This window comes from Aspergillus piperis (assembly GCF_003184755.1).
Source record: "Aspergillus piperis CBS 112811 unplaced genomic scaffold BO85scaffold_44, whole genome shotgun sequence".
Classification (NCBI taxonomy): domain Eukaryota; kingdom Fungi; phylum Ascomycota; class Eurotiomycetes; order Eurotiales; family Aspergillaceae; genus Aspergillus; species Aspergillus piperis.
This window is the reverse complement of record NW_020291634.1, coordinates 1-64,162: the sequence shown is the minus strand read 5'-3', so window position 1 is coordinate 64,162 and position 64,162 is coordinate 1. Positions and strand designations below refer to the sequence as shown.

General features: G+C 49.7%; 22 protein-coding genes, 1 non-coding gene and 1 pseudogene across 24 annotated transcripts in view; 15 read left to right on the top strand and 9 right to left on the bottom strand.

The window, feature by feature from the left end:
* BO85DRAFT_454646 (uncharacterized protein) overlaps positions 1–206 on the top strand; it is a 2,410-nt gene extending 2,204 nt beyond the window's left edge. Inside the window, exon 1 of the mRNA XM_025661335.1 lies at positions 1–206. This exon is cut by the window's left edge and continues 2,204 nt beyond it. Within this exon, the coding sequence (XP_025509597.1) occupies positions 1–100 (100 nt within the window). The 3' untranslated portion in view covers positions 101–206.
* A 1,025-nt stretch (positions 207–1,231) lies between these two features.
* BO85DRAFT_454643 (FAD binding domain protein) lies at positions 1,232–2,783 on the top strand. Its single transcript, XM_025661334.1, has 3 exons — positions 1,232–1,285; positions 1,354–1,844; positions 1,938–2,783. Exons 1-3 carry the CDS (start codon positions 1,269–1,271, stop codon positions 2,573–2,575), a joined length of 1,146 nt encoding a protein of 381 aa, XP_025509596.1. The 5' UTR covers positions 1,232–1,268; the 3' UTR covers positions 2,576–2,783.
* Positions 2,784–4,652: 1,869 nt separating this feature from the next.
* pmcB (putative calcium-translocating P-type ATPase(PMCA-type)) lies at positions 4,653–8,371 on the top strand (the record flags this gene model as incomplete). The annotated part of the gene is made up of 4 exons (XM_025656617.1): positions 4,653–5,441; positions 5,496–5,926; positions 5,981–6,123; positions 6,177–8,371. 4 exons carry the CDS (start codon positions 4,653–4,655, stop codon positions 8,369–8,371), a joined length of 3,558 nt encoding a protein of 1,185 aa, XP_025509595.1.
* Positions 8,372–8,753: 382 nt separating this feature from the next.
* Positions 8,754–9,791, top strand: BO85DRAFT_454641 (actin-related protein 2/3 complex subunit 5 family protein). The gene is made up of 3 exons (XM_025661333.1): positions 8,754–8,916; positions 8,993–9,439; positions 9,532–9,791. The coding sequence occupies exons 2-3, from the start codon at positions 9,081–9,083 to the stop codon at positions 9,746–9,748; spliced, it is 576 nt and encodes a 191-aa protein (XP_025509594.1). The 5' UTR covers positions 8,754–8,916; positions 8,993–9,080; the 3' UTR covers positions 9,749–9,791.
* A 50-nt stretch (positions 9,792–9,841) lies between these two features.
* On the bottom strand, positions 9,842–11,201 carry BO85DRAFT_409489 (uncharacterized protein). Its single transcript, XM_025657436.1, has 2 exons — positions 10,866–11,201; positions 9,842–10,795 (listed from the first exon to the last, which is right to left on the bottom strand). Exons 1-2 carry the CDS (start codon positions 11,136–11,138, stop codon positions 9,959–9,961), a joined length of 1,110 nt encoding a protein of 369 aa, XP_025509593.1. The 5' UTR covers positions 11,139–11,201; the 3' UTR covers positions 9,842–9,958.
* A 341-nt stretch (positions 11,202–11,542) lies between these two features.
* On the top strand, positions 11,543–13,626 carry BO85DRAFT_443842 (putative dynactin Arp1 p62 subunit RO2; the record flags this gene model as incomplete). The annotated part of the gene is made up of 2 exons (XM_025658888.1): positions 11,543–11,883; positions 11,949–13,626. The coding sequence occupies 2 exons, from the start codon at positions 11,543–11,545 to the stop codon at positions 13,624–13,626; spliced, it is 2,019 nt and encodes a 672-aa protein (XP_025509592.1).
* Positions 13,627–14,138: 512 nt separating this feature from the next.
* BO85DRAFT_241889 (uncharacterized protein) lies at positions 14,139–14,666 on the bottom strand. Its single transcript, XM_025654852.1, has 2 exons — positions 14,486–14,666; positions 14,139–14,436 (listed from the first exon to the last, which is right to left on the bottom strand). The coding sequence occupies exons 1-2, from the start codon at positions 14,534–14,536 to the stop codon at positions 14,230–14,232; spliced, it is 258 nt and encodes an 85-aa protein (XP_025509591.1). The 5' UTR covers positions 14,537–14,666; the 3' UTR covers positions 14,139–14,229.
* A 131-nt stretch (positions 14,667–14,797) lies between these two features.
* BO85DRAFT_493738 (40S ribosomal protein eS7) lies at positions 14,798–15,922 on the bottom strand (the record flags this gene model as incomplete). Its single annotated transcript, XM_025663843.1, has 3 exons — positions 14,798–15,161; positions 15,314–15,396; positions 15,767–15,922. 3 exons carry the CDS (start codon positions 15,920–15,922, stop codon positions 14,798–14,800), a joined length of 603 nt encoding a protein of 200 aa, XP_025509590.1.
* Positions 15,923–16,295: 373 nt separating this feature from the next.
* On the bottom strand, positions 16,296–17,996 carry BO85DRAFT_454637 (Rab family GTPase). The gene is made up of 4 exons (XM_025661332.1): positions 17,961–17,996; positions 17,575–17,815; positions 17,400–17,463; positions 16,296–17,250 (listed from the first exon to the last, which is right to left on the bottom strand). Exons 2-4 carry the CDS (start codon positions 17,656–17,658, stop codon positions 16,610–16,612), a joined length of 789 nt encoding a protein of 262 aa, XP_025509589.1. The 5' UTR covers positions 17,659–17,815; positions 17,961–17,996; the 3' UTR covers positions 16,296–16,609.
* Positions 17,997–28,246: 10,250 nt separating this feature from the next.
* BO85DRAFT_241771 (uncharacterized protein) lies at positions 28,247–28,619 on the top strand. The gene has a single exon (XM_025654851.1). It carries the CDS (start codon positions 28,311–28,313, stop codon positions 28,554–28,556), a length of 246 nt encoding a protein of 81 aa, XP_025509588.1. The 5' UTR covers positions 28,247–28,310; the 3' UTR covers positions 28,557–28,619.
* A 2,054-nt stretch (positions 28,620–30,673) lies between these two features.
* On the bottom strand, positions 30,674–32,432 carry BO85DRAFT_482407 (putative acetate kinase). Its single transcript, XM_025663098.1, has 5 exons — positions 31,618–32,432; positions 31,501–31,563; positions 31,377–31,449; positions 30,949–31,326; positions 30,674–30,869 (listed from the first exon to the last, which is right to left on the bottom strand). The coding sequence occupies exons 1-5, from the start codon at positions 32,310–32,312 to the stop codon at positions 30,825–30,827; spliced, it is 1,254 nt and encodes a 417-aa protein (XP_025509587.1). The 5' UTR covers positions 32,313–32,432; the 3' UTR covers positions 30,674–30,824.
* A 321-nt stretch (positions 32,433–32,753) lies between these two features.
* BO85DRAFT_510047 (putative phosphoketolase) lies at positions 32,754–35,890 on the top strand (the record flags this gene model as incomplete). The annotated part of the gene is made up of 8 exons (XM_025664525.1): positions 32,754–32,916; positions 32,971–33,045; positions 33,104–33,338; positions 33,390–33,542; positions 33,591–33,900; positions 33,951–34,571; positions 34,632–35,457; positions 35,515–35,890. 8 exons carry the CDS (start codon positions 32,754–32,756, stop codon positions 35,550–35,552), a joined length of 2,421 nt encoding a protein of 806 aa, XP_025509586.1. The 3' UTR covers positions 35,553–35,890.
* Positions 35,891–37,134: 1,244 nt separating this feature from the next.
* On the top strand, positions 37,135–38,170 carry BO85DRAFT_464576 (RTA1 domain-containing protein; the record flags this gene model as incomplete). Its single annotated transcript, XM_025661996.1, has 3 exons — positions 37,135–37,357; positions 37,417–37,509; positions 37,572–38,170. The coding sequence occupies 3 exons, from the start codon at positions 37,135–37,137 to the stop codon at positions 38,168–38,170; spliced, it is 915 nt and encodes a 304-aa protein (XP_025509585.1).
* An 831-nt stretch (positions 38,171–39,001) lies between these two features.
* On the bottom strand, positions 39,002–40,645 carry BO85DRAFT_454629 (uncharacterized protein). Its single transcript, XM_025661331.1, has 2 exons — positions 40,014–40,645; positions 39,002–39,949 (listed from the first exon to the last, which is right to left on the bottom strand). Exons 1-2 carry the CDS (start codon positions 40,315–40,317, stop codon positions 39,198–39,200), a joined length of 1,056 nt encoding a protein of 351 aa, XP_025509584.1. The 5' UTR covers positions 40,318–40,645; the 3' UTR covers positions 39,002–39,197.
* BO85DRAFT_241603 (ATP-binding protein) lies at positions 40,546–42,791 on the bottom strand. Its single transcript, XM_025654850.1, has 5 exons — positions 42,392–42,791; positions 41,973–42,338; positions 41,669–41,910; positions 41,275–41,615; positions 40,546–41,218 (listed from the first exon to the last, which is right to left on the bottom strand). The coding sequence occupies exons 1-5, from the start codon at positions 42,691–42,693 to the stop codon at positions 40,775–40,777; spliced, it is 1,695 nt and encodes a 564-aa protein (XP_025509583.1). The 5' UTR covers positions 42,694–42,791; the 3' UTR covers positions 40,546–40,774.
* A 1,679-nt stretch (positions 42,792–44,470) lies between these two features.
* Positions 44,471–46,392, top strand: BO85DRAFT_510039 (HET domain-containing protein; the record flags this gene model as incomplete). Its single annotated transcript, XM_025664524.1, has 2 exons — positions 44,471–45,016; positions 45,142–46,392. The coding sequence occupies 2 exons, from the start codon at positions 44,471–44,473 to the stop codon at positions 46,390–46,392; spliced, it is 1,797 nt and encodes a 598-aa protein (XP_025509582.1).
* A 170-nt stretch (positions 46,393–46,562) lies between these two features.
* On the top strand, positions 46,563–46,689 carry BO85DRAFT_t288. The gene has a single exon. It is a non-coding gene; the product is annotated as a tRNA-Asp (tRNA).
* A 75-nt stretch (positions 46,690–46,764) lies between these two features.
* On the top strand, positions 46,765–47,174 carry BO85DRAFT_241550 (uncharacterized protein). The gene has a single exon (XM_025654849.1). The coding sequence runs from the start codon at positions 46,854–46,856 to the stop codon at positions 47,061–47,063; it is 210 nt and encodes a 69-aa protein (XP_025509581.1). The 5' UTR covers positions 46,765–46,853; the 3' UTR covers positions 47,064–47,174.
* BO85DRAFT_t289 lies at positions 46,777–46,906 on the top strand (annotated as a pseudogene). The gene has a single exon. The product of its transcript is annotated as a tRNA-OTHER (tRNA).
* A 1,100-nt stretch (positions 47,175–48,274) lies between the features above and the next one.
* On the bottom strand, positions 48,275–50,297 carry BO85DRAFT_409464 (Hsp70 family protein; the record flags this gene model as incomplete). Its single annotated transcript, XM_025657435.1, has 8 exons — positions 48,275–48,632; positions 48,689–48,818; positions 48,892–48,998; positions 49,055–49,338; positions 49,386–49,452; positions 49,509–49,553; positions 49,628–50,175; positions 50,246–50,297. The coding sequence occupies 8 exons, from the start codon at positions 50,295–50,297 to the stop codon at positions 48,288–48,290; spliced, it is 1,578 nt and encodes a 525-aa protein (XP_025509580.1). The 3' UTR covers positions 48,275–48,287.
* Positions 50,298–50,617: 320 nt separating this feature from the next.
* Positions 50,618–52,080, top strand: BO85DRAFT_473235 (uncharacterized protein; the record flags this gene model as incomplete). The annotated part of the gene is made up of 5 exons (XM_025662611.1): positions 50,618–50,697; positions 50,797–51,349; positions 51,433–51,508; positions 51,548–51,719; positions 51,757–52,080. Exons 1-5 carry the CDS (start codon positions 50,659–50,661, stop codon positions 52,078–52,080), a joined length of 1,164 nt encoding a protein of 387 aa, XP_025509579.1. The 5' UTR covers positions 50,618–50,658.
* Positions 52,081–53,026: 946 nt separating this feature from the next.
* BO85DRAFT_433074 (cation:proton antiporter) lies at positions 53,027–54,961 on the bottom strand (the record flags this gene model as incomplete). The annotated part of the gene is made up of 5 exons (XM_025658406.1): positions 53,027–53,642; positions 53,704–54,238; positions 54,302–54,473; positions 54,530–54,862; positions 54,925–54,961. 5 exons carry the CDS (start codon positions 54,959–54,961, stop codon positions 53,208–53,210), a joined length of 1,512 nt encoding a protein of 503 aa, XP_025509578.1. The 3' UTR covers positions 53,027–53,207.
* Positions 54,962–55,241: 280 nt separating this feature from the next.
* BO85DRAFT_509998 (uncharacterized protein) lies at positions 55,242–55,622 on the top strand (the record flags this gene model as incomplete). Its single annotated transcript, XM_025664523.1, has 1 exon — positions 55,242–55,622. A coding segment is annotated over exon 1 (262 nt), but the record flags the coding sequence as incomplete, so codon positions are not given.
* Positions 55,623–55,805: 183 nt separating this feature from the next.
* On the top strand, positions 55,806–59,775 carry BO85DRAFT_493725 (translation initiation factor 3 subunit CLU1; the record flags this gene model as incomplete). The annotated part of the gene is made up of 4 exons (XM_025663842.1): positions 55,806–55,842; positions 55,913–55,978; positions 56,049–56,104; positions 56,176–59,775. The coding sequence occupies 4 exons, from the start codon at positions 55,806–55,808 to the stop codon at positions 59,773–59,775; spliced, it is 3,759 nt and encodes a 1,252-aa protein (XP_025509576.1).
* Positions 59,776–64,162: the final 4,387 nt, after the last annotated feature.

Sequence of the window (64,162 nt, the reverse complement as noted above, 5' to 3'; positions counted from 1 at the left end):
GGTGTGGCCCCAGGATGCCTGGCATCGTCGAGAAGGTGGAGGAGCTCCTCGTTCCCGAGCAATGACGACGGAACCCAGACCCAAAAAGTGGCACAAATAATATACGTTGATCTTAGCGGAGACAGGTTTCTCACTGCTGCTACTAATTATGTTTGTTGTTATATAGCTTTTGTCTTATAGTAATGTAATGTCTTTCCATATGCCAACCGAGGACGCTTTCACAGTATAGTAGGCCAACACAGAACCATTAATCAATAGCGTCAAACCTCACTCACAGTGACATAAACCCTAGCATAACTAGTAGCAATCATGCTCTGAAATCACCTCCAAGGTCCCCAAACCCATCCGCCAAACTTCAAGCACATTATCAATAATGGTGATCCCGACTTTCCCTTTTGGGCGACAAGGACCTTGGGGATCCAAGTACCCGGGGGAGTGATGAGCACCACCACCATATATCACCTGTCATCTATTTATTGAATATAAACCCTGCATGCACATATTTGAACAATCATTCAATCAATCACTCAAGCAATAGCCCTACTCTACTATATCGCACTTACTACCTACGAAGCCTTCACCTCCACCATACATACATACATACTACACACCAACCAAACATGGTAGGCAAAACCACCTCACCACAATCATCCTCCTCCTCCTCCTTCCCAGACATCCTCGATGTCCTCATCATCGGCGCCGGCCCCTGCGGCCTAGCGGTCGCCGCACGGCTCCGCGAAGAAACCCCCTCCGCCATGTTCACCGACGACGAACACCAACGCTACCACTGGATCAACAAACATAGTGGCCGAATGGCACTGGTGCAGGCGCACCGCGGGAAACTTAAGGGCGTAAAGGCGGAGAAGTGGCAGAGATATAATGATGAGCATTATCCTAGACGGGGGTCATCTTCGTCTTCGTCTTCCGGTTCTGATTCTTCTCCGCCGTCGTTGTCTTCGTCAGTTTCGTCGGATGATGGGGTTTATATGGGGAGGTGGGGTGATAAGAATCAGAATGGGAATGGGAATGGGAATGGGGGCATATCTACGCTCGTACTGGATAGTTCCGGGGACAAGTGGATGGAGAGATGGAATCGGGCGTTCAAGACATTGGAGATTGAGCAGCTGCGCAGCCCGATGTTCTTTCATGTAGATCCCAGGGATCGAGATGGTATGTTGGCGTATACGAGGGAGGTGAGGAGGGAGAGGGATTTATGGGAGATTTCGGGGTGCGTGGGGAAGGAGTTGAGTAAGCATAAGAAGAAGAAGATGAGGTCGAGGGCGCAGTGAGTTGTTCCTTATATGATGTGATTAATAATTTTGTGTTCGATTTGCTAATTGTGTGGGTGATCAGGGCTGTTGGCGAGGTCGAGATTGATGAAAGAGATCGTAAAGATTACTTCTCACCGTCGACGGACTTGTTTGAAGATTACTGCGGGAGCATTGTATCGCGGTATGGACTGGACGCGCCGGGAATGATCAGGCAGTGCGAAGTCAATGATATATCGTACGACTATCGCTCTGAGTTATCGCCGTCGGACAAGATCTTCACTGTTACTACGGCGGAGGGAAGTCGGTTCTATAGTCGTGTGGTGGTGCTGGCTATTGGGCCGGGGAGGACGAAGATACTGCCGTTCAAGCTGACGGGTGAGGAAGAGAAAGGGGCTTGTCATAGCACGGAGATTCGCATGTTTCCGAGTATCAATGTGAAGGCCAAGATTAAGCAGCGTCAGGAGACGAATGTGGTGGTTGTTGGGGGTGGGCTATCGTCAGCGCAGGTGGTGGATATGGCCATTCGGCGAGGGGTGACCAAGGTTTGGTTTCTTTTGAGGTCGGATTTTAAAGGTACGTACTAGACAGGTAGTGGGCAGGTTGCACAGCCTCCTACATCATCCATCCAAACTCAGACGTGGGGGATGCTGACCAGATGGTTTCTAGTCAAGCACTTCGACCTCGCATTGAACTGGATGGGCAAGTTCAAGAACTTCGAAAAGGCAGCATTCTGGTCCGCAGACACGGACGAGGAACGCCTTGAGATGATCAAAGCCGCGCGTAATGGCGGCAGTATCACGCCACGGTATCAGAAGATTCTGAAGCAACATGTGGCAGCCCATCGGCTTTCTATACACCCACGCACCGTCATCTGCGGCAAGGAGTACTGCGCCTCCTCGCGCACATGGCGTCTTACGACAGATCCTCCGATCCCTGACCTTCCTCGCATCGATTATATATATTTTGCAACAGGCATGCAAGCCGATGTGAATGAGCTCCCATTGCTCCAACGCATGAACCGTGAGTATCCGATTGAAACTAAGCAGGGATTGCCTTGCATCACGGATGACCTGATGTGGCAATCAAATGTGCCACTTTTCTTGACGGGCCGGCTGGGGTCTCTTCGTTTGGGACCCGGTGCTGCCAATCTTGAGGGAGCGAGGCTGGGCGCGGAGCGAATTGCCTGGGCGATGGAGGATGTGTTGGGTAGAAAAGGATCAGAGGATACGGGGTCTGAACGATCCAAGCAATGCTTTTGCGGTTTGGGGAATCGGTATGCTGAGCTTGCTAACGTGGACGAATAAGCCGAGGCAATGATTGAACACGAGAATAAGATTCGAGGCTGTCTGTGGAGGCTGTAGTACTGCATTTACCTCCTCACTGCGGAGTATACTCCTGAGAATGGGTCACGATGATGATGAATATGTGCCTTTAGAGAGACATTGATGCTGTATGTTAACTTACTATACGGTATGAAATTAACACACATAATTATTAGTGAATGTATAGCAACTAGAGCGAATAATACCTGAATAACGATGAAAATACCAGACGTATGTATGATTGGCGAGGCTGATTCGGGCAGTTTGTCCATGTTGAATAATTGTGCTGCTGCCTGCTAACAACAACTTACCCACCTTCATCTCATCTCATCCCACCAGAACGCAGCTTTGTTGCTTCCATGGGTGTTATTCCCCCATCAACCGACAGATCAAGCTTCTAAGCCTCACTCAAATCGTTCAACTCAGCTGGCAAGACGCAAAATTTGCCATCGTCAAGTCCACTCAGCAGAGCCTAGACACTCACCAGCCACACCCGCAGTGCCTGATCAGAGCATCCAATCTCCGCATCCGAGACAGCTCGCAGCACCAGCATGAATTAATCGCCGCACCCAAAAGCCATTCGTCATGTACAATGCCTCAGCTAGTTGAAGTCATGACGCCACATCAGATAATCTTATTTTCCAGGATCTTGGTGATTTCCTCAGCCACAAGGGGGGCGAAACCAACTTGAAGAGGCGAATAGGAACAATCCTTGGGAGATGTGGCGCAGGAGATGTGGCCGTGCAACAAGGGGAAGATGGACAAACAAACATTCCTCAGGATAGAGTCAACGTGTTTGAATACTCAAGGCGAATGAAAGGCCGGATCACTGATGCGCACTAGGAAATCTGGAACGCAACTAAAATTCATTGGCGGCAACTGCATGTCGTGACTCCTCATTGACCGACTAATCGTCTGACTTCCGAACTAAACGAAGGAGGCGCAGCCGCCCGCTAGAAACTCATTTGCTGGAACTATACCTCACCCGGCGGCAACTTCCAAGGGCCACTTTTCTCTCGGCATTTCCATCTGGAAGGGTTTTTGAGTATGCGTTGATTGCAACGCTCCACTCAGAGTTCAGCATGCGTCATTTGTCCATGGTTTTGCGCGCGCCTCGATACAGTTGATGAAATGTGATTGCAGGCTTGTGATCGGAGGTAGGGACCCTCCGATTCTAATTCTGCCCCCTCCTGGTTGCTTCTCGTTCTCATAGGAGAGATAAGAGTACGCTGGAGATGAACAGGAGCTCCGTCGGCGTCTAGATTGAGTAATATAACTTGCTTTGGTAGAGTGGAGGTGTCATGGCGTCTTCAACTTTAAGATAAAGCGCTTTGGGTATATACCCCCGCTCGTTAGTTGCAGCCATGGGTCATACCTCTCTCCACCCCTTGGTCTACGCCGTCGGTGATAGGACGGATTGAAGGAGGCTGTGCAGCGCGTTGTGATGCTACCAAGCATATGGGTCAACTCAACTCACTCACACTTCATGGTTGTTTTGGCGTATGGCAAAAGCCGGACTCTTGCTAGCCTCTTCCTCGGACCTTGCAACCGCTTCCTTATTTTCATCCCGTGCTTGTTGGGAATACCCTTGGCGTTACAATATCTCTTCTCAGTGCCACGGATGATACGAACCAGACATGAGAATTGATACGAAGAAATCCGTTATGAGATAATCAGACTATTAAATTTTAGGCTACCCTTTTCGGAAGCACAGCCCCCAGACCAGATCTACTAATAACGGGTGTCGCTCGGGCACAGAACCAAACAGTAGCAGGTGCAACACACTGAAATTGATACTGCATTTACCAGGATTTATGCCCGTTTCTTTGTCTCTACCAAATCAGATCTCGTTCCGGTCGCATCAATGCAGACCCCAGACGAGCATCCTCAGTCTGGCTTCTTGAACCCTTTCGGGGTTTCAGATAGAGAGGTATGTTCAACAGCGCTAGGGCTTAATGAGAGAGCCATATATTCATACGCTTACCAACAGCAGCACCCTATATCATCCGACGCAATACGAACAAGCGTATCATCTATTCGATCTTCTTCACCCGCGGACATGGCGTCCACTCTATCGCCAGACAGGCTCAGGGTACGGAGTGACACGCGGACGTCGGCTCAGTCGCTGGACGGTGAGACGTTACGGCCGCGAGCAGACTCTACCATCTCCAGTGCAGATACAGCCGTAAGGTCGAGAGCCAACTCTGAAGCCACTAATGCCCCGACCAAGATGGAGTACGATGATGTTTCGGTGGCCGATGCCTTGAATCCCGACCCTCGAAACGAACAGGACTTCATAGTGCCAGACAATAAGTTCGCCTTCTCTCCAGGACAATTGAACAAGATGCAAAATCCTAAATCTTTGGCTGCGTTCCAGGCACTTGGAGGCATGCAGGGATTGGAACGAGGGCTGCGGACAGACCTGACATCTGGTCTGTCAGTCGATGAGACTCTCTTGGCGGGTTCGATCAGTTTTTCGGAAGCGACTTCCCCTGACTATGCCTCTTTCAAAGAAACCGCTCCTCCAAACATTGACGCCCCGATTACAGAGTCCGGTACGCAATTCCAAGACCGCATAAGCGTGTTCTGTCAGAACAGACTGCCGGCTCGGAAGTCAACGGGATTCTTGAAGCTGTTTTGGCAAGCCTACAACGACAAGATCATCATTTTGTTGACGATAGCTGCTATCGTGTCGCTGTCCCTTGGTATCTATGAGACTACCAGCGAAGGTAGTGGTGTGGATTGGATTGAAGGAGTGGCGATTTGTGTGGCTATTCTGATAGTCACTATTGTGACTGCTGCAAATGACTGGCAGAAGGAAAGACAGTTTGCTAAGCTGAATAAACGTGTAAGTGCTTACCTTTCTTCTGTTATAAACGAAGACCACCACTGACTTCTTCAGAACAACGACCGAGAAGTCAAGGCTGTTCGATCTGGCAAGGTCTCCATGATATCGATACACGACATCACAGTCGGTGACATTCTTCATGTCGAGCCGGGCGACGCCATTCCTGCGGATGGGGTTCTCGTCTCGGGTCACGGCATCAAATGTGACGAGTCCTCCGCTACAGGAGAATCTGACCAGATGAAGAAGACTGATGGACATGAAGTCGGCCGATTGATCACCAATGGGAAGGCTACGAAGAAGCTCGACCCGTTCATGATCTCTGGGAGCAAGGTGCTCGAAGGTGTTGGCACCTATCTAGTCACGAGTGTCGGGCCGTACTCAACCTACGGCCGGATCCTACTGTCTTTGCAAGAATCGAATGATCCAACACCTCTTCAAGTCAAACTGGGCCGACTTGCTAATTGGATCGGCTGGCTAGGCTCAGGGTAAGGGCGACCCTCCTTTGTATTCACATGGTTTTGTTTGCTAACTGCTTCTAGTGCTGCGATTATCTTGTTCTTCGCTCTGTTCTTCAGGTTCGTGGCGGATCTATCCCATAACACTGGAACGCCTGCGGCCAAGGGAAAGGAGTTCGTCGACATCCTCATTGTTGCTGTTACCGTCATTGTCGTTGCGATTCCTGGTTAGTAGTCTCTCCATGCTAGATTAATGACTTTTACTGACTGACATCCATAGAGGGTCTGCCGCTTGCTGTCACTTTGGCACTGGCATTTGCCACGACCCGAATGGTCAAGGAGAACAACCTTGTGCGCGTCCTCCGTGCCTGTGAGACAATGGGAAATGCAACAGTTATCTGCTCCGACAAGACCGGGACCCTTACCCAGAACAAGATGACTGTTGTGGCAGGGACCTTGGGCTCGAAGAGTTTCAAGCATACCCCAGGCGAGGAACGCTCATCTGACGTCTCAACTCCTGCTGAATTTTTCAAGCAATATTCAGGCAAGCAACGGGACCTCATCCTTCATAGCATCGCCTTGAACTCTACTGCTTTCGAGGAAGAGAAGGGTGGGTCAAAGGAGTTCATCGGCAGTAAGACCGAGGTGGCTCTGCTGCAGATGGCCAAAGATCATCTCGGCCTGGACGTTACTGCAGAGCGTGCCTCTGCGGACATTGTCCAATTGATCCCCTTCGACTCTGCACGTAAGTGCATGGGGGTTGTCTACCGGGAACCTACGCTGGGTTATCGCCTCCTTGTCAAGGGCGCTGCTGAGATAATGGTTGGCTCATGCACGACTCAGATGGTCGAGGCAGACCCTTCCCATGGTCATATCTCCATCGATGCCTTGAACGAGGGAAACCGACAGTTCATCCTAAACACGGTCGAAGCTTACGCAGGTCAGTCCCTACGGACGATCGGACTAGTGTACCGCGACTTCCCAAGCTGGCCGCCGAAAGACGCCCGGTGCTTGGAAGATGATCCGGAATCTGCCAGATTTGAGGATGTTTTCCGCGACATGACCTGGATCGGGGTTGTGGGCATCCAGGATCCTCTCCGACCCGAAGTGCCCGCTGCCATCCAAAAGTGTCATGCGGCAGGTGTACAGGTGAAGATGGTCACTGGTGACAACATTGTAACCGCTAGTGCGATAGCTTCTTCATGTGGTATCAAGACAGAGGATGGTATTGTCATGGAAGGTCCCAAGTTTCGCCAGCTCTCTGACGAGGAAATGGATCGAGTCATTCCTCGTCTGCAAGTGCTAGCTCGCTCGTCACCAGAGGATAAGCGGATTCTGGTGGCACGGCTCAAGAAGCTAGGCGAGACTGTCGCCGTCACCGGTGATGGCACTAACGATGGGCCAGCCTTGAGAACAGCTGATGTCGGCTTCTCCATGGGAATTGCTGGAACAGAAGTCGCGAAGGAAGCCAGTTCGATCATCCTTCTAGACGACAATTTCAAGTCCATTGTCACCGCCATTGCATGGGGCCGGGCTGTCAACGATGCTGTTGCCAAGTTCCTTCAGTTCCAGATCACGGTCAACATCACAGCTGTGGTCTTGACCTTTGTTTCGTCCTTGTACAGCAGTGAGAACAAGAGCGTTCTGAACGCGGTGCAGCTGCTCTGGGTCAACTTGATCATGGACACTTTTGCAGCTCTTGCCTTAGCGACTGACGCACCAACGGAGAAGATTCTTAACCGCAAACCTGTCCCCAAGAGCGCATCACTATTCACAGTGATCATGTGGAAGATGATTCTCGGCCAAGCTCTCTATCAGCTGGCCATCACCTTTATGCTCTACTTTGGTGGAAACCAGATTATAGGATCGCGACTTGGAACCGACGACCCGCAGACGGTGCTCAACACTATTGTGTTCAATACCTTTGTGTGGATGCAGATTTTCAATGAATTCAACAACCGACGCCTGGACAACAAATTCAATATCTTCGAAGGCATGTTCCGCAACTACTGGTTCCTGGGAATCAACTGCATCATGGTCGGCGGTCAAATCATGATTATCTTCGTGGGAGGAGAGGCTTTTGGCGTGACCCGTCTCAATGGCATCCAATGGGCCATTTGCATTATCTGTGCGCTTGGCTGCCTCCCGTGGGCGGTTGTTCTCCGTACGGTCCCCGATGGGCCATGCGAGGTTGCTCTTAACTTTGTCGTCCGATGCATGAACTTTATTATCAAGCCTATCGGCCGGGCTATGGGTTATTTTGCAGCCATGATTCGCTCTTGTCTGCGGCCAGTCAAAAGAACAGCCCAGCGTGTTGTGAAGCGTGGTGGGAAGGAAGAGCAGGACACCAGCACTGATGCCTTGCCCGACGAGGAGGCAGGAAGGGCGTCGTTGCATGAGTTGAAGAGAGAGCCGACGCCGGAGGCGCCTGTTACATCAATTCCGGTGCCTCCAATTACTATTACGACTTCTTGATGATTTGTATGATGTTTAATTAGCGGGTTTCGAGCTTCTGTATATATGGGTGTACAGCGATTAAGCATGCGTTGGTATGCAGATAGTGCATGGAGTTGGTGGCTTTTTGTTAGATTCGAAACAAGCAGTATATGTACATTAGATAAATATAATCCCCAGCGAAGTGTCTATATATTTCAAAAACAATCATACCTAATTGTGATAATATCGATTCCTCCCTCTTAATTAAAACGTACGTTGAAATGGTTGTTATTGAATTATCTAGTCCTGACCCTGACAGGGGTTGCCTCAGGCCCGCCGGCCCGCACTCCGCAGCGACTCTCGCACTCCGCCGCCACTTCACCCTCATTCATCACCACCATCTTCTCCAGAAGCTCCTGATTCCTTTTGTCCGTTCCAATCCACATTGTCAATCCGTCTCAGTCAAGCACAGTAAGGCTGCACCCAACTGTCTCGCTAGGAACACCACACCCATCCCCTCCTAGCAACCCATCGCATCTCTCTACCTGACCACCTCCGTCATCTCCTTTCCCCGCGGACACCTGGTAATGACGCTGCCTACCTATCACCCAACTCCAGCTTCAACCCACCACAATCGCTAACCAGGGAACCTACTACTAGCTACATACGTTCCCAATTGACAACTCAACAAGCCCAACTCAATATACTACACCCCCATTCCTAAACCTCCAGCACAGCAACCGCAACAATGGCCCAACTCAACTACCGCACAATCAACATCGATGTCCTGGACCCCGAGTCCTCGATCAACTTCCCCATGGAGACTCTCCTCCCACCCACTCTCCCCGCCCCGACGACCTCCGGTGCCGCCGCCTCCGTCGTAAACCAGGTGCGCCAGCTCCTCCGCAGCGGCGACAACGAGGGAGCTCTACGGTACGTGCTCGAGACGGCGCCGCTGGGTGGCGATGACCGCGCAAAGGAGGTGCATTTGGCCGCTGTCGTGGAGGTCTTGCAGGGTATTCGTCAGGGAGAGATGAGTCGCGTGCTGGAGTCTGTGTGTACCGGTGAGGGTGGGTCGGAGAGAGCGGATTCTTTGATGAAGTATTTGTATGGTTCCCCCTTCACTTCACTTTCCTATGTCATCATCACCAAGGGGTGGTTGTGGATGTGTATACTAAATGAATCCTTGTTGTGTATAGGTACAAGGGCATGGCGGCGCCAGCTCCCAGTAGCGCGGCACAGTCGCCTCGCATGTCGCCGCAGAGTACGGGATTCTCGCAGATTCAGGCCCGCAATCTGGGTGAGGGAGGTGGTGGACAGCAGATGAGTGTGTTGTTGAACTGGCATGAGAAGTTGGTGGAGGTTGCGGGGACGGGGTCGATTGTTAGGGTCATGACGGATCGGAGGACTGTTTAAATTGCATGATTCTTGTTGTGTTTTGATCTGGGCTGTTGTATGTTGAAGATGGAGGTGTGTGTGTGTATGTGTGTTTTGTGTACTCATGTTCTTCGTCAGGATGATATCCTAGATGTGCCTTTTTATTGATTTTTTTTTCCCTTTCCTCGTCAATATTATACAAGCACAATATTCTATACTATACATGAACCGATTCCACTAAAATCATGATCAATTACCAATGGAACCACCTCCCAACAAATCCTTCAGATTCAACTGTCCACTCCCTCTCTCCAACGGCTTCGCCTGACCTTCACCCTCCTTCCACCCAATCATATAAATCAACCGAAACGTCGCCGGCACTCCCCTAGACCCCTCCTCCTTATGCAACTCACGATAAATCGCTTCATTCGCCAACAACACATCTCTCGACATGGGCCCCAACTCCCGATGCAAGATGGCATTATTCTCCCCCATCGCCTGCAAATCACCCATCAACGCAAACGTATCCGGATACTCCACCACAATGTCCTCCACATCCACCGTCAACATCTTGAAGCCCGCCTTATTCAACAATCCCCCAACATCCCTCACATCCGCCAACGGCGACACATGCGGACTGACACCCCCACGCCGCTCCAAATCCGCCAACTGCAATGACGTCCGCAGCTCGAACAACGTATCCCCGCCGAACATCGCCGCAATGAACGGACAGTCCGGCTTGAGGATAGAGTTGACCTGCGCCAGCAGCGAAGGCAGATCATTGATCCAGTGAATCGAGAGCGAGGAGAGCACCGCGTCAAAGGAGTTCTCCGGGAAGGGGAGGGATTCGAGATCAGGCACAATTTGCCGCTTTAGAGAGATCTGGTCGTTGAAGGGTTCGTCTGCGTCGCGGTAGAGAAGGGCCTCGGAGGTGTCGATGCAGGTTAATTCCCCGATGCGAGTGCTGAGGGGTGGGGAGCTGCCGTTGGGAGCGTCGGGGTCTGGATCGGGCATTGTGAGAGCGCGGGCGATGTTGCAGCTGTTGGCGCCGAGATCGAGGACTTGGGGGAAGGTGCGTTTGATGTCCTATTTTCATTTTCATTTTCCATTCAGTATGTTTTATCTCTATCTGTAGGTGGTGCTGTGGAGGGCATACCAGCAACCGTTCACATAGCCGCATGGCTACTTCGTCCTTGATGTAGTCGGTCTTGCGACTCTCCTCGACATTGCGGGCTGCGCGGTCCTTCTGCATGTGCTTGGTTTTGCGATTGAAGATTTCCATGACTGGGTTGCCGGGTGTTTGGCTGGCGTAGGTGCGGCGTGATGGACATGATGATGCTGATGATGATGATAATGTGTAGGTGGGTGTGCGTTTGGTGTAGATGCGCGGGGAGCGCAGTGCTGGTCGAAATATGTGAGACAGAGACATTTTGAGGGTCTCTGGGTTATGAATTGGGGTTGGTTTGCTGGAATTGAGAGGAGGGAGAAGGGGTTTAGAGGAAAGGGAAAAAAGAATTGGAGGTAGCTCAGCAGCAGCGGAACGTGACGTCGGCGAGAAATCCATTCCATCTCCGCATTTTCTCCCGCCACGTCGCGTCCTCTTGTCGCGGGGCTGTTCTCTCTGCAATTTCTTAATGTGTGATGGGTCTTATGGGTATGTTGGAAGCAAATTACAGTGAGTTATCTATTTGAACCGTTCTGTGTGATTTTATTTATCAGTGCTTTAGGTATGGTGCTTCCTACTTCCCCCTGATGTTGTTTTCGGGCTTTTATACTGATTATTGATGATGCGCCTAGAATGCAATAAGCAATATCTTGATTGAACTCTTCAACATGTCACGTCCGTTCCCTTACACCTTTATATCTTGTCCTTGCGCCAACATCCCTGTACCTGATCCGGCGAAGAAACGGAGATCGAGGGAGTCGCCGCAGAAATCCAACCCCGATCAACCCAAATCTCTCCTGCGCCCGGATGACGACGAAGACGAACAGGCTTTTGATCCTCGGTCTCCGCGCGCCAATTTCTCTCTGTATCCCCCGGAGCAGCTGCTGTACTGCGAGGATTGCCATCAGATCAAGTGCCCGCGATGCATAACGGAGGAGATTGTGTGCTGGTACTGTCCGAACTGCCTGTTCGAGACGCCCAGCAGCATGGTCCGGAGTGAGGGGAATCGGTACGTTGAGCAGGATGTACAAGCCTCAAGCTTTTATAGGTGTATGCTAATGCGGTGAATGCTAGATGCGCTCGCAATTGCTTCAACTGCCCGATATGCACCGCCCCCTTGGGTGTAAACACCCTTGAGAACGTCGTGACAGGCGGCACCAGTCAACAAGGCCCCTGGGTGTTGTCCTGCGGATACTGCATGTGGTCGACTCTGGATATTGGCATCAAGTTTGATAAACCGACCAACATCCGGACTCAACTGTCCAAGATGACCGAAGTCACTCCTGCTCGCTCGAGACAAATGTCTCGGACATTCGGGGACCTCAAGTCTCCCCTCTCCACTTACTCCTCCATCGATGAGCAATTCCTACCACCAGGCGAGACCAAGCCCGAAGACCCCCCTCTGGACCAACCCAGTGCTCCTCTCACTCCAGATGCTCGATTCCACGCCCTCAAGAACTTTTATAAGAACCAGATCTCCGCGACATCCTCCTCCCCCACCGACCCCCTAGGCATGGACTTCGGCTCTGGTTTCTCCTCTCCCGGTGCCCTAAACCGCATCATGTCCCTTTACACCTCTTCCTCCCGCCTCAGCAGCCTCTACGGCGGAGCCAACAAGAAGCCCAAAACCAAACCGCCCGTCATGCGAGAAGCCCTCACGGCCAGCGAGGGTCTCAAGATCCCCTCCCCGGACGCCGAAGACACACTCATCGAACGCATGTCTTCCCCGGACTGCGGATGGGACGGTCTCGCCTCTATCGAACAACGCGTCTTCCAGTCCCCAGACGCCCGGTTCGTAGAGGACCTCCTCCCGCTGCCCGTGCTACTTCGCACAAAACGGTCCAAACGATGCAAGTCGTGCAAGCACATCCTCGTCAAACCCGAACTGAAACCGCAGTCCACGCGGTTCCGCATCCGCCTGATTGCCCTCAGCTACATTCCCCTGCCGACGTTACGGCCGCTGAACCCCAGTCCCTCCCCAGCCACCACCACGACCACCACCGTTCTCCCGGCGCCTTCAAGTTCCACGACGAACCCGAACCTGGACGCTCTCTCCCCACTCCGACCCATCCAACTCCTCCTCACGCTAAAGAATCACATGTTCGATCCCGTCCGCGTCACACTCGCCACGCCATCCGTCACCCCTGGCCGCGTGGCCTCCAAAGTAACTATCCTCTGTCCGCAATTCGACATTGGCGCCAACAGCGACGTGTGGGACGAAGCCCTCCAGGGTACTTCGGCTACCACTACCACGGCTACATCCACGGGAACTGACCCCCGCGGATCCCGATCCGGAGGGCTCGGCGTGTACGAGAAAGTCGCAGAGGCCGGCAAAGTCTGGGACAAGGGACGGAACTGGACCACCGTGGTGTTGGAGGTCGTACCGGGGACATTACCTGGTGGTGCGAAACAAACCTCCGCCAACAATACCAAGAAAGACAAGAAAAAGAAGAAGGCTCCCGCCGATGATGATCCAGACGACCAGGATGACAACTCTGACGATGGTGACTCCGACTCCGACCCGGGATTTGACTGGAGTGGACAGACATCTGACCCCAATGAGCAGCTACAGCCGGATGAAGATGTGTTGGAGATCCCGGTGTTTGTGCATATGGAATGGGATTCGGATAATCAGATTGATAGTGAGCAGGGGGTTGGGAGGGCTGGAGCGGGTGGAAGTGATACGGTGAAGAGGGAGTTGGCGTATTGGATGGTGTTGGGGGTGGGGAGGATAGTGAGGGAGATTGTGTAGATAGATGCATGGATGTTTAGTTCTGATGTTGGTTTGTGTATAGATGTGATGATTGATGGATGTTGGTGATACCTTGTTTCCTTTTCTACTAGATATACATATATCGCATCTTTCTCATTCTTGAGTCCAGAGCAGTTAATAGCATCACATGCTGGTGGGTATAGTAATTAGTAGTTCACGCCCTATAATATGATGGCTACTACTAGTAGTTGACATATAACGAACCCACAATAGTAGTAGTATAAGGCTTAGCCTCATTAGTACTGTAGTACCAACTCTTCACCTAGCAACAAGACTCATGAGCCCAATTACTTCAATAAGTTTTACTAATAGTCACAAGCTACTACTACCGCTACCAATCCAACTACAACATATTCAGTTTCTACCCAACCCACCACCTAGTACACACTCAAAAGAATGAAAGTCAAAGATCATACACTCGACAACACAATGCATTTTCTTTTCCAGGCAATTCCCCTAGCCCTATAGCTAGCTAGCTACCCTAGCAACCCCTTTTTCATTTTGAAAATAACATGACAAAATGAACAAATGAACTCAAGACCGACATAGACTTGACTTTCCTTTTTTCAAACCCTCAATCCCTTAATACCCGGTTTTCTTTTTTCTTTTCTTTTTTTTTGGCCCCGAATCCCACCCAAAACAAACACATATACCATGAACCGGAACCAAACCAACCAACCGACCGAGAGCGAAAGAAAAGAAAGATAGATAGATACCTGACCAGAACCTCACTGTCTCAATCCTCAACCCCACAAAAGAGCCGCAAGCAAGATGGTGTCTAACTGACGGCTGGGGTGGGTGTGTGTGTGGGTTGGGGGAACATGCAGTAAAACAAAACGGGGGTGGTTATGGGGGAATGGGGGAGATCGTAGTTTAATGTTTTCTGCATGCCCCCCGAGCCCACGTGCAATATATGGTACGTGATTTTCTTGGAGGGGAATCGACGAGTAAAAAAAAGAAAGAAAAAAGAAAAATATGGAAGAAACGGCAAGAAAGATGGGAGAGAGAATAGGACACGGAGTAAGAAGAAGAATTGAGGTAAGAAGGTCAAATCAAATTTTAGTCTCTTGTCTTGTCACATTTGTCACTTGTCAAATTAAAAAAGGAAAAAAAAAGAGGAAAAAAAATTTGATTCCTTTTTTTTCACTCTCTAGTAGTCGGCACCACCCTGGGGGAATTCAAAGACAACAGCACGGCCAGTCAACCGACGGTAGACCTCGCCGTAGGCATCAAGGCGGTGGTCAACACCACCACGCTCCTTCTCGTCCAGGATGACCTTGAGGGTCTTGGAACCGTCCTCCTTGGTGCGGGTACGCTTGCCGACGATCTCGACGGGGTAGACGAGGTCGGTGAGGATGGCGTCGTGGACAGCAGTCAGAGTGCGGGAACGGGGACGCTTCTGCTTCTGGTTGGAACGAGAGCTGGCGGAGCGCTTGGGGCGGGGCAGGATGCGGCGCTGAGCAACGAAGAGGACGTGGCGGTCGGAGAACTTCTTCTCGAGCTCACGGGTCAGACTAGAGAAGGGGGAGTCAGTCATGATGGTTTCTGGATGTCGTTTCCTTTTTGCTGCTACGCTTCTGGTAATTGTGGGCATGTGGCTGGCACATTCCGGGGTTGGTGTATTTTTTTTTTGTTTCATGTGGAGGTGTGGAGTGGAAAATCGTACCGCTGCTGGATCTTGTGGAAGCCCTGGAGGAGAGGGACAGGGACGAAGATGATGACTGCCTTCTTGCCGTGGCCGACCTCGACCTATGGTGATAGTAGAGTCAATATCAAATTGCGCACAATCCGAGAGATAAAACAAATGAATTTTTCAAATTCCCAGTTCGCGCAGCAGATCAGAGTTGAGTGTCGATTGGTTGTTGGGAACGATTCCAATTAGTGTTCATCTTTTCTCTTCTTTTCCTCAATGCTGGTGGTGTGTAATCCCCAAGCACACACACACGTATACACCATCCAGGTGCAGACCGCACACACACACAATATCCACATTGATATTTGATATTTCCCAGAACGTCTCTCGTATGTTGGTAATTTCCGCGATTCACACCAAACTCTCGACCCTCTCTGATCTGTACACGGACGGAGGCTATGAATGAAAAAACCAGATCATCCTTACCTCACGGGCAGAGACAAACTGCAGGGGCCTGAGGGTGGCCTTCAGGTCCTGTGTGTTGCTCTCGAGGTCGAAGAGAGCACCGGCGATCGCGGTCTCCAGCTCGGAGGGGTTCTGCCTCGACGGCGAGTTGATGGCGATCTTGTTGATAGCAGCCATGATTGCAGACGAGCGACGGGTAGCTGGCTGTGCTGCGGATGCTGCCTTCTGTCGTGAGGTTGGTTGTCGAGGTTGGTGGTTGAACGGAGATCTCTCGAACGTCCTCCAATTTGCGCTTGGGTCGGCTGTGGGATCGGAGGCTCGGCCTCTCGCTTAGCGGGTGGCCGTAGTCCCGTTTGGGCCTAGTTAGGGGATGTCTGGTCCCGTGACCCTTCTGCCCTTTTCGGATCATCAACCATTAACCAACTACTACCATGCAGCATTGCGAGAAATGCTTGTTTGGCTATCATGTTAATCCTCATATTATACATTGCATTTGGATCGCAGAATTCGAATTCTATGACTATGGCTGACTGGCAATGAACCTGACCGGTTCTCTGTACAAATCTTTGCCATTCCCTTAATCGCCATACTAACTCTCTGCATAGTCATTGGAAACAAACAGGAAAAAAGATAAAGAAGTAGTGCAGTACCATAGCAGAGCAGAACAGAACAGAACACTCGAGACGCCGGGAAATGAGAATGGATCAAGCCGCATGTCAGTCTGGTCCTGACGGTCGGGGAATCACTGCCGCAGGATATTACCATGTAATCAACCTGACATTGTATCGAACAGTAAAAGGTCGATTGCAAAAACGAAAGAAGCACGACCAAAATCTCATGGCACGCTGTAAAAACAATCCGAGATTAGCAGGCACACCCTTCCTTTGCAGTTGCCGGACCACGCTCCCCCAGGTTGACCCGCGAGTCTTCGGCCGGACGACCGCTGTTCAGGCTAGTCTGGCCCGTGCCAGCGCCACCTGCTCGTCCGCTCTTCAGGCTGCTCTCCGGAATCGCATTGGCGATCGCAGTAAAGACATCCACGACATTCGTGCCCGTCTTGGCACTGGTCTCGAAGAACAAGAGACCCTCTTCCTCCGCGTAGGCGCTAGCTTCCCGTGTAGGCACCTTCCGAGCATCACCGGAAGTGACATCCTGTGCTTCCTGAGGTTCTTCGGCGGTTTCATCTGCATCGGCCGTAGACGATTCGCCCTCGGCATCAGCGGGCGACTCCCCGGCCGCCTCGTTCCCGTCGTTTGTCAAATCCAGCTTGTTACCAACGAGAGCGATCACAATACCGGGACTAGCTTGTCGCTGGAGTTCCGCAACCCAGTGCTTAGCCTTTGTGAGAGAGGACGGTTTGGTAACATCATAAACCACGAGCGCCGCCTGGGCGTTACGGTAGTACATGGGAGCGAGCGAGGCGAAACGCTCCTGACCGGCGGTATCCCAAATTTCGAACTTGATCGTTCGTGTAGGCAGAGAGCATTTTTGGGTGAGGAATGCAGCTATGATAGACAGACAATGACATCAGCATCGGAGATACAGCCACTTTCGGGAATCAGGAAAACCGGGAACAATTCCCTTCTTCCTTTCCCTCCGTCTCTTCCCAAATCGGAAAAGTGATCTGTAACTGCCACAGCCGGGAGAAGCTTACCTCCGATAGTCGGTTCTTTGTTCTCTTGGAAATCGTTGTTGACAAATCTCAGCACCAGTGAGGACTATAATGGGCAATCATCCATTGCATTCATTGTCAGTCCTTTTTTTCTCTCTCTGGTTACTCAGGTACCACGCGGAGGTCAGAGCAAGGAAAGTGCCGGGGTTGCTCGTACCTTTCCCACAGCGGCTTCACCCAAAAGTACCAGCTTGACGCTGCTACTCGGTTTGGGAGTATTTGTGCTAGTTGATTCAGACATGGCTCGAGAGCCCAACGAAGGCGATGAAGGTATGCGATCAGGTCGTCTTGCAGGACAAGCCCACACTAGGAATGATTATCAATCTGAAGGATGATTTCAGCTCGCAAAGGGCGGCTCAGGCCGGGCGATACAGAGAGCACAGCTCGGGAGTAGAAGCCTGAAGGAAGACGTAAGCAAGACACACGAGGGAACTCCGGAGGAGGGGGTGTGGTGGAAAGGGCCAGAATCGAGCAGGGGTTAATGTGACGAAGGGAACATTGGAGGAGAAAAATGGACAAATAAGAAGAAGGTATACTACGCACCGGTACCAGAGTGAAATGGCGGTGGACGGGGAAGAGTGATGGAGAGAGAGCGCAATGACGGCGAGAGAGAGGGAGAGAGAGAGATGCTACGGCCTAGGTAGATACGCAGTGAGGCGGAGGGTGAAGTAGATGGCGGCGCGATGCCCGACTCGGTTAGCGCGCCCAAGGCGGGTGGGCAGTCACGGGATGTTCCCGCAATTCTCCAAACATAAAAATTTACTATCTTTATTAGTTAATTTTTTGGTGCGCTTCAGGTACCAGTCAGAACTTCGCGGGTACTGGTCCCATGGGGAGAAAAATAAGGCAGACAAGACAGAGGATGAGACAATTGTGGCTCTGCGGGTAAACCAGGTGACAACAGCGGAGATGCACAGGTTAGAAGGGTTTAGGGCTGTTTGGTATTTCCTTCTGTCCAGTTGATTTCCCACACTCGACCTGTAGATACATCCGACGTACATGGGGAAAGCAAGCTGCTGCTCCCCTAAACTATTTCCTGAAACAAAGCAGCTTACCCGTGACACCTGCTGTCGATACCCATCGAGACATCAACCGGCTCCAACGCAGAAGATAGATAGTATCTCCTCATACACTGTCATTCCATCATTGGGGCCTGACTATCGCGGGAAATGCGACAGATCATCTTTCTAGAGAAACCCTCCAAACCCCGACCACAACCATCAGGGCTTCGATGATTGGTAGGCAAGCGATCTGGCCCAACTCAACGCCAGGATTATCCATAAGGTGCATATCTATAGGTCGCAAAGTAGGCACGGGGTAAACAACAACAACAAAGACCGACAGAACAACAGCATGCCATGGCGTCCGAGCATGACGTGCCAATAGGTCCCCCAACGGCCCATGATCGCCGGCCAGACAGTTGGAAACGCCTCCCCAATGGCATCCAGTCGTGTCACGGAGCCAACGTTGCACGACATGATTTGTGCAGAGCCGGTGGCTGCCCAAAAAAGAAGCACATGCACGCCGTTCAGAACTTGTTGATTCTCGACCAGGGATCCACCCAGATAATGCCACTGCCTTCTCCCCGGCAAATCAGATTGAAGTCGCTCTGTGGGCTCCCGTCAAACAACCCTGAAGACAATCACGGTTAGATGTCATCGTCGGGGTCTCGTCCGAGTGCCGAATTTCTTTTCCCCAAGTCCTCACTTATCCAGCTGACTTGCAGGTTTTCCCCGTACTGGTGCAGTGGGTTGCGATTTTCACATTATGGAGTGACACGCCATTGTAGTTGTAGTAGTAGCAGTAGCAGTAGTCATAATTCCCCAAACCATGAACTTTGATTATCTATGCCAGTGCCAGTAGTAGTGTACACATACGCGCAAACTCATACACAATTATCCACATTGACGCAACCACGATGAAGTTCGCTCGGTTTAAAATATGATAAAGCATTGAAAATATCCAGAATCAATTTTTAGCAGACTGTATTAAGGAGCAAATGATGACGAAATTGTAAGGAAAAGAAAAATAAATTCCAGGTATTTGACCGCGAGGTCCAACGTTCTAGTCTGTCTTGGTATCAATCCATGTATCCCAAATCAAAAAGAAATAACCCCGTCCCGTCTATTCCCAACGCCGGTAGTAAAGCAGACCAAGTAGAAAAACAACAAATCTCGACAAATCACTTTTGGTGGAACAGATCATAGACCTGAGCTGGTTCGTGTCGGCGGATTAAAGGTGTATGGAGGCAAAAATAATGGTCGATCGAAGAATTGAAAAGAAAGAGGTGGTGGCCGTGTCGTTCCATGGTGAGAAGAAAAATGTCCACGGCGGAAAGGGCGTGATTAGAAAGTATGTAGAAACCGAAACCAGTGGCGGCAAAAGGACAACGCAGTAAGAGCAGGAAATAGTAGTGGTACAGGGAACTATGATTCGTTGTTAGTCGGGAACCAGACCACCCGGGAGATGCTTGTGTCTAGGCAACTTACAAGCTCGACTTCATAGTAGTCACGTCAAACTCCAGGAGCCATGCGCCAGTTGCAAGTCACAAATAACTTTTCGCTCGAGAGAACAGCAGAACAGCAGCATGTGGTTGGCAGATGTCTCCAAGGGTTTCATCGGGTCGAAGGCGGCGGCGGTGGTGCACCCGGCTTCTTGACTCCGGTAGTGTCGTAAGCTCCTCGTCCCATGTTGAAGGCTGACAGATCTCGCAATATCATTTCAGATTCTGAGCGAATGGCCATGGTCAGATGCTGAAGGTTTGCTCTTTCGGAAAGGAGTGGAAGACGGTGGGAAAGATATAGAAAAGCGAAGGCGGATGTTCTGAAGGGAAGTGTGTTTCAAGCCTGGGAGAAGTGTACTCACAGGAAGATTAAATAAACACACGACGGGCCTCCCCAAAAAAGAAAATACCAATAAATAAAAAGAGCTCGATTATTATTCTGACTGTGCGTCGTGTTGATAGATCGTGTGTAGGACTAGCGAGGTACCCAAGCGATTCCCGGCAGCGAACAGGCGGTAACGACGCAGACAGATGATGCAGGCTGCAGGTGAGATCGGAAGTGGGATCCTTATTAAGGCGCACAAGTCTGACACTGGGTTGGAGACGAGACAGGGTGGTGTAGTGTAGGCAGATCTGAGTAGGGCAGGAATGCGACTGTCGAAGTACCAAGAAATGGGCGTGTAAGAATGAGGAAGGGTGGAGTCCTTAAACCCAGTCGACAGGTCGCTTTTTTCTTTTGTTTTTACCCTCTTTTGATCCTCTTTAGACACTCATGCGGTTCGAAGACGTTTATTTTCTTTTTTTCCTTCTTTCCCCTTGGGAACTTTTTTCCAGGTGGCAGAGCGACGAGAGATAAAAAGTACGCGAGACGTGCAGATGGGTAATTGGAAACAAGCGCGATCTGATCAAGAACCAGCGACCAAGGACACGGAGGACGACTAATGCAGCCGGCAAGGAGGTGATCCTGGAAAGGAACACGGAAGTGAGCTCCGTCTAGTCCGGTAAAAAAAGAAACCAAGCTAGACTGGACGTATCGCAAGGGAGGATGGAACGCGGCCTGGTAACGTCACGGCGAGGAGGATCGGGAATAGAGCCGAGGGCGAAGGGAATGGGCGAAAGTACGTAGGGAGGAAGAGGAGAGGAGCTGGACGAGGAGGAAGGGTGAGTTTAATTGATTTTAGGAATGGATGGATGAAGAATTTAGTAGCCAGATGGTTGAAGGGGGTCCATCCCATAGATATATAGTGACTAGACCTTCTTACTTTATGGTTGATTTTATTTTTTTTATTCTAAATTTTTAAATGCTCAGATTGGGGTGATTTCCAACTTAGACAAAAAAGAACCTAAACTTCTGAAAGTAGGAAGTCAAAAAAAATAGAAAATCAAAATAAAGGTGGAAGATACCTAATCTAGATACGGAAAGACAAGAAAAGTAAACAGAAAAAGAAAATTCAAAAAAGGAAAAAGGGAAAAATAAAAGGTGGAAAATCCAATTGGGAAAATGGAAAAACTACGGAGAGAGTAAGAGGCTAAACCTGGCCAGAAGAGTGTGTAAACGGAGCAATGACAGAGTCATAGTAATACGGCGAAGACTGGAAATTTGAGAGAGACAGAAATTAATAAAAGCAAAATACGCATACAGTAGGAGTAATAGTAATAATAACAACAATAATAGTAGTCGAGCAACAGCTCTCTTTAGCATAGCTAGGCGGCTCTCCCGTCCCGAAGGTAAGGTACCGTAGTACGTGAAAGGAGTGGGTGCGATCCATTTCCCCCTTTCTTTTTCTTTTCTTAGGGGTTTCTGGCCCCCATCACCAACGTCGTGACGCCTCTCTCGGACGGGAAACTTTGTAGCCACCTACTAAGTAATAGGTAGCTCAGGTGAAGGTTGGTATCTTTTTTACCTTTTCGTTGCTTTTCTATCCTATCCCTTTGCTTCTTTGTCTGAGTCGCCTCATGTTATTCCCGGTCACTCAAGTGGCTCTCCATCCGCATCCCATCCCCCTTCCCCCCGTCAGTTGCTACTACGTACTAGACCTTCCCGATGATGGCTGATACCTAGACACGGGTTCATCTCGGAAATTGTAGGGAAACCACAGGAAGAGTCCGTCTAATCCGTAACGGAAGTGACCTTACCTAGATTGTTTCTGAATAGAGAAATTCATTCCATCGATCATGGCCTAGTTCGGAGAAGACTTTGCCCAACCAGTCAAGGGACCGACCTCTCCGACTATAGTAAGTAAAGGTACTGTAAATTTGTAATGGCATTGAGAATTTAGCCACTGTTCAGCAGTCATCATCATCATCATCATTCTGACGACCACTACCACACCAGTAACGGAAAAATGGAAATACCACTACAGAAGAAATTTTGAGGTCTCCACTGACTGTACGGAGAACATCAGTCAGAAGCTAGGAACCGATTCCTCGGACGCGACGGGCAGGTTTGAGTGCAGGTGAGTGGGGAAGGCAGCCGCTCACAGGATCCCGCGGATGGATCCGAATCCAGCACCAATGGGTCCGCTGGGGCTTGACCTGATGCTTTCTCGCGTGGTTTTTGGGGGGGTGGGAAGGGAAGAACCAAAGTCAGGGGCCCCTGGATGGGGGGAGGAGCCTGTTTCCCGGAAACCCTACGTATTCAAAATTCCATGGGATGCCCATAGCTAGCTAACTAGGTCTGTCTGGGTGCTTTTGCACAACATGACCCCATGCAGATGTTTTGACTTTTCTTCTTTTCTTTTTTTCGCTTCCCTTTTTGCTCATTGATATTTGCCTCTTATCCTATGAAACGGGGTCTCTGAATTTTCGGGCTGGATCTATTATTTACCAGTGGTGGCTGCTAAGATTTAGAGCGGCGCACCCTTGTCGGTAGCTACCCCCTAACACGGCTAGACATCCTGGAAAGGGCCGGAGTACCTGCATAGCCGCACTTATCTATCGAGCTCGACTACTGTACGATCGAGATGATCGAACTTTGATGGCGCCAACCATGGTTTGATAGGTAAGGTCCAGAGCTCTGGGCTATCACTTTAATCATCCTGGGCGTAGAAGTATGTAGGTAAGTATGAAAAAGTACTCTCAGTACTTTGACGACCAGCTAGCTGTTTCTGCTTTCATCCGCAATGGGTAAGCAAGCAGGCATTCAACCCTACGGGAAGTTGGCCTACTAACTAGTCAAGTAACCGCCGGGGATACGGAGGACCAGGGTACCTAACCAGGTTCAGAACCAATCCAGAAGCTTTCCGTCCGGTAGTTAGTCACCTGCTGCACTTTAGTTTGGAGTAGTTTCGGGAGACTATTCGCGACCAAGATCACTGTTTACTGATGGACCTCCCTAGCCTGGCCCACCATTTCTCCTGGTTTGATTCATGTCAGCCACAGAGAGATTAGCACCGGTTTCTGTCACCTCTGGCCCTCGAGTGAGCAATCAACCTACCTACACAGGTCAACTATCTACTAAGTGAATCCGAGCTGACCTCAAGACATTGTCTGTCTTTACTTTTTCTATTTCCTTATCCTTCATTTCCCGCTGGACTTCTTTTCCGCCCTCTGATCTTTTGGCACACTCGCGTCTTCCTTCCCTTTGGTCACCAGGGAAATCGGCTGGCTGAAAGGGGCAGTGGGGCCCCCTAATAACGATCCATGATCCGGCAAATCCACTGTTACCCGCCTCCGTTACGTATTATTGTGCAACTCGCATTCTTCTCGCGCGCTTCTAGTCCTTCTAGCGCCCTCGCCCTGCCTGTTCGCCCCCGCGACCGCGGATGGAGCTGCGAGCAACCAGAACCAGCGCGCCAATTTTGCAGCTTTTCGGTCCTACGATCGCAGACTACCAGACTCTAGTAAAACGATAGGCTCAATTCACGCTGGGTCCAGGAGCCCTCTAAAACTTCCCGAAAGAACAATCTGGATGTTCTTCCCCCCCCCCCGACAAATTGGGGGATTCGCAGCCCTGTGCGGATTTCTGGGGGTTGACATCTCCGACTGCATGGAGGAAGCTAGTTTAGTTAATACTCAGGTAAGCAAGCTCTCTCACTCGTCTGTCGTTCTGTAAATTGTGGCTGGAATTACAAATTACCTCTGTCGCTTGACCGTCGTTACCCAGTATGGGCTAAATTATTCGACTCCACCAGCCCATCCCACTACATCATTCTTACCACTTCTATTCCTGACCTTCGCCACAATGGGGCAAAGCAAAGTAGTAACGTCTAGACGAGTGGAATTCTAGACTGACTCGAGCTGCTCAAAGCCGCCCACGTTTGCCCAACCTCTTGCTCACTTGGGTAGCTTCTGATCCTCTGATAGTATCTCCGTTGTAGACCGTCTTGACGTCGCCGTCGATCTGCGCGGAGAAACAATGCCTCAAAGTGCCAAGCGACGCATGTACCGGGATTCGCAACATGGGACTCCCTGCTAGGCTGGCGCGTACGCGTGTTTCAATCCAACCGATGGATTGGAACTAGCCGTCACAGTCACACCGTAGGCGCTTTATCTTTGTTTGGGGATGTCTGATTACACCTTATCTCACAACTGGTTCGTACTTTTCCCGTCTCTTCTCTGACTAGCCAATGACGTGAATCAATTGAAAGGGACATAGTTGGCCTTTTCTTTGTGGTCGAATAGGACGTTATGACAGTGTCAGCAGGAAGAAGTAGAGTTGCTGATAGCATCAGATTCTGAGACATGAGACCATCCCATCCAATGGAATGGCATGACTTGTATCTTTAATCCTTCATTTTTTTTGCGACAAGCCGTCCTCGGCTACATGTGACACCTTAGCTTGGTTTTTTTGTTTTATCATCATGATCCTGGACCAAACAGCCGAACATACACACCCACACAATAATAACCACCCAGCAATAATAATAGCACTCGTCAATTGACCCCAGAAATCCAGGCCCAACAGCCGACACACCCTCTCACGCCCAGTATCCAGCAATAGCTACAGAAACAGAAACATCAACAAAAAGCAAACGCAAGCAAGTGTTCCACCCACTTGCGCCCGGATGGGTCAAAGTCAACTCAACCACCTCTTCCAGAACGATTCTAGAAGGCCCATCCGGATGGTTCTTCCCTTCCCCATCCAACCATGGTTCGCTCGCGGATCGTACCATCCGTCATGGTCCCCGGGACTTTACGCCTCTTGAACCCGCTGGCTGCCAAAAAGAAAAATAGACATCGGAGATACGAACTAAAACCCACAAATTGCAAAAAGAGCTACTGTAAGGCAGAAATAGCTATTATGATCCCCGTCTCAACGGCCCGAACATGTCCCCAAAAGAGGAAATTACTCGATAGGCGAACCACCACGACTCCATCGAGAGAGTGGATTTGTCCTCCGTAATTGGTTTACGGGGAGGCTAGAACGGCGCTAGAAACCGGAGGAACGGGACTAATGAGTACTTTGGTCTAGCGAGAAGGGTGGAAAGGGAACCGTTGGGCGGTATTGCCTTTTTGGAAATGGACGAGAAGGAAAGCCAAAGGTAAGTACTCCATAGGTTGAGTTTTTTTCTTTCCGGGTTCCGCAGACGCTAGAGTGTGTTTTAACTTGTGGATATTATGGCTTTTTTTTTTTCTAATTGGGTCGGTCGGTCTTGGAAGGCTAGATCGTTGGAAGGATTGAAGAGGATTGCGAGAAACGGCATGGAATGGATGGATAGGATCCTTCCGATCCGATATGGTTAACTATTTACTGACTGTCGATAGATAGTTGGGCTGATTATTCATGCTATCTGGCTATCTATTTGTCCGACTACTGACTGACTGGTCTTCAATAGGGCGGTTGGGGATATATTGAATTGGATAGATAATGGATACATCCATCAGTCAACCCATTGAGGGTCCGTCGCGAGCTGCTACTTGCTTGCTTGCTTACAATTTTGGTAAGTGGTAAGTGGTAAACAGGGATCAAACCACATGATTATGATTAGTTTCATGATCCATCATTTCGAGCTTTTTTCCCTTGCAAGCCACTAATAATTCCCGCACAAGGAAACAGCGATGAGAAAACCTGACCTGTCATGCGTGAACGTTCATCTTGGTGTTCGTTCGAAACATGTCTAGGATTTTCCGACGGTGGTGGTCGGATGCAGATTGATTGATTGATTGATTGATTGATTGATCAATGGATGGGCCGAAGTAGTCCGAACACGGAGCCAGAAGTACCACTACTAACTACCTTACCCACGAAGTGAGCAAGCACTTTACTTTACTCCTCTTCCGCATGGCTCATTCGTTGGTTCATTCGTTCCCACAACCAGGTTCAAGGTTCAAGGGTTAAGCATGGTTTAGTTTTCCCTGCAAAAATATGACTGGACATGATTCAGCCCGCATCGGCAAGATGCATTAGCCATGCAGGAAAAAACAAATCTAATTCTAGCGAATACAGCAACACCTCAACGTCCGATTTTATTTTAATCCCCGTGGAAAGGGGAACATACCAGAATGATCGAGACCCTGTTCTACTTTCCATGGCATCGCTGAATAGTATGTCGGGTATCGGGATTTTTCTGCAGCAGATCGTTTTTATTCCAGCCACAGAAAGAGATAAATGGACGTATGTACTGCATGTGGCTAGATACATACATACTGCAGAGCTACATCCCAGATGAAGAATACAGTAGCCAGTAGCCAGAGAGGGGATCGACCGATCTGCCGTGAAACACGAAAACCAACCCATACTTAACTTACCCTTACTGTACTACTTAAACTATAGCCAAGAGGGAAAAAGGATGAGGATGATGTGCTTCTGAAGAGGAGGTCTGTTCGCCATTGCATAGTACCTTGCAGAAAACTATGGGACGGGGAATGGGCGAGGGTTATGCGACCGACGCAGGGGGAACTGCATTTACTAGATTGATTATGGTTAATGCCAAAGCGTTTTTTTGCCTCTTGTTGATCAAAGAGGCAATGTACTTTTGGCAATTTGCCCTTTTCTAACTTCCTGTGCAGATGTGGAAGTGTGAAGACATTGTCTTGTTTTACATAGACGGATAGTAAGCACCAGCTTAACCTGTCTCTCCCCAGTACTCCTAAATATTTATGTGCGTTGAGTGGAAGGGACGGAGTGAATGAAGAAATCCCCGAAAAGCCGAAGTCAATGATCAAATGCCATTATGGGTACAAGTATTTCCTCGCTGAAAGGTAAATTATTCCCTTGTTCATCATCATCTAGCATATACTGTTAGCTAAGCTCTCAATCAAGGCGGCAATTCTTCAGTCCTACAGCTACTACTATCCATCCAGGTGGAACACGTGCCTTGACAGTGGCGTGAAAACCTGAACTTTAAGGCCGGAAAATCTTACTAGTCGGTTGGTACCTGCCAAGGCTCTAGGCAAAGTTCCTGGGCTGAGCTGAGCTGAGAGTTGAGCTATCTGTCTGTCTGTCTGTCATTCAGTCAATCATTTTAGTGTTTTTGCTTCCATAACTCAAATTCAATAATGCAACTAGAATCCATGCGCCATGACTGATCCAGCGAGAGATACAGAGAGTACTCCGTACAAAGTAGGTAATTTGCAGTCTTCTTACTGTGTACACAACAACAAAACAACACGTCCAACCCGTTATCCCTAACCAGGTAACGATATTCACCCTTCTTCTTTCTCTTTTTCCTCTTTCTCTCTCTCACACACACTCGCGCTCCCCCTGATCCACCTGAGTGGTAACAGACCAAAGAGAAACTCGATAACCCTACAGAACTACAGCACTAGAGGCGCGCGGAATCGCAGCCGGCTTTCCTTTAGTGTCCACTCTCGTCCACGGGATGGCGTTCTAGAAGGGGAAACTTGATCGGATCGTCTGCAAATCCTTTTGGGCTCTCGGCTCATTATTACGAACGGGGCTGAACTGAATGAAAGAATACAAGGAAAGGGGAGGTGTGTGTTTATTTATTTAATTTTTTTTTTCTTTTCTTCCCAATAACAGTGCGGACGGATGATGGCGACTTTTTTTTCGATAGATGGATTTATTTTGTTGATGATTCACCTGATAAGGATGTCCCGTGTCGCCCTGTCAATGTTTTCTTTTTCTTTTTTTCCCCCCCTTCTCTCTTGTGCTTGCTATCTTTCGGTTACTCTTTTTCTTTTCTTTTTCCTCTGCTGAGGGTGATCTTCTAGATTGATAGATAGAGCGAGAGAGAGAGAGAGAGAGAGAGAGATAGAGGATGGGAAGGCACGCGCGGACGGACGAACGGGATAGATACATGATAGTTACACAGCTCCAGCTACAGTAAGTCACGGGAGAGAAAGAAAAGGGAAGGGAAGGGAAAGAAAGAGGTCCACGGTGGATGTATCAAGTTCCATGTCAATCCAACTAACGCATCCACCCGCCACTCTGGAACCTCATTTCGCTTCCCCGTTCCGGACCATATTTCAATTCCCCTTTTTAGGTCATGGTGCATCCCTCCCCCCCGTCTCTCTTCCCCCCCGTATCACACCTCAACACATATTTTCTTTTATTTCTTCAGCCACCCAGCAAAACCACCAGATTGATGCGTGATGATCGCCTTGCCCCGTCCGTCAGCCTCATCGTTAGTCTGGATGCTGAGCGACCCTCCATCCGTCCCAAAGGGAAGGGAAGGGGATTGAAGGGGGCCCGGTCCATGCATCCATCTGACAGACTTCCCGATTCGGAGTGATGATCTTCAGGTCGCCTCCGTGGCGGACCCAGCTAGCTAGCATTTTTTTTTTATTACTATAATTATTATTTTTTTCTTCCTTTACTGAAGAAAGCTAGATAGTTAAGTAGTGAATGAATAGATAGATCAGATCATTCTTACAGTAGCTGAGTTATTTTGCCTACCTATCTTCCCGGAGATGATGGCGCAAGTGAGCGATCATACATCTCCGCCGAGATGAGGCGGTCCCCCGCCTCCACTTCTCTTCTTTCGCCCATGAAAGCAATTGATCTTAACTGAGAAAGTTCTAGAATGGTTGCTATGCGATGTGTATGGAGAAATAGTAGTAGTAGTACCTACCTCTTTAGGTAGATGCTGGATCCCTTGTCAGTGGAGCCCATTTCCTTCACACGGCATATGGCAGCTAGTATACACATCCATTTTTAGCTGCCATAAAGATGCTCCACTAGAAGAGATTGAACATCCATGTCTGCCGTCAAAGTACTGACTTCACTTCATATTGTAGTAGATAGTCTAGACTACATAATAGAACCGGAGCATTATTCTTATGATTATTATTATTAAATCAGTAGTATTATTATTATTATTATTATTACTTAGTGTTACTATACATGGATGGCCCCCCGCCCCGTCTAGACCAAGTGTTGTTGTCCCAGCTAACCCTCTAGCTGCATGAGCAGTGAGTGAGTGAGTGACCCCGATAATCGTGCATCTATCTATCTATCTATCTTTTCTTTTGTTCTTTATCAAAAGTACGGCTTGACTATTAGTTTATCCTGTCAGACGGAGATGAGTGACCAACTCCGCGGGTCAAACTAATTTCTTTTTGCTTTTTCTTGCTTCTTTTTTTCTTTCTTTCTTTTGCTTTTCTTTCTGTTGATCAGGTGATGGGGGGAAGGAACAAAGCGACGACTCTAACTGGATTCCCTATTAAACTCTGACAGAGTGAGTGAGTGGATGAGTGAGTGACACCCACGGGGTCATCATCACATCAAGCCATCATCTACCAACTCAACACCACCAATCTGTATTAGTATGACTATCGTTCCCATCCAACACTAACCCCTCTCATGGAGTAAAAGAAAAAAGAACAACTAACCACCCAATCACACACCCCCTTCATCACCATGATTTGCCACTTTTATCTACAAAGTAGTACATTCTACACATTCCTATCTACTAATAAAGTCAGATACTACTAAAGTGTGTTCAGATTAAACTTCTCCCTGCGACAATTCTCACCATTTCAAATCCCGCGGAGAGGATTACACGCCACCCGGCCCCCGGCCCCCTTTGATCCCTGATGGAAGTGTCCAGACTGTCGGGTCCGAGACGGAGGGGGAGTGGTGGTAGTGGTAGTGGTTGATGTGATGTGATGGGATGTGATTATGGTTTCACTCTTTGGATACGCTACGCTATAGTGCTGGGCTGGGGTGGGGGGTAAGACATGCTTCGTATTCTATGATACTGTGTTTAGGGTTGGAATAAAGATAGACAGGGAAGGATGAGAGATGATGATTGATCTGTCAAGTGTCCAAACAAGTAGTCATACTAAGAAATAGGTGTGGTGGTGTCTACTTGGAGCGTCATGGAACTTGATGGAGGTTCTTGGGGAGGTAGATGTCAAAAGCCTCTACTATCTTGTAGAGATACTACGTGTGCCAATCAAATTGAGTCTTCATAGTAAGTACTTGGTATATCCTGAGTACGGAGTAAGCGGGGTTTATACTTACCGATGTTAAGTTAATGCAGGGATACAGGGTATATACCTAGTATAGTCCTAACTAATCAGTAAATACCAGTTCTTTGTTCTGGCAGTTGTCAATGACTACAACTCACTCTCTCTCTCTCAACGGATAATGTTGGCTGGCTGGCTGGCTGAGTCTCGGGTTCCTCGGTGACTAACGTGATTGGAATGTTATGTGATGGTTTGGTTTGTTGGGAGATGCTCTTCATTCTTTCAACTCGGTTGTTGGGTGAGGTGGTCACCATCCATTCATAACTTCTTTTTTCTACTGTTTAGGAAACTAGTATTACACTCTCATGCTTTGTATTACTTATAAGAGAGTGATTAGGCTAGACTTAGGCGTCGTAAAGTGGAAGGTGACATTTGAACTCTGAACTTTAATTCCCATACAGGAAACTCCATGCCTGAGCAAAGGGATGCCTACATTGGGTATGAGGTCTTATGACGAGTTTCCTAGTTCGATTCATTACTTCGTAAGTAGATACATGCCTCTCTTGCTAAAGTGACGGCAGGCCATCTGTCTACGACTTCTCATACTGCTTGACGCATCCGTATGCCATCTCGAACTATATATCCATCATTAGTAACCACATTCACATGCACAATCGAGTATCATCATAGGGGTAGGAATAAGGTATGCCTCACCTGTTCATCTGTCTGACAGATCAAGACCTTAGGGCCCTTGTCATCACCCCGAGAAATATCCACTACCGTCTCCCCATCCCCTGCACCCTTGTCATTCTTCCCCGGATCAACCGCACATCCCAGGCAGCGACACTTCTCCGTAACTGCTTTTCGAAGCAGCGCGCTCTTCTCACCAATTCCGCCTGCGAAGACAAAGGCATCGACACGGCCGTCTAGCTTCACAAAGTAATTGCCGAGGTAACCCGCGATGCGGTCAACGAGGATGTCGAATGCCAGTTTGTGTTCCCGTGTCGGTGGGTTCTCGACGGCGATTTGGGCAAAGTCGGTTGTGCCGGTCAAGGCTTTCCAGCCGGACTTTTTGTTGAGAATTTCTTCGGCCTGGTCATGCGTTAGCGGAATGTAGCTATTGCCATCAAGTGCATACGTACCGTGCTGATGTGCATTTCTTTAGTGCTAGCAGGACTGAGTTTGCCTGCATCGTTGGTGTAGTGGAACACAAGGCTGGACTACTGTCAGTATGCAGTTTCCTGAGCAGGGCATATTGGCACTCACGATGGATCAATGTCTCCGCTCCGTGTGGCGCCTGGTAGTCCGGCTAGCGGTGTGAGTCCCATCCTACGTGTGAACATGTCAGTATAGATGGCCATTGACAAAGGCTGGGAACCTCACGTGGTATCAACCGATTTACCATCCTTGATGGCACAGATAGAAGCACCGCTTCCGATATGCATTGCAATAATATTGGTCTTTTCAGCAGGTTTGTTCAGAAACTCGGCAACAGAGCGCAGAATGAACGAATAACTGATGCCGTGGAAGCCATATTTCCGCAGCCCGTTGGACCTGGCTGTCTTCTGGTCGATTGGGTAGGTCTTGACATGTTCAGGAAGAGTTTGATGGAACGCAGAGTCAAAGAAGGTGATGCTCCTGACAGATGGAATTTCCTTCCTGCAATGCCGTATAATCTCCAACGCGGAATAATTGTGCAATGGAGCGAGGTCTTCCAGTTTCTCGAGATGATGATAAGTTTCGTCGGTGATTACAACAGACTTGTCGTAGTCTCCACCGTGCACCACACGGTGGCAGATATAGGCTAGATCATCTGTGCTGGCGACTTCGGAAAGCTCGGGATCAGAGATGCAGCGCTGAAGCAGAAATTTGAAGGCATCTTGAGGAGTACTGATGCTTTCCTTGAGTTCCTCTTTGTGTTGCTTGTCGCCACTCGTGTATTTCAGCTTGGCTGGTGGGGCAGTGATACCGGAAACCTGCGCGGCAGCAATGACCTTTGGAGTCTTCTCGTAGGTATAGAAGGTAAGCTTGACCGAAGAGGATCCGGCATTAACGGAGAGGATGGATTTGCGCGCCATGTTGTTGCGGAGCAATTGGATGCGGGGACACGGTGTGTTAGCTTGCTGGCTGCTAGAGAAAAAAGAGATTCAAATATAGGCTTTCTAAACCCTTGTCGGGTTTTGATCTCGGAAGTTGTGGGTTGATGCTTGTTGGTGGTGGCAGCTCAGTTCCCGGTTGCGACGGCGGGTGATGTCACTCCCCGAGTGACGTATTGCCAGGGGTCTCCATACAACAACAACCTCACCACCTCGCTTCCCTGTTCTTATTTTAAGCAGTGCAGTCGAGGCAGTGGTATGATTCCTTTCTTTTACTATCTTTGACAGCTGCAGAAAGTGGCCTAGACTCTTGTTTCCACGTGCTATTAGATCTACTCCTCCATAGACCCTGGGATCTCGAACGGACCCTAATATTTAGTTCCACGGATATACTACCTTTTGTTTTACATCCATCAAATCACCATGCCTGGAGAGGTCATCGATAGGCCAAATCCCAAGGCTGAGCCTTCACATATCCCCGACCTTGTCAATCAATTGCAGGTCAAACTCCAAGAGACGAGTTTGGAGGAATCTGACTACAATGCCCTGCTGAAATTCCGCCGAGCAGCGGCCTACATTGCTGCTGGTGAGATCGAGGCCCCCAAGTTTCCAATCTACATTCACTGACCCGTCACACAAGCAATGATCTTTCTCCAGGACAATGTGCTGCTGAAACAGAATCTAAAGCATGAGGATATCAAGCCAAGGCTTCTTGGTTAGTATTTTCAATCTCCCGGTGCTGTCCTCTGCAAGCTCCGCTCACAGATCTGTAGGCCACTGGGGAACATGTCCCGGGTTGATCCTCATATACTCCCATTTGAACTATATCATCAGAAAGCATAACCTGGACATGTTGTATGTCGTTGGACCTGGACACGGCGCTCCAGCTATTCTGGCTTCGCTGTGGCTCGAGGGCTCTCTAGAAAAATTCTACCCCAATTACTCCCGAGATATGGATGGTCTTCATGAGCTCATCTCGACTTTCAGCACAAGCGCTGGCTTACCAAGGTATGACTTTGGCTGGGCATCTGAGTTGAAGCCAATCTAACTTCTTTTAAGCCATATCAACGCGGAAACCCCCGGTGCAATCCATGAAGGTGGTGAGCTGGGTTATGCATTGGCCGTCTCATTTGGTGCTGTCATGGACAATCCGGAAATGATCGTCACTTGCGTGGTCGGTGACGGAGAAGCAGAAACTGGTCCTACCGCGACGTAAGTACCTAACTATACCCCATTCGAGCACAATCTGACAACAGACAGGTCCTGGCATGCAATCAAGTACATTGACCCTGCAGAATCAGGTGCCGTCCTGCCGATCCTCCACGTCAATGGCTTCAAGATCAGCGAGCGCACCATCTATGGCTGCATGGACAACAAAGAGCTGGTCTCCCTCTTCACGGGTTATGGATACCAGGTGCGCATTGTTGAGAACCTCGATGACATTGATGCAGATCTCCACGGCTCGATGATGTGGGCAATTGAGGAGATCCATAAGATCCAAAAAGCGGCGCGTTCCGGCAAGCCAATAATGAAGCCTAGATGGCCAATGATTGTTTTGCGCACACCTAAGGTATGATAATATCCGCCTTCACCTTGGATCTCCGCTAATTATCCTTGAAGGGCTGGTCAGGACCTAAAGAGCTCCATGGGTCGTTCATAGAGGGATCTTTCCATTCGCATCAGGTCCCTCTTCCAAATGCAAAGAAGGACAAGGAGGAGCTTCAGGCTCTGCAGAAATGGCTTTCCTCGTATAATCCGCACGAACTTTTCACTGAGACCGGAGATATCATTGACGAAATCAAGTCTGTTATCCCTCGGGAAGACTCCAAGAAGCTGGGGCAGCGAGCAGAATCCTACAAGGGCTATAGAGCACCTGATCTCCCAGATTGGCGAAAGTTTGGTGTAGAAAAGGGCTCTCAGCAAAGCGCTATGAAGACGATCGGAAAATTCATTGACCAGGTGTTTACCCAGAACCCCCACGGCGTCCGAGTGTTCTCACCAGATGAGCTAGAGAGCAACAAGCTGGATGCAGCACTTGCGCACACGGGAAGGAACTTTCAGTGGGATCAATTCTCGAATGCTAAAGGCGGCCGCGTCATCGAAGTGCTCAGTGAGCACCTGTGCCAGGGCTTTATGCAGGGATACACGTTGACGGGCCGGGTGGGCATTTTCCCATCGTATGAAAGCTTCTTGGGAATCATCCACACCATGATGGTGCAATATGCCAAGTTCAACAAAATGGTATTTGTCTGCAGTGCTTCTTCCTAGATCGCCCGATACTAACAAATACTGCCATGACAGGCTCAAGAGACGACCTGGCACAAGCCGGTCAGTAGCATCAACTATATCGAAACGAGTACATGGGCTCGTCAGGAGCATAATGGGTTCTCTCACCAAAACCCATCCTTCATCGGAGCCGTGCTCAGGCTGAAGCCCACCGCCGCGCGTGTCTATCTGCCCCCTGACGCTAACACATTTTTGACCACCCTTCATCACTGTCTCAAGTCCAAGAATTACGTCAACCTCATGGTGGGCTCAAAGCAGCCAACTCCGGTGTACTTGAGTCCCGAGGAAGCAGAGAGTCACTGCCGAGCCGGCGCATCGATCTGGAGATTCTGTAGCACCGACAATGGGCTGGACCCGGATGTCGTGCTGGTTGGCATTGGAGTTGAGGTGATGTTCGAGGTCATCTACGCGGCGGCCATCCTCCGCAAGCGTTGTCCAGAACTCCGGGTGCGGGTAGTCAATGTGACCGACTTGATGATTCTGGAGAAGGAAGGTCTACATCCACATGCATTGTCCACCGAAGCCTTCGACAGCCTGTTTGGCTCGGACCGGCCGATACACTTCAACTACCACGGATACCCGGGCGAGCTGAAGGGTCTGCTCTTCGGGCGGCCCCGCCTGGACCGGGTTTCAGTGGAAGGATACATGGAAGAAGGAAGCACGACGACGCCATTCGATATGATGTTGTTGAATCACGTCTCACGATACCACGTGGCGAAGGCAGCCGTGATTGGGGCTTCCAGACGGAATGAGAAGGTTCAGATCCGGCAGCACGAGCTGGTCAGCGAATTCGACCACAACATCGTGGAGACACGCAAGTACATTCTGGCCAACCGCAAAGGTAAGAGCTTCACCTGCCGTGGACTGGTCGAATATTGCCCATACTGACTGTGCACAGACCCGGATGATACGTATGATATGCCCTCGTTTGAATGAGTCCGAATGAGTAGAGTCAATGAGATGATTCAAGCGTGAAGCATATGACAAAGACATGACCTATTATTAGCGCTGAAAAAGAATGAATATCAAAGTATCCGTCTTTGTGCAGCCGCCGGGGATGCCATGTTGATCAGGCAGGGATAACAATAGCGTAGCCATCGCATACGGACGTAGAGATTTTGACATCTAACTTCTCACTGGCGGGACTAGACTCGCATCATCAAAAAGTGAGTAAATCTGAACCTTTGCTGTGACAGGCCAAAGACTGTGATTAGTGATTTGAAATTGTGAGAGGCTGAGACTTCGTAGCTGAAGGCTGTGTGGGAGACACAGAGAGGGAGGGAAGGAGGGATGTGAAGTATTATATTGATGCCTGAGGCGGGGGCAGCGGGGTTGCCAGACGCGCCTTCCGTATTTGGATGTTGCCGGTGCAGGAAGTTCTCCGCTCTTCCCTGCATGTGATTATCAATCAATATTCTTTCGCTTGCATTTCGTGAGTTACTACCGTTAAGTTAACTCTCCCTTGTCTAGTGTTGACTAGGGTAATCTGGACGACGACCACATCCCATCCAGCATGTCTGATCGAAGCCTAGCTCCAGGTTTCATTCGATGTTCAGCAACCTAACATCGGGCCTTATCATAGCTCCGATCCCGTCCCAGAACTATCCACTATACTCCGTGCTGTTCCTTATTGCTGCTATGGTAAGCCCGGTGGACGGACTCCCGGGTTTCCTGTTTCCCGATCGGTCTTGGCCATGCATCACTGCCTGGGCTGCATGGCATATATTGATTCTACTGAGTTTAGCAGTGACACGGCATAACGGTCCTAACCACAATCCTTGATAGTCAAGGGTCCTATCAGATGAGCTGCCTTACAGCGACAACAGGATGATCATCTTAGGGAGGTGTCTGTTCACAATTCTATCGCGAAACCGTCTGATGGAAAAGGCCGGAGTTACCGGCTTCATGCGAGACGCGCTAAACCTCTTTGAGCGAACCTTGCGAGCTATCATCTCGTCCCCTAACTCTTTTTTGGGTCTCGCCAGTCTGTTAGCCGAATGAAGTGCTTGCTTTTGCAAGGCTGGTCCTGCCTACTCTCGTGAGGTGCAATCAGATTGCTCCCTGCAACGGGTGTCCCCGCCGTACCAGGTGGCGCCCAGAGACGGGCAGCCAGGAGGACGGGGATCACTATTGAACGGACGAGAATAGAGTATGGGGGCAGAGTTTGGAAGGATTTCTATCTCAGTTCTTCCCATTTTTCTTCTTTATAGGCAGAGCCTCTCCTTCCTGATGCCCGTCTTTCCTTTTCTTTTCGCCGATTGGTACCCCGTGCATATTCATACGCATATATCCATGTCCAACAGCAAATAGCTCAACCCCTCTAGGCTCGATTAGCGCACAGCCTGCCCGTTCGGTGTCACTCGTTTATTCCTGTTTTCTGATCGTATATTTATCTGCAGCGTGTTTCGCTGCCTCAAAACCGCTTTCTCTCCTTACTCTGTCCACAGGCACACTTGGCCTCGCCATATAATCTTCGGCATACTCGGTCTGGACCACCTTGGCCTTCATTTACGCCAATATGTCGAGCCTTAACTCTACTGCGGAATATGAATTCAAAAAGCAATTGACCTATGGCTGTCATGCAAAGATCGATGGCTACGGCACATCGTATGGCTACGTTCCCTCGCTAGCTGCCGGCATTGTATTCTGTGTTCTCTTCGGTCTGTCGATGTTGCTCCACACATTGCAGCTGGTGTGGAAGAGGACCTGGTGGTGCGCTGTCTTCGTTCTTGGATGTATCAGTATGTCAACCCCTCCTACAAGAGTCCCCTTCAACCGTACGCTAACTCGGCCATCACAGCGGAAATCCTGGGCTGGGCAGCACGTACCTGGTCTGCTGAATGCCCATACAATGGAACCGCCTTTCTCATGCAAATTTCTACCTTGATCATCGGTACGCAAGCTGGAACACGCATATCCCATTTCATGAAACAGAAACTAATTGCCTCTCTCTAGCCCCCACTTTCTTTACCGCCGGGATCTACGTGCTCCTGGGCCGTTTCATCCACCTGTTGGGGCCCGAGACCTCAATTTTGAGACCAAAACTCTATCTCTGGATCTTCGTCACTTGCGATATCATTTCATTGGTCGTCCAGGCTGTGGGAGGTGGCATGGCGTCGATGGAAGTAAACAAGGTCAACGGCGATACTGCCCCAGGCACACACACTATGGTTGCCGGTATCGTCTTCCAGCTCGCGTCTATCACGGTCTTTGTTTTCCTCGCCGCTGATTTCGTCCGTCGCACTCTTCGTATGCGAATCCTGCAAACCATGACTGGCACGATCATCCCTCTTCTCGGCGCGATGATCTTCTCGGTCATCTGCATCTACATTCGGAGTATCTATCGAACCATCGAGCTGTCGCAGGGGTGGTCTGGCTATTTGATCACGCACGAGCGGTACTTCATCGTCCTGGACGGTATCATGATGGTCCTAGCGGTTGGTGTGTTCAACATCTTCCATCCAGGATGGCTGCTGCCTAAAAACGAAGTCAAGCCGTTCCACCGCGAGATCTACTCTCCTGACGGGGTGGCTAGTGGAATGGAGATGCGGTAACTTTGTCGCTTCTCACCTTTCCTATTTTCTATTCCAGACATATATTCATTGACCCCATTTCACTTTTTTAACCTTATTCTCAACGCCATAAATGCGAGTCCACGTGCTTTGCCTCTGGTCTCTGGTATGTCAACGCAGCGTTTCAAAAATCGATAGATGGATTGGAGTGTGGCATTATGTAATTAGCTTTTCCTTTTCAACTTTAATGAACTAGATGATTCCCCTGCCCCAGCACCATGGAAATCAGTCAACTATATTCCACTCAACCAAAGGTATACTTGACAATCATGACATTCATAGCCAAGCAGTAAAATAACTATTCATTAAAAACATAACATCGTAACATGGCCCCAAAGACCAGACTAGACAAGATACACCATTGCCCCAGATAAATCACCTCAACTCAACCATCAACAAAACCTCAAAAATAAGACCACCCGCTGAAACACACCAACTTGAAACACGCCGCCGAAACACTTAACCCCGGAATCAGATAGATACCCTGTCCCTGTCCCTGTCCCTGACCCCGATCCTGATACTCAGACCAAACCTTAATTTTTTTTCTCAAATTTCCGGGTTCCGACTAATTTCACGTTTTCTTTTTTTTTCTTCGTTCCTTGTTTCGCAAAACGCCACGGCTGGGATCGTAACTGGACGAAAGCAAATAACAAATAATGAACGGCAAACAGGAAATGACAAAATTAAGAGTGCTAACTAGCTAACTAGCTAGCTAGCTTGTTTGTTGGTTGGCTTTCGGAGAAATAACTAACTGACGGAACTAGCTGACAGCGGGGGGAGGGGGGAAAGAAGGGGAAGAAAACCACATGGTGTGAGAATGTTGCTTTTGCTTCTGTGTCACGGAGATACGGCATCTCATCTCATTGAACAGAGAGAAATGGGCGGAAAGAAGGGGAAAATAAAGAGTCCAACAGGAAGAAAGAAAATAACACCAAGTGACATCATCATAAATCGGATGAAAGGAACTAATTTTTTTCTCTCAACCTGATGATGAATGAAGCTGATGGACCTATACTCCATCCACGGCCTCAATCCATCCAAACATCGCGCCTGTAATAACCGCCGCGATGGCCCACACGGCACCCCAGACCATTGCGCCTTCGGCGTCCACCTGGTTCACTGTCCCTGCGGCCTGCACGACTGTGTTCGCGAACAACATGCTCGCCAGCAGAACGGTGCGGGACACCAGCACTTGCGTCTTGCGGGACAGGGTGCCCCATGTCTTGCGGTAGACGGTGTAGGCTAGGTACTCGCCTTCGGGGCTGGATGTCCCCTCCTTGTTCTTGTTGTTGCTGTTCTTCTTGGAGTTCCTGGAGGATGCACCGGTCGAGCTGGCGAAGAGGAAATCGCGCGCCGCCAAGCCAGCGGGGAGGAGGGAGAGGAATAGACCCGGGAGAGCGGCGGGACCGGCGTGGATGGCGGTGACGTCCGGGATGTCTTGGAAGTGGGTGACGAGGGTGGTGGGGAGCCAGGGCGTGGCGTAGCTGAGGGAGAGGGTGACGGTGAAGATGGCGGCCGCGGCGATGGTGGTGTAGATGGTCGTCGGGCGGTCGTTGAGGATGGAGCGGTTAGGGATGCGCGTGGAATCCGAGAAAGAGTGGAGGGGAGTGAGGTTGCGAAGGAGGACGAAGGGGAGGGTGGTGGAGAGGAGAGTGATGAAGTAGCTGGTTAGGATTGTGGTTGGGCGCAGGCTGTAGAAGGTCGAGAGGAGGCTGAAGGTGGGGAGATGGGTGAGGTAGGTGAAGGAGAGAACATCGCGACCTTTGGTTTTTGCTGGATTAGTTTCACTGACCATGATATGAAGTTATACGGGATGGAGGGATACCGTCAAAGCCCATGATCCAGGCAAGTCCAACCTCGACGGCCTTCCAGGCCATCAGACCTCCTACTTCCCACCATGTCTCGAGGTGTTTACTGACGCGGCCTAGTTCGCCGAGGGTGATCCCCGTCGTTAGAGAGAAGAGCGTCGAGCTCAATGTCAAGCTACCGAGCACGGCGAGGATGAAGCGCACGGCGGGGTGGATGCGGTCCAGGCGCGTCTTGTGACGCAGTTGGCGCGTCGTCTTCTCGGCGGTATCGTCGTCGGCTGCTGTTACCGCGGAGAGGACTTCTTTCTTGCGGGGAGCCATTGCTTTGGTGGTGGGTGGGATTGTTTGGAGAGATGGAAATTGGTGGTGTGATGGACAGGGTCGGAGGGATCAGAAAGAGGGGAGTAAGAGAAGAGGGGAGGAAAGCGAGGAGAGGGAAATGACAAGCAGCGAAATAAAGACGAGGCTGGGATGATGCGATGGCCAGAATGAGCTGCCGGGCGGTGAGAGGCAACCCTGGCCATGATGTCACCGGTGACGATGCCCCAAAGAATCCAAAGAGCCCAAATAACTCGGATGAGATGTAGTTAGTGTATTCTATAAGACAGTCGTAAGTGGCTTCGAAGCGAATCTCTAAATACATGGGTCGGTCAAGCCACTTTCCCACCATGTGGCACATGTAGTAGTAGTACACTCTGGGATATCCTCCGAGATCAGGTATCCCAGAGACCCTCCATCTTCTGTAAATCGTACAGGCTCACCAGGCTAAACCTGGTCTTCAGTTATCCTCCTTTTCCTGTTCTGGCTCCACAACGGAGAACTCTGCCGCACCCTGCTCACGACCCTTGTGGTCCCGCATGACCAGTTGATACTTGCCTTGGTTCCAGAGGTCCTTGATCGTCAGCTCCCGAGTACGTCCCAAGCTCTCAATGTCTCCAATGCGCGTAAGAGTGCCTTCCAGGTGCTCGTCGAATCCTGGCCAGCTACAGATCTCCTTAAACGCATTCTGCATGGGTACCGAATCCGCACGCACCATGGCCCGCGAGTCGATGGTGAAGATGTTTTCGTGGTCGTAGCTCTGGATGAAGTCCGCGCGTGTCATGATCTGTCGCGCTTGATGGAGAGGAATCTCTGGGAGAATGTGGCCCAGCTTCGGATCATACGTCTTGTCCATTTCCTCTCCCTTGTCCACAAGTGCTTTCGCCAGCACCATTGCCGCAGACTATATGTCGGTCAGTGCGCCGGCTTTTTGTCATCGACAGAGGGGGTCGCACTTACGGCATATTTCTGCTGGTCCATCACATCGTCATCCATCTCAGGTCCCAGGATCCAGCACTTGTTGAGGAACCACGTCTTCTCGGCCTCGCAGATGCTCTCACAGAGCTTCTTGTAGTCTAGGGCCTTGGCAACACGGTTGAGGTAGGACAGCCGTCCACCGACAAGGTTGTACACCTCCTCAAGCTCCTCGTGGGTTAATTCCTGGCCAAAGTACTGCTTGCGATACTTCCTCAGAGCTTCCATTGCTCGGTCTTTCGGGAGGTCGCGCACCGGGATGACTTCCATTCTGGTAGCGTACTTCTTCAGGCGCTCATACACCCAGTACTCGTCGCTGTTCAGGACTGTTTCCGTCAATACTCACACATAAATGTACGGTATATGTAATTAGACTTACCTGTTGTCACCAGCCCACTTGCAGCCCACTGTTCGGCCCGTTGCTGGATCGCCTCAAGCAGATCCTGGCCATCGTGGTCATCTCGGATCAGGTGGGCACTGTTGATTATCAAGACCAAAGGCGACTTCTTGCTGCGCCTTCTGGCAAGAGCAACCTTTTCCAATTTGTTAAAAGCGCGCTCGATATCAAGGAGTGCGGTAGTATCCCGAGGGCCCTTGATACTGAAGAGGCTGCCGATATAACTGTTCATGTGGCGTCAGCAACCCGATGCACACATAGGATAAGAATGCTTCAGTAGACGTACTCTTCATGGAACTCATAGTCCAAAGCCTTTCCCAGACGAATCCGGAAAAGCTCGAGATCAGCATGAGCTTCGAACATGGCACAGCCCTCGCCGTCAATTTTGCGCATTGCCTCAAGAAGCATCGACGTCTTTCCAGTTCCTTTTTCGCCTACCAGTAGGTAATACCGACCTCCAGCATTACCGGAGATGATTCTATCCATTCTGGCTTGCTCATCGCGATGCACCCAATGCTCCTCGTAGGTAGACTGGTGCTTTCCGTCTTCCACACCGGCCAGCTCGAGGGCCGGATCGCCCGGTTTGAAGGCGTTTTCCATTTTCTCCAGGATGAGATACTTGTAGTACCGGTGGTACGCGTATCCAACCATACTAGCAGGTATTAGCATGGGGTTACATCATTGATAATGAACAAGGTAGCTTACCCAAGAACAGCCATCGAAGCAAGAGTAGTAGCCGCAGACTCCCCCATCTTCAGCAACGTCGACCGGAGAGTGGGTTCCTCGTCCGAGTCGTCGTTCCTCCGCCTTTTACCCTCCTTGGGGGCATTTTGTTCCGAAGAGGAGGAATCCGTATTTCTCCGAATTGAGCCCTGTGAGAAACCCCGTCGATAGAAGGGGGTTACTATGCGCGTAACACTAGTAGTTGTGGTTGCTGTCCTGGGAGGTGTCCGCAGGCCAGCCCGAGAGAAAGAGATCACGGACCGGGGAGCATTGCGATACCACATATTTCTCTGCTGGGTATCGGATATCCCTGCTAATTATCGGATAATAATTCCGAGAGGGATAGATGATCACCCTATAATATCAAACAACGGATGAATGTATATATGGGAAATTGAGATCGAATGAAATTGATAAAGGAGTGTGTGGAACTTTTTTTAAAGGGCGGAGATGGGTCCGGCACAGAAGTGAGACACCACTCTATCTATACATCGAAAGAGCCGTTGTTTCAAGATGGAATCGAATCCTGACAGCAACAAGGCTCCCAATGGCAAAGAATTGGGCAGAGAGAAGGTGCGGGAAAGAGCGAAGCAGCGACAAATGAAGAAATGAATGAAAGAAGGCCAGCGCACGGTGAGAAAAAGAGGTGAGTTGGAATCGGGCCCGAATCAGTACTGCTACCAAAAAGTCGGTACTACTCGCCCAGATCGGATTGGCGTGGATTACTCCGCTGCTGCGCCTCGCATCCCGGGCCCACCCTGTGGCTGATCATTATTCAGATCTATTGCTAACTGTAGAGACTAATTAGTTATTTGATATGATGCAGATGTAATAATACTTGCGGACCAGCTAGAGTTGATGTACTCTACAACAACAAACTCTTCTCTACAGATTGCAATGTTTGTCGTAAATTTAGGCTTGCGGTGATTTGATCTGGTTTGTTTATTTCTTCAATACCCCAGTCTGTATCACGTGACCTGCATTCAATGCAGCTCGATGCTTATCGCGGCCATAATATTATCCGCGGCTCATCGCATGCCCCCATAGTTATAGTATATCATCGGTACTGAATTGATTGACACGTCTATAACACCCATCTACCTAATCAACTATTACCATTACCATAATCCAGCCTGCTCCATGGTCAACTACCCTGGATTCTGAGACATAACGTGATATGGTGCCACATCGCCTGCGTCGTCTATGTACGAGAGCATTATCAGTTAGTCACCCACCTTTGCCTAAATACTAACTTAATTCATATTTTACCTTCACGGCTGAAATCTATTAGACTTATATTATGGATAGCCTGTCCATCCATCTTGTGCAGATGTCCCAGGACAGCATATGCAGAATTGCCAATGTAAAGTGAAGCAAGTCAATATTAGTACCCTTCTCCAGACCATCACCGATCGTCTACGGAATATTCCTCCTCTATTAATTCTTGGACCGACGCTGCTCGGGGCCACCTTAACTGATCCAGTGAGGATGTGGATCCAATCTGTTGTTAGCATTCTTTAACACTATTCGCAATCATGTTATATACAAGTGACAACCCCGCTCTCGCCTAATGCCTCTATCCGCTCCTGTCAGTGGGGCATCCGCAGCCAGTTGCAAAGTAGGTGGTACTCCCCTTTGGCCGCGTGCATGATCTACTTTAGATAGGTAGCGAGGGGGGAGGGGGTAGGGCCGGAAACTGATGCGTTGTTCATGGCGGGGAACCCAGGATAAGCAGGGACACAGCCAGCCAATCTTGCAAGGACAGGTTGTCGACGCTCTTACTGTATTAAGTACTACTACTAGGAGACTACTATGCACGAGAATCCCTCACTAAGGTGCACCTCGTTGGCTAATTCCACACGGTCGGCATCTCAAGGGCTTTTTAATCCCCACCATTATTGGCACATCAGCTTCATACGAATTCGATGGGCATTCCATCCGTTGCATCGTTGACACGGGATATTAGGGACGGCTGTTCTGCATGTGTAAAGTGCTCATAAACGACGCTGTAGGACCTTCATCCCGTAAAGTGACCCAGAAGAAGTACTACTATTCTCAACCATGCCCGACTTTGAATATTTTCCTCTGGATCAAGGTCCTTTCAGCACTCGCATACTTCGTCTGCTCCCAAGCAAGGACAGAGCTGCTCCGATCAAATGCCAGCTTTTCAGTTACTCTCTCCAGAACGATATTGCCCAAGAGTACGACGCCCTCTCATACGTATGGGGAGATCAGACGGACGGGCAGAGCAACATCTCCATCAACAATCAGGCTTTTTCAGTCGGAAAGAATTTACACTCCGCCCTCCTTAGGCTTCGAGGCTTTGAGTTTGAACGGACATTATGGGTCGACGCAATTTGCATCGACCAGAACAATATGAAAGAGAAAGAGAAACAAATCCAAAACATGGCGCGCATATATGAGCAGGCCAGACAGGTGGTGGTGTGGTTGGGCGAGGAGGCAGATAATAGTACTCAGGCGTTAAATTCCATTCGTGCCGCGGCAGAGGCAGAATTTGCTGAAGAGCGATTTCATATGCCATCAGAAAGTGCCACCATTGAGGGTGTCAAAAGTCTGCTCCTGCGGAGGTGGTTTTATCGCATGTGGGTAAGTACTACCACGTTGTTTCCACCGTCCTCTCCCTCCCCCTCCTGCTCTTTGCGGAGCGATATGTGGTGTCTGACGAGAAACGGCAGATTCTCCAAGAGGTGGGCCTCGCTCGGAATATTCAGATCCAGTGTGGTCCTGTCAGAATGAGCGGTTACACATTTGCCACGGGCATCCAAGCATGGGGCTCGTATGCTGGCCCTAGTGTGTTGAGTACAACACGTCTGATCCGTGGAGCAATCTTTCGGCCTCAGTATGAAACACATTCAATGAAGAAGCTCTCTCTGTCTGAATTGGTTGATATGCATCATACGAACGAGGCCTCTATTCTGCATGATAAAATCTATGCGTTACTGGGACTGAGTTCTGATGCTCATAAAGCACCCGGTCTGTTACCCAATTATCAGGTGTCCTGGGAGCAGCTCTTTCAACGGTTAATCTGGTTTATATTGAATGAACAGGTATCAGTGAAGACCTGGCCTGGTAGGGAATATGCGAGCATCCAGAGCAGCGGATGGATCCTGGGTTTCATTGTCAAGGTGGAAGACTATCAAACGAAGACCCTGTTGCAAGTGCTTTTGACTGGGGTGCGTAGTGCGGACACCAAGAAAATGTGGAAAGTAAGATGGTTCATCAGAAAGACAGTGGAATCGATCAAGCCATGTGATATCATATGCCTCCTGCAGGGATGTTCAGAACCATCCATCATCAGATACGCTGATGGTTGTTTCAGAGTGATCGTGCTAAGGGCCGTTCTCCGGAAGACAGATGGGGGAGGAAGTGCAGACTTCCAACAGGTACGGTCCGAGAACAATCGTCCGGCTCTTAACTTCCACCTTATTTGGAGTTGGGAAGAGCATATTTCACCTTCCTTAAATATTCTCGACTTGGCAGCAGAGGCTGCTGAAACGAAGTCGGCAATTGAGAAGATTCTGTGGGATACTAATGTGGCAATGCACGAGACAGCATACAATCATAGAAATATTTACTTGCCAGCCATGTTTGCCACCGAAGACATTCTCCGGCTATTCACAGAACGACTCGGATTTCAACATCCAAAGACATGGTTGGCCTTTTACAGCTTGGCGCTCTTGTACTCCAAGGGAAATATTGGCGGCGAGAGAATACCACTCCTAAACTTCGATCGAACTAAGGCAAGAGATATATTGGGGTTGTGCGGGATCCAACATCATTTTGAAAAGAATTTGGCGTTGTTGGTGGGACATGACTATCGTCGCCGGATGTACATCAATGAACCGGATTTTATTTCTGGCAGTATGGAGGTTCCTGAGCGCATGAAGCTCCAAGAAGCATTGAAGGATCTGCTACGTGAGATTAGGCACAGGCCCACACTGGAGCTCGCTCCATTGTTCTGAGGCTGAACCCAAGAGCTAGTTTGGCCTGGGTATTCTTCGAGCGTTCCAGCAATCCAGAACATATATATTTGAACGCCGCCAGTGGAACACCAAGAGCGACAAAAACCTAGCATGGACCGAGCTTTTACCGTCTATATGTAAGGAAAAAGCTAAAAGAACCCCACATACGAGCCCGGATGGTCTAGTGGTAAGCTTTATCCAATCAAACATTCCATCACCTTCATCGTCTAACAAATTCATAGGTATGATTCTCGCTTTGGGTGCGAGAGGTCCCGCGTTCGAATCGCGGTTCGGGCCTATCTTCATTCTTTTTTGGCTTTACTTCTTCGTAATCTTTCCTCTCTTAGCCTTTGTTTTCTATTTGCCACCGGATTACGTATACGAGCCCGGATGGTCTAGTGGTAAGCAGCCCTCAAGTCAATGGTCTGTCTTGGCTTTCAGTGTCTAACTAAATAATAGGTATGATTCTCGCTTTGGGTGCGAGAGGCCCCGCGTTCGAATCGCGGTTCGGGCCCATCTTCTTTTTTTGTTTTTCATCATCCTTCCTCCCCATCTACATCATATCCATTTCCATATTCTTTGTTCCACGAAAACCCTCTTTTCATTGTTTTTTATCCCCTCTCTTCCTCTCCCCATACTTTTATCTGAATATCACACATTCCCCCTTCTGACCCATTGGCACTTCTGTCTTACACAGAGACGATGTGCATTCTCAATGATCTTTTGAACACCAGCCCGATCTCCTCAAAGAGAACTAATGGATGTCAAGACGCGCTTACTTTTTACCCATGATCCTGATAAAGACTGACAGGGAGAGGTCGAGGCACCAACCATTATCCATCCAACCTACGCCCGCCAGACATGCCTATGCGTGCACGTGTAGTATCTATCAATGTGGGAATTTCTCGCTCACCAACTTGAGAAGGGTTGTAAATACCAACTTCCGTGGATCATAAGATATGGGGAACCTATATGCTGGACACTACCAGGCTTGGTAATACCACTTGAGATCTCAAAATCAAAGTGTCGTAGATTTTGTCCCATTCAAGGCTATTTCATCCCTATGCTCAGTAAATGCACCGAACACAGACATCATCTAAGTACTAATAAAAGCCACTCTGGCTACTCTCTCTCTCTCATTGCTCCGTGGTGAACATAGCAATAACAACCCATATGACACGAGTACCGGGGAAAGGGGGAGGGGGGAATAAGGAGTCCAGGTCCAGGATCCGATGCAGGCGGCCGCGCCATATTGCCAGATCTTGGTACGATTTACAATCCGACCGATGAACTTGGGAGGCCTTCGTGAAAGATAACAGATGGTTATTACCTCAAAGGTTTGGGGAGACTTGTTCATTGGCTTCTTTTGAGTTGCCTTATTCTTCCATCTTGGTGAGGGGGTCTGTGGACATCTGTTAAGACATGGTCGGTTATGTATGTTCATGTTTGGGCAGGAGCTGTTTTTTTCTTTTTTCCTTTCTTTTTTTTTGGAGAGGGCACAGGGTAGGCCCTGACAATGGGTTCTATGGAAATGACCTCAAAAATAGATGTATGGTAAGGCCTTGGAGTCAAGGGAGCGTGGTGTGTGTTGTTGTCATGCTAGATAGGGGCCATGTATCTGCTTCTTTAGATTCTTACGCACCCGTGGTAGAGGGCTGTAGTAAGTTCTGGTCCTACCAGTTGTACAGCTTCCGCTCATCCATCCAATCTTTCCGTGCGCGGTCTACATAACATATTCTAAGAGGAGACTCGAGGAAAGACACCTTGCAACCCGGTACCTACAGGAATTGACATTCTAACCGTCCAAATCATTCTAAATTCTATGCGTCCAAACAATACTTTTCTCCCCTACCCATCGTGCCCACCGTAGCCGAACAAAATTCCAAGCACTGCTTTCACAACCCACTCTGCATGAGGACTCGCGTGTGGCCTATTAGCCGGTTTTCTTCACTTTCCGACTCGTGCACAGCCAGATGGAGCAGGCGCTCGGGAGGAAGATGTTGTCCTTCAGATCTCACTGGGGCTCGGTATTTGACCAAGACGTTCAGAAGTTGCCAGTCTCCCGGCACTTGTGACAAGTCGCAGTTAATTCTGCCAACAATCTTGGTTTGGTCTTCGAGCGATTCGAGCAGGTTTACCTGCTGCGCACTCTCCACAACAAGAATGGTAAGGGCCCCGTCAGTGCTTCGGGGCAGTGTTATATTGATTCGATTGGTGTACTCGTTGTCATAGGGGCTTCCCTGCGAAGAAGGTTAAGCCATCAGTAGCACCTCGATAGACCAGGCTCGCGCATTACCTTGCTGACGATCATGATTATCTGCTGGTTCGCGTCGACCAGATAATAGTATCTCCAAAATTTGAAGGACAGTTGCGGTCCCATGAGGCCGCGCAGTGTGCCACCAATACAAACGGCTATATTCCGAAAACTATGAAATGCTTGTAAGCTTTGAATGAAAAAAGAACGGGAGGATACTGTTACGAAGATGGCGGCAATCTTACTCGTAATGTGGCTGGTGAAATTCGATCTCGAATTCGTTTCCACATGCGTACTGAATGGCGTTTGAGATCTCGGCCGAGCTACTCAGACCTCCCACTAAAAGCAGTTTCTGAAAGAGATATTAGTCGCTTAATGCAGTACGAAAGCTACCAGATAGTAGAATACCTTGATAACTTTGCATCCAGCGCAGATGTTAGCGCAAGCAATTTCACGCCGAATATGGCTAATGATCTTGATGGCAAAACTATTGTAGATCAGCCGCAAGGCAGCATCCAAAAGCCCGGTATTAGTGGGCATTGATACAAGTCCATATGGAAACTTTTGCCGGGCCCATACGGCGAACGGAAGTAGCTTGGCCTTGCTTCTCGTCCTCGGACCAGACGTCCGACTTTGCTGCAACGCTTTAGCATATACCAGAGACTGGAGCTGAACAGCCCCACAGGCGTTACCTTACAAAGGATTAGCTGAAAACATGACCTCATTAGGCCTTACTCACTAGTGAATGCCATCAATCTTTGATATCCAAAAGGGGTTTTCTGATCGACCAAAAATGTAGTTATGTCCTAATCCTGCTATCAGTATAAGAAAGAGACTCCCTTGTTATCAAGAAAACTCATACGACGGTGCTGCCACCACAATCGACCACCATAACTCCATCACCTGTCTGTTTGAAAAACCTCGGTCATCAGATTAATTCAGACGATTTGGAAAGGCCTTTGCCTGTAGTTAGAAACTCACTTCACAAAGCTGCCCCATGTTGAATCCCCCTTCACTGGCGGCGTATACGGCGACCGCCTCGGCCTCTGAAGTAAAAGAGACCATTGCGTCTTGAGGGCTTGTAAACCCTGCTGAATATACAGCCTGTTTCATCTTCATATGCGCAAAACTCGACCAAGTAGATGGCGTGGTGAATATGAAATGTTTTGGCAATTCGTTGAGTGTGGGGTCATCTTTCAAGGCACTCTGGAGATGTCCTAATATCTTTCCCAGGAAGTCAGACACGACGAGGGATGGATCCTCGCGTTGCCTGTCAGGTAGCTGCGGCCATGTCGACTTGACGAGCTCCTTGAGAAGCTCGTCATCAGAGTCTCGCAATATGCGAGCATCGTCGAATATATGTTTTATCCAATAAATACAGTTCTCTCGGCGTTGGGCATCCGTTCCAATACAGCATGACAAGCCACATGGGGTGTACGCGATCGCCGTTGGAATTATATGGGTATCGTGTATTTTTAAGAACGCAGGAAGCCCATTCCACCCATTTGTGGTGACATGATAGCCGACGACTATTCAAAATGGGACGTGAGTGATGAACACATGCGGGAGAAGGAAGCATCTGGAGGGCATGAGTTTTACCTGTTTTACTCGCCCCAAATTCGATATTAATAACCAATCTGGGCCCTCCCATGCTTCTGAAATGAGAGAAATTTGGGAAGATAGATGTCGAATGCAGGAACGGTACGGCTACGAGACAATGAGATCGTAGCCTTTGGTACGGTTCCACAATAAAGAGATCCTAGTTTTGGTATGGTCGTGAGATAAAGAAGTTGTGACTAGGTGGGGTAGGAGAAGGTTTCTTTGCTGCTGCTGCTGCTGCTGCTGCTATTATTGTGGCGTTTGCTGGCTTGAGAGACAAGACAATGTCACGGGATTGGACTTTGATGCCCAGAGTGATACATCCTCTTTCCTCCTCCTCTGTCCTTCCTCCGTCGCCTCTCTTCCCATCATCACGCCCACACCCATCCTGCATCTTCGACACTCTGAGGATCATGGCGGGTAAACGACGCCGCAACACAAAGAAGCTAAAGGTTGCTAGCCCCATTCTTACCTCCAGCCTATCATCCTGCATCTACCCCCCAACCCTGGCAATCCCCGGACTTCCACTGACATGGCTGATCTCCACATAGAAGCCACAGGATCCTCTTCCAGAGAGTCCCAATGAGCCGCTTGAGCCTTCTCCTACTGAATCCCCGAAGGGCAAGTCACTGTCCGATACCCGACCGTCCAGAAGGCCCTCGGTGCACCTGACAGCTGAGGACTTTGATAAATATCGAAGCCATTGTCATCGCATGAAACTCAGTCAAGTGGGATACTACCCCGATACGAATGCAGTCATAATAGATTATCGCAACATCCAAGATGAAGTCCACTTCTGGACTGATGCATTTGTTTGTGTGGATACACCATCCCTTTCCAGAGTACAGAAACAGATGATCATTCGAAGACTTGATAAATACTGTATCCAAGAATCTTGGACTAAGATTCAGTCCCTCCTCTCTCCCTCATATCGTGCTGTATTTCACTCATGTCTGGCCGAAGCAATGATTTACCAAACGATATTCACTCATTTGCTCGAGAAGCCGTTCAGGTTCCTAGATGGGAAACGTGATGGATCTGACAAGACTGGAGACTTGTCGTTCTCCGAACGAATCCAGTATCTGTATGAAAGATACTACGAATGTGAGTAATCCAGCTCGTTTCCAATTACATGAAAGGGTTCCTTTTTGTCTAACAGGCGGGACTGTCATCCCTGGTCTTCTTAGCAAGCCCGGCCAATGCTGTATGGTGGAAGTCGGTCACACTCAGTCTTGCCAACCTGAAAGAAGACGATATGGCCAAGTCCTCTCGGGACAAAACACCTTAAGAATTTGGAGACAGGAGCCGCAAGCGGCAGGCAAGCATGGCAAAAGACCTGGCGGATCAACTTCTGGCAGACAGTTTGTTCCAGCTGCTCCTGCGTGAGTTGACTGGTGCAGAAGAAGAGACGGCGCGCCGTGAGCGCCTGGTGAAATTATTTCAGGACATTGCACGAGCCCTTACCAACCACGAGGTTATGCTGGGTGGACAGGTGAAGGTCCGTCCATCAGCTTCCTGAGTTGAAGCAATTTGATACTTCTACGGGGCTCATGTTCTCGGCAAAGTTTCAATCCGAGGAGCAAGAGGATCCTCCACTGTACGTCCCCAAGCCACGCGGCCGGGTGATCCTCGTGGTTCGGCCGGGAGTGTGCCGGTACGATACTCCAATCCAATACGTACCATTCAGCCATCGGCCTCTACGACTCGAGGAACTGGAGGAGGAGCCTACCTCCTGGTTAATTTGTAAAGCTGAGGTTTTGATGGAAACAGTGAGAACTGACCGCTCATCTGACAAATTTGAGTCTGACCCCGAGGACAAAGATGTCCGCTTCTAGTTGATCTACCTGTTTAGCTGTGTTGTCAGGTTATACTTTGCGATATCGTGCACCCTTGAAATGCTTTTTGTTTACGAGAATAGGAAGATTTGCCTCAAGATTCATTGTCGGAGCTATCTGAATAATCTGCTGTTATTCATCTTTGAAGTTGCCACGCCCCAGTTTTTTAATGAACCTTTATATCAAATTGATAGTCTATATCACCAATGAAGCTTGCCCTTAACGTTATCCATCAACCAGACACAAGTATATAAAGGTCCCCGTAGACATATTGCTATTGGTGTCCAGCGACGAAATCCTCCTGCAGCAAGCAAAAGGCTGAAAGGAGCTCCAGAGAGGGGGAGGGGCGCACAGAGGGGATATCAAGATAATCTTGCTATAACAGCTACTGATACTACTGATATCATTATTTTGTTTCATTGTTATTTCTTACGATGAGATGTCTCGGCATTCTTTATACCAACTGCACCCTACTTTACACAGCATGGCAAGGGCCACCCAAACATCGAATTTTCCTCTAACCCCGTCTATTCCAAACTCAACTCCGTCACCTCTGCTCTATCATCATGTCCATGTATGTCGAACACTAGGCACCTAATCATCATCAGATAATATAGTCATGCACGCCCGATGGTCAGAATTTTCCTTAGATCTATGTGACTATAGTGCCCCGACTGCTACGAGCTCACATGACTCAGCTCTACACTGAAACAGGAATTGCCAAATGAAGAAAAGTGGGATATAAATAATGTGGGCGTTCGGGAATAATATCCCTGCAGGAAGATAGTATGGTTTGGTGGCATTTTAGGCTTGACGCGTGCTTTGTGCCAGACAATAGCCTTTCGATGCTGCCTCAAAGATTGCGAATATTTACAGCATAATAAGCATGTCTTGACATGATTACTAGTTCTAGAGTCGATGTTGATTCAACTCGGACCACACTCATCCGATTTGTCCTGCAGTGAATATTCATCTCCTGCGCTTAGAGACTAGAGCTGGATGATACCTGTAGTCGACTATTTTGCAAGTAAGCGGTTAACTGAAGGTTGATTATTCGTGGGAAAAAAGGCTCTGAGCCGGACCAGAGTGGCCCTCTGGAGTGTTGAAATAGTATGGTGCCTAGCATATCACCCAACTGAGGAATCGATGCTTGAATCACCACTACCGCCACCGCCAGCAGGAACAGCCCACTGAAGGCCCCATGCTCCCTTCTCTATCTTCTTTCCATGAAATTTCACCAGCAGCCCCACAGTTACAGGGCCAAGGACCGTGTTAAGCAGAATCGCCCAGACGGCGGTTATAAAGGCATCCTCGCTCACGTACGAAGTCTCATTGTACCCGACCTCGACAACGAGGAGGCCGATCTCGCCGCGGGCAACCATTGCCGAGCCGAGAAGTAGGCCAGAGAGGCAGATTGTGGACCAGACTGGGTTTTTGCTGTCTTCGCTGGGGTACTCTTCGCTGGGGTACTCTTCGCTAGGAAACTCTTTCGCCGTCTTTCTGTTCAGGAGATTGGAACTGGAAAGTAATTGCCAGAGAGGGACCCAGATTCCGACGATGAGCTGGTCATTGTTTTAGTTGTCACCTCAGAACCAAGCTTAGCGAGAGAACGGGAACTGATACCTTTGCAAACAGCATAAGAAGGGTAAAGACGATACCTCTCCAGATCCTCTTCCCGGTCCAGAGCTGCACAAAGGGGATGGCGAATCCAACACTCGAAAAGAAAAGCGGCTCCATAAGATACTTTTGCACATCTAAAAGATAGCGCTCGAAGGTGTGCACAAACGTCGGACTCTTGTTCTCCTCCCTTTCGCCTTCCTCGCGGCTCATAACCACAAACGGTCCATCTGGATGTTTACTAGGGATATAAGTCAAGAATGTACCAGCCAGAAATGCACCGAAGAGGATGGAAGTCCCCGTATACGCGGCAATACTGATAAATGCGCAGAGGACCAAGATCATCAGAATGATGTTGGAGATGTGGTCGAACCGAGCGAAATGATACTCGATGTAGCGGCGGAACAGTGGCGCGAAGAGATACTTTGTTACCAGGGGGGTTACAATAGCCATTCCGATGGAGGCTACGATTGGGCGGCCAATTAGCCAGCCCAGATTGACAGAGTGACCTTGACTTAAATAGCCTAGATCACTGATGACGCTGTTTTACGTGAGTTTGAACACTGTGGATGATCTGGGGCTTTAGGGCAAGTAGCTTATCTACCTTAGCATTACCAGGCCAACAACATCGTCAATGACAGCTGCGCTTACGAGGATCGATCCGACGCGAGTTTGGGCGAGATCGACCGTGCTCGAGGCAGTTGAGATAACAGCAAAGGTCGTGCCAAGAGAGGTAGCAGACAAAGATGCTCCCACGATGAAGGTTTCAACAGCACCTGTCGGGATGTGTCACCTTTGTTGTCCCAATCAAGCATAATGTAAAGTTACTCACCATAACCGAATCCCAAGTAGAGGAGCAGGTACGAAAGTCCGATCGGAAAAAGAACCCCTGTTGCAGCGCCAATCATACTCAGAAAAAGATTCTTCTTTAGGAGGTCAAGGCGAGCTCCTAGCCCGCCTTCAAAGATGATCAGTATCAAGCCGATATAACCTAGTGCAAGGAAAGTGGATTGCCAATCTTCATGCAGGATGTTCGCCAGTGGCGTTCCGTAAATAATACCGACGGCGATCTGGCCAATGATGCCGGCGCGGATGATTTTTGAAGAGATCCATTCCGCTAGGGAGAGGAAGAAGAAAAAGGAGATTAGGATGAGAACGTTGACAACTGATGCGGTCAATTTTTTTGCATGAACAATGGTAGTGGTGAAAGGATCATCGTCAACGTACTGCCTGGTTCGTGATAGGGGAGGAAACCTCCAGCCATAACTGCGACCTTTTCAACCCTAATGCCTTTACCGGACTAACAGACTTGCTCAGTAATATGTAGTGGTGGGTATATCAATGAAATTGAAATCTCAGTCTCAATATGCTTTTTAATCAATGAAGTCCTGTGCATACTACAAGTAGTATTAGTGACAGGTCTGTCCGAGGTCGCACAAAGTAAGGTTACGGGCAATGATCTCACTGTTCAATTCTGCCTGCGAGAGCCATGGTCTATTTACCATCTACATACAATCAATCAATCTTCTCCGCAAAACCAAACTTTATGTTTGGGATTCAAATAACTCGTTACTTAACTTCACGATGATGCAGACTTACCCGGACTACTTTGACTACTATAATATCCACACCTTATCTGGTCGCCGGGGCATCGTCCCAACTGATGTGGAGAAACCACCAAATCCACCAATTTAGTTTTTGGTGCCGGTTTTGGCTCTCCCACCGCCCGAGCACTTCCGAGGGTATTCCGCATCCGCGAAATTTTCTCTTTGCCCGGCTTCCCCGTGTGCTCTTCTCCAGCTTCAACCTTTTCCCTCCATCCTACCAATTCTTTCTTAATCGGGTCTTTTTTTGGGTTCCCTTTTTCTTGTCCTGGGTACGGGGTCGGGTTGTATTCGATTCAATTGCCCTTGTCCTTGTATCATACCATTTTGCTTCTGTTTTACCCTCCGTCCTTTTATTTCTCTTCCTTTTCAACATCCTTCTACTACTTCCACCGCCACCCGCTTTACATTTGCCGTCATCAGGTAGCTCTGTCTAATCAAGTGCTACCTATCTATTCTATCATCTATTTCTCCCTTCGATCTACTACCAATTAGTCCGTCATAATGGCCCAGACCAATGGCGAACTGGAGCACTCGAAAGGTTCGCTCTCTTGTCCCGGCTGTCACTCACCGATCCCATATGTTCGATAAAACTAACCTCCTGCCCACAGAGACTCCCGAACAGCTCACCAATGGTAACCACCCCGAGGAGACTCAGGAAGAGGATAACACCGGTGGTATGTCTTTCTTGTCGCTTCAAGGGTCAATATCGCGTACCTGTTACTGACCATGAGTCATCGTTTACAGGCCTCTTCCAGATCACCGTCAAGCTCCCCCATGAGCCCTACAAGATCCAGGTGATGGTGGGTATTATGTCTACAGGTGTCATGCGACTAGAGGAATGATTCAAAAACCCTCTAACGCGTATGCTTAGGTGTCGAGCCAAGAACAAGTTCAAGATGTGCGCCAATCGATCGTCGAGCTGCCCAGCACCTTCCAGTACACCTGCTTCCACCTCGAATTCAACGGCCAGCGCATCAATGACTTCGTTGAGCTGTCCGAGGTGCCCGACCTGAAGGCTGACTCCGAGATCACCCTGGTGGAGGATCCCTACAACGAGAAGGAAGCTCGTATGCACGTTGTTCGCATGAGAGAGCTGGTTGGCGCTGCTGGTGACCGGGTGGACAACCTCCACGGTATCAGCGCTGGTCTGTCGCTGCACGATGCCATCTCCGCCGAGGTGGCTGAAGCGTCGGAGAAGGAGCACTCCCTGTCCAAGTACGACATTACTAGCTCCCCCTCTTTCAAGACCATCCTCCCCCGCGCCGAAGCCCCCCTTCCCAAGACCGTCAAGGCCATCTCTCTCTCCCCGTGGAACCCCGTTCCTTACCACCTCCGCCAGAAGGGCCACTTGCTCTACCTGCAGGTCACCACCAACGAGGGTGAGCAGTTCCAAATCACCTCTCACATCTCCGGCTTCTACGTGAACAAGAACTCGAACATGAAGTTCGATCCTTCCCCTAAGACTATCCCCAAGAGTGGTCGCGCGCACTCGCTGCTCACCTTGATCGCTCACCTGTCGCCTTCCTTCAACGCCTCTTTCGAAGCCCTCCAGGAGTCGAATAACAAGAAGGATCTCCTGACCACCTTCCCCTTCCAGAACGCCATCCCTAACAACCCGTGGCTTGTTCCCCCTCCCACCTCGACCGCCAACGCTCACCAGCCGGACATCACCCGTTCCCAGGAGAACTACCTCATCTCCGGAGTTGACAACGCGGAGACCCTCCGTGACTGGAATGAGGAGTTCCAGACCACCCGGGAGCTGCCTCGCGAGACTGTTCAGGACCGTGTCTTCCGTGAGCGCTTGACCTCCAAGCTGTTCGCTGACTACAACGAGGCCGCCGCTCGCGGTGCCGTTCTGGTGGCTCGTGGTGAGGTCGCTCCTCTGAACCCCACTGAGAGCCGCGATGCTCAGATTTTCGTGTACAACAACATCTTCTACTCCTTCGGTGCGGACGGTGTTGGCACCTTTGCCTCCGAGGGAGGTGATGAGGCTGCCCGTGTCGCTGTCGGTAAGGATGTTGTGGGCATCAAGGCTGTCAACCAGCTCGACATCGACGGTCTCTTCACCCCGGGAACTGTGGTCGTTGACTACCTTGGCAAGCGTATCGTCGGTCAGAGCATTGTCCCCGGTATCTTCAAGCAGCGTGAGCCCGGTGAGCACCAGATCGACTATGGTGGTGTTGAAGGAAAGGATGTCGTGGCTACTCACCCCGACTTCGTGTCTGTCTTCGAGAAGATGTCTAAGGCTCTTCGCGTCAAGAAGCACGCCGTGTGGGACAAGGAGGGCCAGCGCCACGAGCTCGAGGGTAGCGTGGAAACCAAGGGTCTTCTGGGTACTGATGGCCGCAAGTACGTCCTTGACCTCTACCGTGTGACTCCCCTGGATGTCATGTGGCAGGAGGAAGAAGGTAGCGATGCCTACCCGCACCGCATGTCGGTCCTGAGACTGGAGCTTGTTGAATCTTACTGGAGACACAAGATGAGCCAGTACGTGAAGGCTGAAGTCGAGCGTCGCCGCAGCGCCAAGGCTGAGGCGGACGCTGCCAAGGCTGAATCCTCCGAGGCTACCGAATCCAAGGAGCAGGCCTCCGAAGAAGAGAAGAGCGAGGAGGCTGCTGACCAGGAGCGTGTTGACATTTCCGGATTCTCGCTCGCGCTGAACCCTGACGTCTGCAGCGGTCAGGTTCCCCAGACCGACGAAGAGAAGGAACAGTGGGCCCAGGACGAGAAGGAGGTTCGCGAGACCTGCGACTACCTGCGCTCTAAGATCATGCCCGAGTTGATCCAGGACCTGCACGACGGTGATGTCGGCTTCCCCATGGACGGACAGTCTCTCAGCCAGCTTCTGCACAAGCGCGGTATTAACATCCGCTACCTTGGTAAGCTGGCTCAGCTGTCCAAGGAGAAGGGTTCTCGCCTCGATGCTCTATCTACTCTCCTTGTTCAGGAGATGATTGCTCGTGCCTTCAAGCACATTGCCAACGAATACCTTCGTAACGTGCCGGCGCCGTTCGTCGCCTCCTGCATTTCTCACTTGCTCAACTGCCTTCTGGGTGCTGACGTCAACCCCAACCCTGTCGCCGAGATCGACGCTTCTCTGCGCTCCATCTACCCGGAAGGCGACTTCTCCTTCGAGAAGGCCACCCCTGCCACTCTCCGGGCTGAGATTGAGAAGCAGGTGTCCATCCGGTACCGCTTCACCCTGGAAGCCGAGTGGTTCAACTCTCTTAGACACTTGCAGCTTCTCCGTGACCTGTCGATCAAGCTCGGTCTGCAGCTTGGTGCCCGGGAATTCATCTTCGACAAGTCGCAGATCCCTGCCAAGGCTCCTGTCACTAACGGTGCCAACGGTGCTGCTCAGGAGGAGGGCAAGAACAAGAAGAAGAAGAAGGGTGGCGATTCCAGCTCTCCCGCCCGCGCCGCCAAGGAGGAGAAGCCCATCCTTGCCATTGTCCCTGATGACATCCTCAACATTGTGCCCTTGGTCAAGGACGCCTCCCCCAGGAGCTCCCTTGCCGAGGAGGCCCTGGAGGCCGGTCGCATCTCTCTTATGCAGAACCAGAAGCAGTTGGGCCAGGAGCTCATCTTGGAGTCTCTGTCTCTGCACGAGCAGATCTACGGCATCCTCCACCCTGAGGTCGCCAAGCTCTACCACCAGCTGTCCATGCTGTACTACCAGACCGACGAGAAGGAAGCGGCCGTCGAGTTGGCTCGCAAGGCTGTCATCGTCACTGAGCGTACTCTGGGTGTGGACTCGGCTGACACCATTCTGAGCTACCTCAACCTCAGTCTTTTCGAGCACGCTTCTGGAAACACCAAGACTGCGTTGGCTTACATCAAGCACGCCATGGACCTCTGGAAGATCATCTACGGCGCCAACCACCCCGATTCCATCACCACCATGAACAACGCCGCGGTGATGCTGCAGCACCTTAAGCAGTACTCGGACTCTCGCAAGTGGTTCGAGGCCTCGCTGGAAGTGTGCGAGTCTCTCTTTGGCCGCCAGTCCATCAACACCGCGACTATCCTGTTCCAGCTGGCCCAGGCGCTGGCTCTTGACCAGGACTCGAAGGGTGCCGTTGGCAAGATGCGTGATGCTTACAACATCTTCCTTAGCCAATTGGGTCCCAACGACCGCAACACCAAGGAAGCCGAGACCTGGCTGGAGCAGCTCACTCAGAACGCGGTCTCAATTGCCAAGCATGCCAAGGACATCCAGGCTCGCCGTCTGCGCCGGGTCAACATGAACCCTCGCTCTCTCGGCACCAAGATCCAGCCTCAGGTTGGCCAGACTGCCCCGGAAGCCGCTGGAGCCAGGGCTCCCGGCAGCGCCTCCCTGGACTCCCGCAGCGTCGATGAGCTGCTGAAGTTCATCGAGGGCGGTGATGCTGGTTCTTCCAAGGCCAAGCAGAAGAAGCGTGCTGCTGCCAGCAACCCCAAGCTCCGTGGATCGAAGAAGTCTTCGGCCTAAGCGAGATGAATTGTCTCATATTTTTCTCCTACCTTCCAGTTTCCTATGCATGGCCGCTGGCCGAGCTTTAAAAAAAACGATCTTGGGTTTATTTCCTTGTACTATGCCTGTCTTAATAGAGGTATTATTTGGCTCTATATATCCCTGCAAAGAGTTGATGTTTTGGATGAGCGGGCCGTTTGCAGAAATCTCTCTACTCCCGCACCACATTGGGTGCTGATGGTTCTATGTTATTATTTTACTTCTTCTATTCTTCCTATTGTTCTGTTCATTTCACGTCTTTTGGCATGGGTTCTCTCTATCGCGGGCAGTGCATAGCCAAGCCGGGCGATTCGCATGCTATGTATTATATACGATGATCGGTGGTTATCCCAATACGACTCTGTAACGATGCTATGTCTTTTGATTCATTGTCTCTCCTCTTCGTAGCAGAATATCCCATCATCCACCTAGATGTCTAGAACTACTAAGCCAAAGCCGTGAATGGCTATCCAAACTACCACGTGAATGAGACTGAAGCGAGAGAGAGAGAGAGAGAGAGACCCTGACTGAGTATCAGCTAACTGCATCCGGCAATGAAGCAAAAACGTTTACACATCTCACTCACACCTACTGCAACTCTTTGTATATCCTGACCATAAGAGAAGGAAGGGATCTTAGATCTATCGAGGTGTCCCTACACGTACTTAACAACCCGCAATTAGATTACCTCCCACAGTATCTGGCCACCAACCTTCCTTCCGGATGACATGGAACTTACAATACATCAATAAACATATTCGCTTTTCCTTGGATCCTTCTCCCCATCACAACAGATGTAGAGCTCTCTCCCAACGTTAAGCCGCGATGTAATTGGTGCAACTTGGAAGGTGGTAGTATTAGTAGTACTAGTAGCAGCATCCGAAGGACGAAATGCGTGTTTGTGCTAAACTATCCACTTAACTCTAGAGATGTTACGAGAAGTGGGAACAGCATCGCTGAGATGAAATGAAAGGCCAAGACTGGTTAAAGACTCTGACCATTTACCCCCTCCCCCCACCACCGGCCCAGAGACAGGTTGTAGACTAATCTCTCAGACGAGAAATATGATGATCCAGGATGAGTGAACGCTTGCAAAATGACCAAAGTCATTGTTTCACGGGGGAAAAAAAATCTAGAATTGTTCTGCCTACGACATTGTTGGTATACCAACAGGATGCAATGCAGTCGAACGGTAGAGTTTGTCCAATAGATGTTCCAATGCTGGGAGGATATCTCGGAACTTTTGAGTAATCCATATGGTGGCTTGTTCAGCTGACGATGAGCGGGGGATTTAATCTGCTCGCTAAGGTGCCTGCGGAAACAGCAATAGCGTTGGCGGGGGGGTTTATATTGGATGCGCCACATCACTTCAATGTACTGATAGGAAGAAAGCATTGGGTGAATGGATGGATGGATGGCGCCTGGCTCCCCACGGCGCTTCAATTTCAGTTTCTGCGAGACCTGAGCGTCGATGTTTCAACCAGTAGCATATCGCCTAGCCCTGAACCGTCAGAGGAGGGCTGCTGCGGCATCCAGCGTGACATCTGCGCCATCAATGAGCGGGAAAACGAGAGGGCGCGGGGGAGGAATGATTGGAGGCCACCGTCTCGTCTCCCAAGAGACTTACTACTAGTAGTTTGATGGCTGCATCTAGTCCTGGCAGTCACGGCCAGCGCTTCGCCAGCGATACGCGGGCGCGTCCCTGTCTGCACTGATAGCCGCCCGGACCACAGACAGGCTGCCCCTTGGCGATGTTGTTTGTAACCCCAGGCCAAGAACAGCGTTTTGAAGAAGGGCCCGAACACATCAGCCGGATCCTATTAGGTTAGACTCACCCAGCTCGTGGTGGTTATCATTGACCAGCCCGTGTGAAGAGCCGCTGATCTGCACCGCCAGTGCGGGACGGCGACAATAACTACCACCTCTTAACACTACACCGTTCGGAGATGCAGCGTTCTTGATGCTCCACTCGCACGCGACCTGTCCCGACTTAAGCGAGTAATTCCTGGCTCTGATGATGACAGCCAGGGACGAGCTGAGCTTTCTTGTGAGCGCGCGGGGGTCATGGTTTTTCTTTTTTGACTTTCAGGCGGGCGTTGGGAATTTGGCAATGCTGGTTGGCGAGGTCTCAATTTTCAGACGAACCCCATCGCTGGGTCGTTGATGATTTGGTCTGGTCTGGTTCTATCCATGTTCATTTCCCATCTGCGTGCGTATTGTTGTGATGTTTTTTTTCTTCTCGGCAAATTGGGATTAGACCGACTGATTGATTTCCTGGTAGGAGTGGGTTGATTGATTGATTAGGTTTCTTTTTGGGGGGTGATTTTCGCGTTTTGGTGGATTTGATCGACTGATTGATAAGGATACTCGTGGGTGAAAAAGTCATTCTTGCATTTGATTCTTTGGTTCCGGTGGCTGGATTGACCGTGGGGGTTTAAGGTAAAAGGGAATTGTGGCATGGGTTGGACACGGAACTTGGCTTTGTTTTAATTGTAGATCTTTCTGAATGGATTACTAAATTTCCTTGTTGTTGATGTAGGTGAACTAATGTGGTTAGGTATGGCTTCACCGTCTGAAACTCCCTAGGAAATACTATCGATGCTAGTTACTAGTTGAATGTCAGTAGAAGACCATTTACCCCCACGGTCAGTCAGTCGGACAGTCGGTCAGAAGGACACCACCTCCTGAACGGGAAGATTGAAGCAGCGGCAGTGACAGGAAGTGTCGCACGACTGTAGCTTAAACAATAATAACATTGACAGATGTCATACATCATGCACTGACTGACAGCAAAGCAGGAGGGAAGTATAAATGAGGACAAATACGAAATGAATTTAGATTAATTCCCCCAACAAGTTCCCCAACTACACGAACAACCCCAGGAATAATTATATTGCTTCTGATTGATGAAATGAGGGTTTGTTTATCATCCCATATTAATTCCCACTTTTTCTTCAATCGGTGAGTAATAATATGAGGGACTGCTCCACCTGCTGCTTTGGGGAAGGCGTGACGATAGGAACTTGGTGTAGATACTTAGTAGATAGACTAGACTACTTATTTTCCCCCAAAGTAAAACATTAACAATCCTTCGATCCTTGGCTGAGAGGGGTGGTGTGCCGTGTGCTTGATATCAGTAAAATTAATGTCTTATGATGTGACTGAGAGGGAGTCATGGTGGTACAAAAAAAAAAAAAAAAAAGAAAAGGATTGTGCAGAGAGTTTATTTCGGGAGCCTTTGTTTATGCTTAGCATAGAAAGGAATAGTTAGGAATCTTCCTACTTAATCAATCAATCAGTCAGATCACGGGTCTTCCGGTGCCAAGAATAGGTACCTCTTCTTTCTTTCTCTCTTTTCTCAATTATCGTTGCTTGTTTCCTGTTCTCAGTAATTCTTGTCTGATATCACCAGTCAAATAGGCAATGACCGACGACCTAATCATAGCCACATTCAAGAAAGAAGAGGAACTCCTGTCTGAACTATTATTATCTCCTCTGATTCGCCATCCGCGTAAAAGTCTTTGCCTATCTTGACTCTCTCCGACTCTTGTCTTTCGCTCATCCTCCAACCTCAAACCGCGCCAAATCCACTTGGGGCCCGCTCTTGTCCGCCCGCGCCGCCAAGATTGGCTCGCTCACTGGCTGTTAAACTTCTACAACGCAAGGGCGACGGCCATCACTCCCTCCAGCCAAGCCGCGAGATCTCATCCGGCCTCCGCTGGGGTGTTTCATCTAGGAACCCACTCATCCTCTCCCTGTTCCTCTCTCTCTCTTCTTCCCCCCCTTCCTCTTGACTACTCGATCGATGGCCTCATATATCCGCTTCGCTTGGCGTGGATGGCAAATTTGACAGGAGTCATCCGGACGGGCCCAGCGTCTCTTGGTGACATGGCTCGACCTGTCCAATGTTCCACCTCATTCTCCCTCTCTCCACTTATCGCGATGCACTGACTTGACTCGATGGGCCCCGATGCTGGGCCCTGATGAGTCGCCGGCTAACCCGCAATGCTCCAATCCAGCCAAGGGCGTGTGCTTGATTGAGAAGGTTTTGCACTGGCCCTCTGGAGATCTTTCTCAATTCTGCTCGTTCTTCTTCTTCTTCGTAGACTTTTCTTTTTCTTTTTCCTCTTTTCCTGCTTCTCAGCTTTCCCTTTTGTTAAGCGCTTTCCCCTTCACATATCGGCTACAGGATAGTCAGTCCCTTCTTTCCCTTCCAACCCTACTACTTTTTGGGTACCTATCCCACGCCCCCCAATCGATTTGGCTCGCTTCTGCCTCGCTGTTGGTCGATTGTTGGCTGTTGGTACCGATTTTTTTTTTTTTTTTTTTTTTTTTTTTTTTTTTTTTTTTTTTTTTTTGCCCCTTC

Excerpts from the sequence above, each read along its gene's own strand:
- BO85DRAFT_454641 (XM_025661333.1), top strand. The coding sequence starts at position 9,081 with ATGGCCCAACTCAACTACCGCACAATCAACATCGATGTCCTGGACCCC. Across the intron at positions 9,440-9,531 it reads GATTCTTTGATGAAGTATTT|GTACAAGGGCATGGCGGCGC; the intron begins GTATGGTTCCCC and ends TGTTGTGTATAG.
- BO85DRAFT_241603 (XM_025654850.1), bottom strand. The coding sequence starts at position 42,693 with ATGTGGTATCGCAATGCTCCCCGGTCCGTGATCTCTTTCTCTCGGGCT. Across the intron at positions 42,339-42,391 it reads GCTTCGATGGCTGTTCTTGG|TATGGTTGGATACGCGTACC; the intron begins GTAAGCTACCTT and ends AATACCTGCTAG. Across the intron at positions 41,219-41,274 it reads TGGACCAGCAGAAATATGCC|TCTGCGGCAATGGTGCTGGC; the intron begins GTAAGTGCGACC and ends ACCGACATATAG.
- BO85DRAFT_454637 (XM_025661332.1), bottom strand. The coding sequence starts at position 17,658 with ATGTCTGAATCAACTAGCACAAATACTCCCAAACCGAGTAGCAGCGTC. Across the intron at positions 17,464-17,574 it reads GTGAAGCCGCTGTGGGAAAG|TCCTCACTGGTGCTGAGATT; the intron begins GTACGAGCAACC and ends TGCCCATTATAG. Across the intron at positions 17,251-17,399 it reads CAAAGAACCGACTATCGGAG|CTGCATTCCTCACCCAAAAA; the intron begins GTAAGCTTCTCC and ends TGTCTATCATAG.
- BO85DRAFT_454643 (XM_025661334.1), top strand. Across the intron at positions 1,845-1,937 it reads TTTGAGGTCGGATTTTAAAG|TCAAGCACTTCGACCTCGCA; the intron begins GTACGTACTAGA and ends GATGGTTTCTAG.
- BO85DRAFT_409489 (XM_025657436.1), bottom strand. The coding sequence starts at position 11,138 with ATGTCTCTGTCTCACATATTTCGACCAGCACTGCGCTCCCCGCGCATC. Across the intron at positions 10,796-10,865 it reads GGCTATGTGAACGGTTGCTG|GACATCAAACGCACCTTCCC; the intron begins GTATGCCCTCCA and ends AAATGAAAATAG.
- BO85DRAFT_241889 (XM_025654852.1), bottom strand. The coding sequence starts at position 14,536 with ATGCAGAAAACATTAAACTACGATCTCCCCCATTCCCCCATAACCACC. Across the intron at positions 14,437-14,485 it reads ATTCCCCCATAACCACCCCC|CCGTCAGTTAGACACCATCT; the intron begins GTTTTGTTTTAC and ends CACCCACCCCAG.
- BO85DRAFT_454629 (XM_025661331.1), bottom strand. The coding sequence starts at position 40,317 with ATGGCTCCCCGCAAGAAAGAAGTCCTCTCCGCGGTAACAGCAGCCGAC. Across the intron at positions 39,950-40,013 it reads CTGGATCATGGGCTTTGACG|GTCGCGATGTTCTCTCCTTC; the intron begins GTATCCCTCCAT and ends CAAAAACCAAAG.
- BO85DRAFT_482407 (XM_025663098.1), bottom strand. The coding sequence starts at position 32,312 with ATGGCGCGCAAATCCATCCTCTCCGTTAATGCCGGATCCTCTTCGGTC. Across the intron at positions 31,327-31,376 it reads AAGAAATGCACATCAGCACG|GCCGAAGAAATTCTCAACAA; the intron begins GTACGTATGCAC and ends ACGCATGACCAG. Across the intron at positions 30,870-30,948 it reads TCTGTCAGACAGATGAACAG|TTCGAGATGGCATACGGATG; the intron begins GTGAGGCATACC and ends ATGGATATATAG.
- BO85DRAFT_241771 (XM_025654851.1), top strand. The coding sequence starts at position 28,311 with ATGGTGCATCCCTCCCCCCCGTCTCTCTTCCCCCCCGTATCACACCTC.
- BO85DRAFT_241550 (XM_025654849.1), top strand. The coding sequence starts at position 46,854 with ATGATTCTCGCTTTGGGTGCGAGAGGCCCCGCGTTCGAATCGCGGTTC.